At 34.0% G+C, this 72,089-nt stretch overlaps 2 pseudogenes; both read right to left on the reverse strand.

The window, feature by feature from the left end:
• Window positions 1–4,267: 4,267 nt before the first annotated feature.
• On the reverse strand, window positions 4,268–18,985 carry LOC113271083 (protein FAM136A-like; annotated as a pseudogene).
• A 10,750-nt stretch (window positions 18,986–29,735) lies between these two features.
• Window positions 29,736–51,075, reverse strand: LOC113271004 (eukaryotic initiation factor 4A-I-like; annotated as a pseudogene).
• Window positions 51,076–72,089: the final 21,014 nt, after the last annotated feature.

A 72,089-nucleotide genomic window follows, 5' to 3' on the forward strand; every position in this document is an offset into this window, starting at 1 on the left:
TACTTAGGATGCTATAGATGAACCCGATGGTAAACACAAAACCAAAACCTATAATAATTACCCAAAGAATAAAGAGAAAGAAAACTAAGCATAACACTTACAGTTATCAAGGCAAGGAAAGAGAGCAAGAGAAAAAGAAACAGAACTACAAAACCAAACAGAAAACATTAACAAAATGGCAATAAGTACATACTTATCAATAATTACTTTAAATGTAAATGGTCTAAATGCTCCAATCAAAAGACATAGTGTAGCAGAATGGATTTAAAAAAAGACCCATTTATATGCTGCCTACAAGAGATTCACTTCAGACCTAAAAACACATACAGACTGACAGGGAAAGGACAGACATTCTGGATATTCAATGGCATCAGCTTGTTTGTCAATTCAAATAGGAAGGGCTTGTTTTTCTGGCATTGATACAAGGAAAATGTAAACATGTGGCAGTTTTGTTTCCCTTCCCATATTGGCATTCATCAACTTAATAACTTGCTTGCTTGCCTTTTTCCGAGTGACCAGTACAGCTATTCTCCATCCTGTTGTCTTCATAAGGGGCACAATTTTTCACTATATTCTCAATTATCCCCCAATCGGATCTCTTTATTAAGTCTGCTTTCTTAGCTACAGAATGTATGGATGGTAGGGAACTCTTGAAAGTGGAATCCAGGCTAAAATATGAAAAGGACTCAGTGCTAAGCTATAAGATACATAAACCTGTGTCATCTAATTGAGCAGGTAATCCACTGACCAGTAAAGAAACTGTGCCTTTGGGGCACCTGGGTGGCACAGCGGTTAGGCGTCTGCCTTCGGCTCAGGGCGTGATCCCAGAGTTCTGGGATCGAGCCCCACGTCAGGCTCTTCCTCTATGAGCCTGCTTCTTCCTCTCCCACTCCCCCTGCTTGTGTTCCCTCTCTCGCTGGCTGTCTCTCTCTCTGTCGAATAAATAAATAAAATCTTTAAAAAAAAAAAGAAAAAAAAAAGAAACTGTGCCTTTATTCCCTTTTTTCAGGGAAATCCACCTATGAGGGAACTACTTCAAAAAATCATCACCACTTTCTTCAAGGAGTCAGCTTGAGGCAAGGAAGGCTAAAGGGACCCCAGGGAATGGATGAAATAGGAACAGTAGAGAAAGAAGGAAAATTCTGAGGAAGGGGAAGTATCTTTAATTCTCACATTTCTTCTTTCATTTTTTTTTTCAGTATTTTTTTCTGGCTACCCAAATCATTTTTAATTTTCTTCTTAGAATGATAGCCCCCAAAATGCCAATAATTAATTTGGGATGAAACCTACGAATCCCAGAAAACACATTATTTTATCCAAATTAAAAGAACTGTCCTTATGCATTAAAGAGTGAGATTCTCTTATATTCATTCAAAATATGACAGATATTTTTTTAAGAGAAAGAGCTCTAGGCGACATTCCTGGATTTTCGTATTTTCCAACCATATGATCTTAATGACATTTTAGAGATCGTGGTGGTGCAGCCAATATTCCACGAGAGTGGAGAGCTAGAAGGGAAACGTTTTTATAATTCATGACCACTTACCTGACTATTGTGTGGCCACAGACCTTTAACTGCTTTGCTCAGTTCAGGAACTTCCAGACATCCTGTCTTCATCACCAGAATTGTTGGGGAAATATAATAAAAAACGAAATCTTCTCTCAACCCAGAAAACCCCTGCACAAAGACAGAAGAGAGATAAAGCAATTTCATTATTGAATAAGCATTAAACCAGAATGCGATGTGCATCACAGATAATTTGCTAAGAGATTACAAAAACAGAAAGGTATCTTATCCTTTAAGACAGCCAGGCAGACACCATTTTCATACATGTTCTACAGAGAAACAATAACCAGTCCTCAATAGGAGGGCTTGGCAGCATCGTTTGTCATGTACGGTTTATTGTAAATCCTCATTCTAATTGCAGGGACTACCTGTGTTGACTGGCTATATCCAAAGGCAAAATAAATTTCTCATATCTTACTGACATGAACCAGTTTTGCAACTTGGAGAAAGGTGCCACAAAAATGGGGCTCCTATTCTCCCACAGAAACTGGGAGATAGAGGCTCTGTCCCTGCTGATGATTACATTTCAAGGAAATGGTTCCCTGCTTGTTGAAAGAGATGTTTCTGGGTTTAGCTCACAAGTGGCATATTTAGCTTTTAAAAAGATTTGCAAATATTTCGGAGACAGACAAGAACTCACTATTACAAGTTTTCTAAAGTAAATGCTCTAAGAAAAGGCAGTCTCTTCTCATATTATCAACAGAGAGAACGAAGCTTCTTATTTTTAATTTGTAATTTGCTCTTAACAATGACAATAAGCAGGACATCTACTTTCTACTCGTGTTAGTCAGGATATGCCAACATTAGTAATAAACAACTCCAAAATCTCAACTGGGGTTCCTAGAATTTCTTCCTACTGATTCTTCCAACAAGTATCAGGCAGAAAGTAAGCAAACAGAAAGGACCGTCTCTCAAGTTATTATGGAAGGAGAGCACGTGCTATTTTGTTTTCTATATATTTCAGACTTTAAAGCACATATTTCTTTTATGATACTAAACATTATTTTATCTTCAAAACACAGTGTAAAAGAAGCCAGACAAAGGAGTAGTCACTTTTTGGCTTTATTTATACAAAGTCCACGACCTGACAATAATAATCGATGCTGGTAGAAATAAGAGCATGGTTGTCTGTGGGCCATGGAATGGGCAAGAAGGAACTGAGATGAAAGATATATCCCATACGCTTCCCCCTTTTTAATGAAAAACTAAACCTTATTTTTTTAGAACTGAACCACTAGGAAACTATATCATGGCCTTGAGACACCATACACAGCCTATATTATCACTTCAAGTAAAATGTTGGTAAAAAGACAAGGTCCTTATCAGAATGATAAGGTGCTGGAGCTGGGACAGCAACACTGCTTTCTGCAAAGACTCCAAACCAAAGTGGTATTTGGTAATGGGGGAGTTGCCCCTCTTTTGCTTTAAAGGAATCACAGCTCATCCCTGAGTTGCTTACTTTTTCTCCTTTGACCTTCCTGTTGCCAAGAGATTATCTCAGCAGTGCTCTGTTATTTCAGGGGGCTAAGTAATACCGAGTTTAAGCTTCCATTCCATTCTGTTCGATAAAAAACACATTTTTCCAAATCTAGTACTCAATCACTCTCTTAATTAAGAAGGCAACAGTTCCCCCTTCAATATTCATTCCTGGATACTGGCATATAGTGCCATCAAAACCCCCTTTCCCTTCAAGGGAGAGTGTTACTGCAAGACTGTCCCATGGCTCTACTGCAGATAGCCTCAGGGTCTATCATGACAGCCAGTGACAGGGAAAGTCTGCTTCCCATAACCAGTGTAACACTGCCTCATGTTTTTTTACAGGGTCTCCTAGCTGAAAGGTATAATGTGCATTTCAAGAAATGCATATCCACATCTTGATAGCCAGAAACAGAGATCCACAAGGAACTGTTCAAAGTTCTTATGCAAATGACCTCTCCCAACTCTGCATCTTTTTTTTTAAACTTATTTCTTTGAGATAGAGAGAGAGTGAGAAGAGGGAGGGTCAGAGGGAAAGAATCTTCAAGCAGACTCTTGCTGAGTATAGAGCTGAGGTGGGGTTCAGTCTCACCACTCTGAGATCATGACCTGAGTTGAAACCAAGAGACTGATGCTCAACCAACTGAGTCACCCAGGTGCCCCCCCAATTCCACATCTTAAGTCAACTTCACACTGTGGTATATTAAACAAAACCAAGCAAAACAAGGACCCAGAAATCATTTTTCCCCCTTATAAATTAGTGACCTCATGGATTTTGTTTTACAGCTTATGGAAAATGATTTGGTGATCCTTCTGGTAAATAGGAGGTTGGCACAAACAGAAACACCTCTGCTCACAGTCCACCAGATCACAGGCAGGTTAGAGGAATCTGCCAGCTTGTTGGTACCTGTGTACTAAGAAGAATCTGGTACTTTCGAGGGCTCTGGCTTGGTACAAGGGAGATCCCTACTGCCAGGATAAGCATGTGCAATTTAGGCCATCAAAAACTCTCCTGTGCCATCTCTGACCCCAACTTAGCAGTTTTTTCCATTTCACTTTCTAGGATTGAAACAAAGGAACCAGAGTCCAGAGGCAAATGACATATGCCTCCAACTTGCTGCCATCCCTCATTTCTTCATAAACTTTACATAAAAGAACAAAACTCCCATTTCTCTTTTTAAATAGATCCCTGCTGTCAGCCCCAAGGGCCAGTTGCAAAGACTTCTATTTCCCAATGGACAAGAGAGACTCCATCTTCTTCTTGGTCCGGGTAGGGATGAGGTGCATGTGATCATCCACATAGTTGGTCACACAGATCTCCAGCTGCAGCTTCACCTGAAGCTCTTTACGTCCAGCATCTGCTGAATTGTTGGCTTTGTCATTGCAGTGCATGGCGCATTGGGCCAGGCAGTTCTGGAACTGCTCTAGTGGTCACCAGGGCCTGGACTTGAGCCAGAGGTGCAGGGCAGTGCTCAATGCACTGGTGTACCAGCTGCATGGAAGATCTGCTGTCCTCACAGTAGCTGGTGCTGGCTGGAACGTGAGGCCTGCATCCTCCAGGTGTTCTCTCTCTCCAGACTCTTCATGAAGTCTACCACCTCCTGCTCCCGGAGCGGCTGCAGCTCTGCAGTGATGACCCCGCCCAGCACCAGAAATATCCCATACCTTGTTTTAAATGATATAGGTTCTATAAATGTCAGACCTCATATAAATACACATATAAGATCTTCAGATTTCAATATATGTAAATTATATCTCAATTTTAAAAGTTTATTTTAAAATGAGGTTGATCCCAATTTTTCCAATATTTCTGTTACTGCATCTATCTTTGGCTTTGTATTGTTTCCATGTAGTAACCATGTGATCTTTTTAAAATGGTAAGACAGTTAAACATAGATATTGTGTCTTTTACTTCCTTTTTAAAAATTGATACCTGTTACATTTATCAGGTAAATAACTGCTCTTTTTAATTTAGGATAAACATTTTTCATTGATACATAATAATTTATTAAAAGATAAGTTTTCACAAAATAGATGGAATTTCCATTCATTATTCATTCATCACTCACATTTTTATTTTCTCTTTAAATATTTAAGCATCTATTATATGTGAATCTATTACACATTGTTTATATAACGGTGAATAGGACAAATCTGTAGGCTGTTCTAGTGGAATTCTGTTTGTAATAATATGAATACAATATTATTTCTTTGATCATATTATCCTATTATTTTGTTTTTATTTCTGTCTCTTAATGGTGTGGAAAATTTAAAAGATCAGAACTGCAATTTTATTTTGTTTTCTTTGACTATCCTTTCTGCCATGTTTTCTTTCTTTCTTTCTTTCTTTTTCCTTCCTTGGTTTTATACTAAGAAATTCTCAATTATGTTTGAAAAATTTTACCAAATTTTTTATACATAAGCCCCATCTCCATAGATTGTAGAAGACTTTATGTACTATCTACTGAATTAAAAACAATCTCTATATATCCTTTTATTTTGATAACAGATTGCTGTTCATAGGGAATATAGATGTATTTCCCAATTATGTTTACATGTACATGAAAAATTGTAGTAAACAAATCACATTAAAGTGACAGCAGTTTCTGCACTTTGATATGTTTATAGCTTTACCTGATTAAATTTTGAGAGCAAAATTTTCCCCACAGCAATTTGTATAACTGCAATTCTAACAAATAACCTGTTGTTGGGAAGTAAAGAATATCTATGACTACAACATCTGAAACATGCATTTCACTCAGACTTGAAGTTTAATTTACTCTAAGTAAGGTGAAGAAGCCAACAATGTTAGACAGCTGTTAAAATGTCTAGCATATTCAAAGATCCATTAATACAAGATCTTATTGCAAAAACAGGTATGTATTAATGATTTTGTTAATCACCCATGACTCAAGTATTATACTCAGTTGTAAGCACGATGTTTTTAGAAGATGGTGATCAGAACAATAAAGGTTCTAGAAATAATAGAAATTCATTTAATCCTGTTAACTCTGAAAGAGAGGTAGTGTCATCCACATATTTTTACTGATGATAAGAGATAACTACCTTTCTAAATATAACACAGTGTTGTGAAGTGTGATGATGGAATACCTATTTAGATGTGTCTTGACCATAAAGGCCATTCTATTAAACTGTCTCTTGCTATTAAATTATTTCTTTATCAGCAAATATTTCACAAATAAAAGTACTTCACAACATTGTGAAAGCAACTTGGATGCAAGAGAAATGTTAACATTTTATTTAAAAGGTAGTCTGCAAACATCTAAAGCAAAGTAGAAAACAATGTTTATTTAGAGAGAGTAGGTTTAAAAAGAAGCAGTGGATCCCATGTGTGTACACGCATATGTTATTACACTGGCCTATATGTTATGTGTGATTTAATTTCTGTTCTTGGAATAACAAATACATTTAAGTAGACTTCAGACAATCACTCTTTCCACCTGAAAATAGTCAGCAGTCTTTCTGAAACACAAGTAGATTTCAAATCTATAAAAGAGAGCCACACTTCTTATTGAGATTTCATTCTTGTAATGTGAGGGAAAAGAAGAACAGGTCATGACTAAATTTCATGCTCTCATGAACCTTAAAATAATTTACAGAGTTATCAGAGCATTCATTCAGTGTCCTTATTACCTGGCAGTTGTAGTATACAGGTATGCCAGACTAAAGAAAAATCTTTTAATTTCGAGCCAAAATAAACTCTACACATTTAATGATTCACTTGTGGCAAAAATTACCTTAATATGCATATCTGACATGTCATATGTCGTATCTATTTTATATATGTATATGTTTAACTGTATTTGAAACAAAAATCTATACATTTTATTTTAAAGATTGATTGATTAATTTAGTGACTAAGAGCACAAGCGTGGGGAGGGGCACAGGGAAAGGGAGAGAGAGAACCTCAAGCAGAATCCATGCTGAGTGCTGAGCCCATGTGGGGTTCCATATCTCATGACCTTGAGATCATACCTGAGCCGAAATCAAGTCAGATGCTTAATCAATTGAACTACCCAGGTGCCCTCAAAATCTATAATTTTAAATTAAATTAAGATACTGCATTTAAAATGCATCACATTTTAAAGTTATTTGTTGTATTTTATTTTTCTTTATAGAATCCATAATAATCTTGGTCACCCAGTTTAGTCCAAACATTTGGGTAGTCAGAGTGGGTCATCATACATGAAGTTAAATTTGGGAAGCAAACTTAATGAGAGGAATAAGATTACCTTAAACTGTTTGGAAAAAGAACAAGGTTTGAGGGCTCATACTGCCAACTTTTAAGACTTGTATTATTGTTACAATAATCTAGAGAGGGTGGTATTAGTGAAATTATATATAGATTAAGTGAAGATAATAGAAAATAGAGAATAGGTCAACAAAGTATAGTCAACTGATTTTTGATAAATGTACCAGGCAACTCAATGGATAGAAGATAATATGTTCAGCAAATGATACTGGAACAAGTATCCACTGTTTTCTGCAGAGAATGAATCTTGATCCTTATATCACATGTCATGAAAAGAACTAAAAATGGATAATCAATCTGTTATAAAATCTAAAACTACACTGCTTCTGGAAGAAAACATAGTGAAAAAATCTGCCTAATTTTGAATTAAGCCAAAACTCTGGTTTTATATACAACACCAAAAAAAAAAAAAAATAACCATTAAGAGGGAAAAAAAAAACCTCTATGATAAATGGGAAATAAAATTTTCTCTGGTAAAGACAGAGGTTAAGAACCTTTAAAAAGTGGTGCAGACTTGGAGAAAAAAATGTAAATCATATTTCTGCAAAACATATCCAGTATACATAGAGAATTCTCAAAATGTAACACTAGAAACACATTTTTAAGAATGGAAACCACAATAACATACTACGGCACACCTATTAGAATGCCTAAAACCCTAAAAAGCTAGTAATACCAATTACTGGTGAGGATGCATATCTGCAAGAATTCTTATTCATTGCTGGTAAATTCAAATTCAAAACAGTCGCTTTTGATGACTGGAAGTTTCTTACAAAACTAAAAATAGCTTTATCGTATAGTCCTAGGAGGTATCATAATCCCAGGTATATTTACCCAACTGATTTAAAAACATATACCCCAAAATATGCTCATTAGTATTTAGAGCAGCTTGATTCATAATTGCCCAAACTGGAAGTAACTAAGATACCCTTGAATGAATGAAAAAAAAAGTATGATATATGTACAATGGATTGTTATTCAATAATAGAAAGAAATGACATATTAAGCCATAAAATGATATGGTTGAAATCTTAAATGTATATTACTAAGTAAAAAAAAGCAGTGTAATGAGGCTAGGTATCATGTAATTTCAATTATATACAGTCCAGAAAAGCAAAACCATAAAGACAATGAGAACATCAGTGTGTCGGTGGACTGGGAGGAGGGAAGACTATGCAAAACACAGGGTTTTTTTGTTTTGTTTTGTTTGTTTTTTCAGGTCACGAAACTATACCATATAGTATTGTAATGATGGATACATCACACTATGCCTCATACAGTTTTACAACACAAAGAATGAACCATAATGTATGCAAATACAACAATAACAAAAAAAGGTCACTTAGGAAGCCAGAAGATCTCAGGAGAAAATATGCACTGTGTTGAGGGAAGCTATCTACATTACAAATGTATGAAGCAACCTCTGAAGGGGCTGGAAGAAAACATTTTAACCTAAGAAAATTCGGAAATAAACAGGGTAAGACTGAAGACAAAGGGAATTGCACCTAAGCACTGTAGTCTGATTGATAAATTTGTTTCCCATGGGATACAGGTTAAAAATTCTGAAACTGCTATACATATATATATATATGCTGGAATTGAACAATTAAGTAAACCTAAGGGAGAATAGTGGGAGTTAGTTTTCTTATTGTTGGAGTGGTAGTTTACAGACAAACAAAGGGTGGGGGGAAGCCTTGAATGATCCATGTGGTAATAGATTAAAATTAGAATCATAAGAAATGAACTCATTTGACTTTAGATACAGATGGTTGCACATAGAAAAATGGGTAGATGCATATACACAGGTTAGTATACATATATATAGTTCCTTTCTCTCTCAGCTGAAAGCATCTAGATGAAATGACACTACGGTAGCAATAAGAACACCTAATGATCAGCTTCTGGTTTCTCATGGGAAAAGTAGAAAGAACCTCCAGTAAAAAGAATCAGGACTCCTGGGAAAAACTGCTTGTATTAGCAATGGGGCATAAATATGCAAGATGAGTCTGGAGAATTGTGCAGTTCCAGATGTAAGAAAGTGCTAAAAAAAATACACAAATGCAGGGACAGAGACATATCAAAGTGACACAGGAACCAACTGAAGAAGCTATTAATGGCCAAAGTTGGGATGATTTGTACAGCATAAAAGAGAGGGTAAGAATATTTTACAGTGGAAATATTTAACCAAGACAACCTCAGCCAGGAGACCAAAGACAACCTCAACAATGATAAGCCATAGTAATAGTACATACCCTTGATATGATGCAATAAAATGACACTTTCGCCTCTGTGATCTTCCTCACAAAAATCCACCACCTCAATTTTGATATGAGAAAAACAGCATACAATTCCCAATTTGGGGACATTCTATGAGATACCGAGATATATTTCTCATAACTCTCAAGGTCACCAGAAGTAAAGTCTGAGAAACTTTTGCAAACAAGAAAAGCTTAAGGAGATATGATGACTAAATCTAACTCAGCATCCTGGATGGGATTCTAGAATAGAAAAAGTGCAATAGATAAAAACTAAGGGAATTGGACTAGGATGTGAAATCTAGGTATTAATCATATATCAATATCGCAACATTAATTATAACAAGTAACACATTAAGGTATTAGTAATAATGGCAACTAGGTACAGAATGTATAAAATCTCCTTTACCACCTCTGATTTTCAGTAAATCTAAAACTTTTTTAAAAAAAAAAGCATTTTATAAAATTGTGCAAAAAATTTGGACAGATACTTCAGAAAATAATCCCCCCAACACAAAGTTACCCAAGATAAATAAAAACATATTCACATGAGAACCTTTATATGAATGTTTAGAGCAACACTTACTGATGATTACAAAATTGGAAATGACCCAGTTATTCATCAACCCGTAAAATGATAAACCTTGGTATATACAGTGGAATACTCCTCAGCAATGCAAGATGCTACTGTTTCACAAAACATATAGTGCATCTAAACTGCATTTTACCAAGTCAAAGCAGCCAGATCCAAAAGCTTATGTATTGTATGATTTCACTTATACGTCTTGTGGAAAACATAAAACTACAGAGGTGAAATATATCTCAGTATTTGCTAGAGCGTGGTGTCGGTCAAAGGGGTGTAGGTCAAAGAGACAACTTGAACATTTCAGGGTAATGAGATGGATCTTGTAATGACTGTGGTAGTGCATATATGGCTCCAGATTGTTTTAAACCCATATCTACACTGTAAGGGATGATTTTTAATGTATGCCAATTTAAAAAATCAACCAGGATATGTGTGAGGAAAAAAATAGTCATAAGGCATGCTATGACAATTTAACATTATTACAAACGAATCACATAACAATACGACGGAAGTGCAGCAGATAACTAACCTCAGTAATTTTGGAAAAGGCTATTTTGATCTCATACTATAAGGCTAAACACAAAAAGAGAGTTGATCACCAATCCTATTATGTAATTAATATATACCTAATTTCCTTTTTGATTAATAAGGTTCATATGCAAATTTGATATATTAACTAATTTATCCCTAAGTCTCAAGAGTATGTAAAATATTTACATCAAGAATTTATCTCAAAATCCATTTACTTTCAGTATCAATAACTTTAAGTGAGATTTAATAGTTTGACAATACTAAAAATGTGTTGAGAAGTAGGTTACATTAGTGACCAAACAAGCAGCCAAATGGACACATATTTATATATGGATTCATTAGGTGTTCTATTCTTCTAACTTGATGTGCAAAAAACTTGAGAGTCAGTAGAAATACTGAATTTAATTAGAAAGACATTTTGTGACTGATTGCTTATTCATAGACTAAAACTGCATTTTTACTCTACTGTTTTAACAAAGTAAACAAGGTTTGAAAGTCTCAGAGAAAAAAATAATTGCCTGACTCAAGAAAATTAATTATTCTCAATACAGTGCTTAGTAAAGAATAGGAAATAAAAGTAAAAGCCGGCGGCCAAGCATCAATAGACACAAAAAAGAAAGGAGATTAATAATGTTCAATTTTTCATGTTAACTACCACACAAGTTAATAAATGAAATATGAATTCAGCACGCTAATATTATTATTGACTAAAATATTAATAGTACTAAAAGAAAAGCTTTTAAGAAATATAATTATGGAAAGGAAATAGTTCCTACTGTTATTTTTTCTTTCCTCTTCATTTTAAATATAGGTTTCATTTCAACTATGGGTAGTTTCATGCAAATGTGACATGAGGAAATTATCGCTATAGCTACCACTATGTGGTTATATTGAAATAATATAATTTGTTAAAAGTTATAGGTATTAAGGAGGGCACATATTGCATGGTGCACTGGGTGTTATATGCAAATAATGAATCATGGAACATTACATCAAAAACTAAGGATATACTGTATGGTGACATAACATAATAAAAAATCATTGTAAAAAAAAAGTTATAGGACAGATATCCAGATCCACCTAAGATACAGTAAGCACAGTCCACCCAATCTTTTCAACAACTACAGCAAAAACAGGAAAATCCTGACAAAAATACATAAGCAACTATCTACAGACTCTGGAAAGTAAATAATTGCAGGTAAACTGAAAAAAAAAAATAAAAATTCAAAGGACAACCAATACAGTGGTAAATTCCGTTTTAGCTTTTTGTTTTGTTTCATTTTTCTTTTTTTCACCCCATATTTCAGGCCAGACAGCCTGAATCCCAGAACTGCATAACTGCATAGCTGATACAGACAGAAGCATCTCCAAGAAAACAAAACTACAACAAGCCCTCTATCTTCTTATCATAACAACTAGGAATGGATGCTCTCTGTGCTATGATAAAAATGAGAGGAAATCACATCCCTCTCATCTCCTTCTCTCCCTCAGACCTTCCTATTCCCTAAGACAGAACAATACTGAAATTAGGCCAATTAATAGCCCTACAATGACCTCCAAGTGTTTAAGCAAAAGAATCACATGTCTCTCACTTTAAATCAGAAGCTAGAAATGATTAAGCTTAGTGAGAAAGGTATATTGAAAGCTGAGATAGGCTCCTTATGCTAAACACTTAGCCGTAGTGAATGCAAAGGAAAAGCCTTGAAGGAAATTAAAATTTCTTTTCAGTGAACACATGGATGATAAGAAAATGAAACAGCCTTATTGCTGAGGCAGAGAAAGTATTACTGGTTTCAATAGAAGACCAAACCAGGTACAGCACTTCCTTAAGCCAAAGCCTAGCCCAGAACAAAATCCTAATTCTCTTCAATTTTAGGAAGGCTGAAAGAGGTGAGGAAGCTTCAGAAGAAAAGTTTGAAGCTAGCAGAGGTTAGTTCATAAAGTTTAAGGCAAGAAGGTGTATCCATAACACAAAAGTACAAGTGCCGACATAGAAGCTGCAGGAAGTTATCTGGAAGATCTAGCCAAGATAATGAAGGTGGCTACACTAAATGATGGATTTTTAATGTGTACAAAACAGCCTTCTATAGGAAGAAGATTACCTCTTAGGTACCTTTAGATATCTTTCATAGTTACAGAGAAGTCAATGCCTGGCATCAAAGTTTCAAAGAACAGACTAACTCTCCTGTTAGGGGCAACTGCAGCTCGTGACTTTTAAGTTGAAGCCAATGCTCGTTTACCATTTCAAAAATCCCAGGGCCCTGAAGAATTATGCTAAACCTACTCAGCTTATGCTCTGTAAATGGAACAGCAAAGTCTGGATGACAGAGCATCTGTTTATAACATGGTTTAAGTTCACTGTTGAGACCTGCTCCTCAGAAAAGATTCCTTGCAAGTATCGCGATTTATTGACAATGTACCTGGTTACTCAAGAACTCTGGAGATGTACGATGAAATGAATGTTGCTCTTATGCTTACTAACAGAATATTCATTTGGTAGCCCATGGATCAAGGAGTAACGTTGACTTTCAAGGTTTTTTTTTAATTTAAGAAATACATTTTATAGGATTATAGCTGCCATAGATAGTGATTTCTCTGATGGATGTGGGCAAAGAAAATTTAAAAACTTATGGGAAGGATTTACCATTCTAGATGTCATAAACACCATTTGTAATTTATGGGAAGAAATAAAAATGTCATCAAGAAGTGTTTGGAAGAAGTTGATTCTAATCCTCTTGGATGACCTTGAGGGGTTCAAGACTTCCATGGAAGAAGTAGCTGCAGATGTGGTGGAAATACCAAGAGAACTAGAAGTGGAACCTGAAGATGTGACTGAATTGCTGCAAGCTCATCACAAAACTTGAATTGATGAGGAGTTGCTCTTTATGAGTGAGCAAGGTAGTGGCTTCCTGAGATGGAATATTCTACTGGTGAAGATGCTGTGTAGTTTTGAAATAACAACAAATATGTAGAATATTACATAAACTTAGTTGATAAAATAGCAGCAGGGTTGGAGAGGACCAACTCCAATTTTGGAAGAGGTTCTACTGTGGATAAAATGCTATCATCACATACCACAGAGACATCATTAATAAAAAGAAGAGTAAATTGATACAACAAACTTCATTGTTGTCTTATTTAAAGAATTGCTACAGCCACCCCAATCTTTACCCATTACCACCCTGATCAGTCAGCAACCAACAACACTGAGGCAAGACACTCTAACAGCAGAAAGATTATGACTCTTAAAGATCAGATAATGGTTAGCATTTTTTAGTAATAAAGCATTTTTAAATTAAGGCATGTACATTGTTTTTTCAGACATAAAGCTATTACACACTTAATAGATAACAGTATGATGCAAATATAACTTTCATATGGACTAGGAAACCAAAAAGATAATTTTTTTAGATTTTATTTTTTTATTTTTATTTTTTAAAAGATTTTATTTATTTGAGAGAGAGAGAGAGAGCGAGAGTGAGCATGCACACAAGAGCTGGAGGAGGGGCAGAGGGAAAAGCAGACTCTTCACTGAGCAGGGGATGCAGGGTTTGATCCCAGGACCCTGGGATCATGAACTGAGCTGAAGACAACACTTAACTGACTGAGCCACCCAGGTGCCCCTAGATTTTATTTATTTGTTATTAGAGAGAGAGAGAAAGAGCTTGAGCATGAGCCGGGGGAGGAGCAGTGGGGGAGAGAGAGAAGCAGGCTCTCCATTGAGCAGGGAATCTCTCATGGGGCTCTATCCCGGCACTCTGAAACCATGACCTGAGCTAAAGGCAGATGCCCCCCAAAAGTTAATTTGACTCTCCTTATTGTGATATTCACTTCATTACTCTGAGATAAATTATTAAGTTGGTAGCAGCATGATTAAGAAGCATTCACATATCACTTTATGAGGATAAAAGCATCAGTCTTCCAAGAAGACAGCATTTCTAAATGTGTATGCACCGAACAACATAGCTGAAACATATGCAAAGCAAAACTGACATAACTGAAAAAAAACCACCGATATAACTGAAGTAGTATACAAATTCAAATTTGGAAGTTGAATGCTTCAGCACTTCTCTGTCAACAGTTAACTAAGCATAGAATTTGAGGAGTGTATTAGATTTTCCAGAGAAACAGAAACAACAGGATCTGCGAATTTGTGTGTAGATAGATGTAGATATAAATGTGTGTACATATGCATATATATATGTGTGTGTGTATGTATAGAGATTTGTTTCAATAAATTGTCTCAGCGATTATGGAGGCTTGGCAAATTAGAAAATCTGTTAAGGTAGGCCAACAGGCTGGAGACTCAGGAAAGAATTATAATTCCAGTACAAAAACAGTCTGCTAGCAGAATTCCTTCTGGGTAGGAGGGGGTCAATCTTTGTTCTATTAAGGCTTGAAACTGATTGGATAAGGTGCACCCACATAATAGGAGGTAATCTCTTTTACTCAAAGTCCACTGATTTAAATGTTAACAAATTTTAAAAAAATATTTTCACAGAAATATCTACAATAATATTTGTCCAAATATATAGGTATCATGACCCAGACAAGTTGACATAAAAAATTAACCATCACAAAGTGTGCAGGATAACATGTTTCTTTTTATCTTATTTTTTTATTTGGTATTTGCAAATTAGTTTAAATTGCAAATTAGTTTACATCCCTTATGTAATAGTCTAAAATTACATTTCTCACAGCTTGTATGTATCTTCTGAAGTTCATGATTATTTAGATAATGGGGTTCAAGTGGAATATAAGCCTTACCTCCCCATAGGATACAAAATTAATACACAAAAATTGGTTGCATTTCTATAAACTGATAACAAAGTAGCAGAAAGAAACTAAGAAAACAATTGCATTTACAATGGTACCAAAAAGAATACAATGCCTAGGAAAAAACTTAACTAAGTAGGTGAAAGACCTGTACTCTGAAAACTATAAGACATTGACGAAAGAAATTACAGATGACACAAATGGAAATAATAGCCTATGCCCGTGGTTTGGAATAATTAATACTGTTAAAATGTCTATACTACCCAAAACAATCTACAGATTCAATGCAATCCCTATCAAAATACTAACATCATTTTTCCTAGAGATAAAACAAAAAATTCTAAAATTTTTATGGAATTACGAAAGACCCCAATAAGAAAGAACAAAGCTGGAGCTATCACAATCCCAGATTTTAAGATATACTACAAAGCTATAGTAATTAAAACAATATGGTACCTTCACAAAAAATGACACATAGATCAATAGAACAGAATAGAGAGCCAAGAAATAAACTCACACATATAAGGTCAATTAATCTATGACAAAGAAGGCAAGAATATACAATGGGAAAAAGACAGTCTCTTTGATAAATGTAGCTGGCAAAACTGGACAACTACAAGCCAAAGAATAAAACTGGACCATCTGTTAACAGTATACACAAAAATAAAATCAAAATGAGTTAAAGAACCTAAACATGAGACCTGAAACCATAAAACCCATGGAAGAAAACATAGGCAGTAATTTCTGTGACATTGGCTTCAGCAACATTTTTCTAGATAGATATGTTTCCTTTGGTAAGGGAAACAAAAATTGGAACTACACCAAAATAAAAACCTTTTGCACAGAAAAAAAAAATCAACAAAACAAAAAAGCAACCTACTATTTGCAAATGATATATCTGATAAGGGGTACATATCCAAAATATATAAAGAAATTATACAACTTAGTGTAAAAAAGAATAATAATCCAGTTAAAAAGTGGGGAGAGGACCTGAATAGACATTTTCCACAAAAGACACACAGATGGCCAACAGACACATGAAAAGATGCCCAACATCTCTAAGCATCAGGGACATGCAAATCAAAACTACAGTGAGATATTCACACCTGTCAGAATGGCTAGAATAAAAAAAAATTTTTTTTAAAAGAAAGAACAAGTGTTGGAGAGGATGTAGGGGAAAAGAAACCCTTGTGCATACTGTTGCTAGGAATGTAAATTGATGCAGCCACTGTGGAAAACATTATGGAGGTTTCTTTAAAAAAATAAACATAGAAATAACATATATCCAGTAATTCCACTACTGGGTATTTACCCCCCAAAAAATAAAAAACATTAATTCAAAAATATTTGTGCACCTCTGTTTTATTGCAGCATTATTTACAATAGCCAAGATATGGAAGCAGCCCAAGTGTCCAATTGAATGGATAAAGATGTAGTATATATCCATAATAGAATATTATTCATCTGTAGAAAAGGATAAGATCTTGCCATTTGCAACAACATGAATGGAACTAGAGGATATTATTTTAAGTGAAATAAGATAGAGGAAGATAAATACCATATGATTTCACTTATATGTGAAACCTCAAAACAAAACAATAAAAAGCAGAATCAGACCCATAAATACAGAGAAAAAAAGGATGGTTGCCAGAGAGGAGGAAGTGGGGAGGATGCAAAATGGATGAAGGACAGAGATACAAGCTTGTAGTTATGGAATGAATGAGTCATGAGGATAAAAGGTAGAGCACAGAGAATATAGTCAAGTGGTGTTGTTACAACATTGCATGATGAGAGATGGTAGCTACACTTATGGTGAATATAACATAACAGACTTGTCTGATCATTATGTCATACACATGAAACTAATATAACACTGTTTGTCAACTATAAAACACACTCAGACACACAACACATAAACCTTTCCTCCCTTTATAGTTCTTTGCCCTTTCCCGTTTATAATAGTCAAATACTTTCTCTACAAATATTTAGAACCACATTAGTATTATATTTTTGCTTTAAACATCAACTGTAATATATAAAGTTCAAAAGGAAAAAGCAAACAATACATTTTCCCTAATTTTTGCTGTGTTTTTGTTCTTTTATCTTATGTTCCAACATTATTTCTCTTATTGTTTCTTTCTACCTAAGAATTTTTTAAAGCCATTTTTTACCCCAAAGGACTGCTTTTAAGGCAAATCTGCTGATCATAAATTCTGTTTTCCTTCATCTGATAATTTATTGATTTCCTTTCATTTCCCAAAGGATATTTTCACTGGACATAAGATTCTGGATTGGCAGTTCTTTTAGTATCTGAAAAGTATTGCGCTGCGGCCTCTGGACTCCATAGCTTCTAATCAGAAATCTGTCAATCAAATAGTATTTCGGCTATAGATACTGTGTCATTTTTCTCTGGCTGTTGTCATGAATTTTTTTGTCCTTACTTAGTTTATTATGATGTATTTTGTCATAGATTACTTTGTGTTTAATCCGTTTGTAGTTCTTTCAGCTTCTTGAATCTGTAGTTTTATAACTCTTGACAAAATTTTGAAGTTCTTAGCCATTATATCCAAGTACTTTTGTGGTCTCAACCTCTTTCTCCTCTACTTCTGGAACTCTAAGAAACATAAATAATAAATCCTCCATTATCTCTCCATCTGTCTCCCTTGCTCATATTGTGTAATCTTGTTGTCTTTTTCTTTCACTGATTTTTTGTTGTTGTTGTTCCTTCTATCTGCTATTGTCCCTGTCCACAAAGCTTTTTATTTTGGATATTGTATATTTCAGTTTTAATGTTTCCATTCGATTGTGTTTTATTTCTATTTCTATATTGAGACATTATTTTCTTTGCTAAGATTCTATTTTTTTCCTTTTGTCTCAAGCATGTTCACAATTGTACACTGAAGTATTTTCAACATGACTGATTTTAAATATTTGTTGGACAATTTTGGCATCTCTGCCATCTTTGTGTTGGCATCAATGATCGTCTTTTTAAATTTCTCATTTAGTTTGAGATTTTCTTGGCTCTTGGTATGATGAGTGATTTTCTATGGGAAGTTGGACGTTTTTGTGTTCTGCTATGAGATTCTTTAAATCTTCATTTACCTATCTTTCTCTGACTTTACTCTGGCAAGGGAAGGGGGACTGCTTCAGTCTTGTCAGGTGTCCTTAGATGATACCTAGGTGGAGGCCCCTCATAATTGCTTGGCTGGGGTAGAAGTCTCAATTCCTTACATGGTCTCTACTGACACTGTATTTAGAGTGGCTTTTTGCCACTCGTTATCAGGTAATTTTGGATGTTCTAACGATGCATGAGGCCTCCTCTGACATCACCCAGCATTAGAAAGGTAGGGAAACTTCTCTACTGCACCTTTGGGGTAGATATCTAGGCTACTTATGTGGTCTCCAATGACACTGCAGCATGGGAGAAGGAAAAATCTTGTTATCTGCAGGTGGTGATAAGTCTTCTTTTTCTTCTCGGCCCTCATTGCAGCCTCAGGAGGATGAATGTCTAGGCTTCCCATTTTCGCTCTTTTGGTGTGTATGGACCACTGTTTTTCTATGGTGTTTGGCTAGAGTAAACTGGTAATTTTTAAAAAAATGTTTGCTCTTATTAGGATCCTCCTTTCATGGTCTTTTGGCTAAAGATATTAGGCCTTTGTTGGTTTCTTTTTTTTTTTTCTTTAAATCTGTGTGGCAATTTATTTTGATGAACCTCAAGTGTACTTCAACTTGAAAAGAGAAAGAGTAGTCTTATAATGAAATGGTGCTGAAACAATGACATATTTTTTACATAATCATATGTAAAACAAGAGCACATCTGTAACATGAAATATAAAATTACAAAACTTTTATTGAAAGCTTAGGGGAATGAAATTATAAGCTTAGGCAATTATAAGCTTAGGCAACAGGTTTTAGACACACAAAAAAAGCACAATCTATATGAAAAATATACAAATTGAATTTTATATAAAGTTAAACCTTTTGCTCTTTGATAACATCAGTAAGAGAATAAAAATCAAGCTGCACATCCGGAGAATATATTTGTAATTATTTTTTAAAAAACTACTTATATTCAGAATATATAAAGAAATTTCAGAACTAAGCTATAAAAAAACCCCACATAACCCAACAGAAAAATGAGTCAAAATTTTGAATAAACACTTCATCAAAAATTTATGCAGTTGGCAAGTACACATGACAGGATGCTCAAAATGAGTCACTCGAAAGATGCAAATTAAAACCACAATCACACCTATTAGATTGGCTAAAATGAAAAAAAATACTTAAAAAGTAAAAATCAAACTGATAGTAACAAATGCTAGTTAGGATGCAGAGAGCGGACACAGAAGCGAAATGACTTGAAGGCAATTGTCTTTTTCTGTTTCATCTATTGAAGCAATGGAAGCTCAAGAATAAGGAAGTTGTTTCTGTATTTAGAGGGAATGAAAAAGAAAAGAGCTACTGCTTACATTGTAATATATCCCCAACGCTGAGAGCAGCTGAAAGTCTCTGAAAGATATTCCTTGTTCAGGAACACCTGCCTCAGAAAGTCCATTTAGCGAACTCATTTACATTCACGATGAATGCAGAGCTGTTATTCCTCTCGCTCATATGTTTGCTTGAAAGCATAATACTGAAACGGACATTTAAATATTGAATAGTAACTGTTAATGCAATATGCAGTTTCAGGATCGTTGATGGATTACAGGATTTTGTGGAAAGTATATCACTGTCAGATAATTTTAGATTATCTAAACAAGTCCAATACTGGTGCAAAAGCATAAATATTTAAGAATTTGGTAGATGTCCTGCTTAATTTGCCTGTTTCTAAAAATATTTTAGATTTTTTTCAAGAGTATAGATGTTTTTCATGGCCTTGTATTATTCTACCTAATCTTCTAAGATAAAGCAAAGCCAGTGATTTACTGATTTATAAATATTTGAGTATATGGTCTGTTTATGTGTGTGTGCACATACGTTTGTATGTGTACAGAGCTGCTAATTCAGTGTGATTGTAACAAGGTTATAGTTTACATGATTTGTCAAAATAGAGACAGGAATAATGGAATAAGATGTGAATCATAAGTATTTGGAACCCTGAATTTAGGTAAAAGGAGAGCAAAATAATTTACAGCTCAATATTTTCTGTCTACAAGTAATTCTTCTTTCACAGTTTAGCAGGGTTTACAATGTAGACAAGTGACTCATAAAGCAGAAATTGGTCTTGCTATGAAAATAGACACCACTCCTGCTAAGACACTCCAGGAATAGTGAATCGAAAGGGAAGTTGATCTATTTTTTTGTGAAAATTCATGTCGTGTTTTGCAAAAATCTAATAGCGAAATACGAACTTGAAAATAATTCCCTTTTGACAACATCCTTACCTTGGATATGACAACAGCACTGAAATGAATGGAATGTGTTTCTATATGTGTTAATTAGATTTGTCACCACACACTGTTCATCTTTATGGGGGTTTGGTGTCTACCAGGAATATCAACTTTCAACATTTGATATATTGATCTTGTTCTTTAATCTCTCACCTTAACTCCTATCTTTAGCATGATGTTTTTCTCTTATTACATTTGTTATTGCTGTGGATTCTGATATACAGATAAAAATGACTCTAGAAATGTAAGGTGATTAAAATGGACAGATCTTTTTATTTATTTATTTATTTTACTTCTCTCACTCAAAAAAAAAAAAAGTCAAAAGCAAAATAATTCATTAGAAAAACTCCCATAGTCACCTGATGGTATGGGATAAAAATGGAAATTCCCATAAGCTTTTTAAATCAAGTGCCTAATAATTCATTATTGCCACAGTAGAGAAGATAATGATAAATGTGTGTGTGAATATATATATATATATAAATATGGATAGATGTAGATAATATATCTTTCATTTTATTAAATATAAATACATTTTCCAAAAGAAGGAGAAGGTTTTAAAAATACAATTGACTCTCAATAAACAAATGATGAATATTGTGACTTAGGTTTTTCCAAAAGCAGAGCCTTAGGAAAAGAATTGGGTGCAGATAGTTTATCTAGGAAGTGATTCTAAGAAGCACACATGGATGAGGGAGAGTGAGACAAGTCAGCAGGAGAAGCCAACATAAGGACGTATTAGAGTTGTTGTTGTGGGGTCCCTTAAACACAGAAATCTTCCATCTTAAGGACTGCACCTAGAGCATTTGTCCAGCAGCTTCTGTTGCTAGTATATGAAGTGTTGTCCTTGCTCCCATTGACTTTCCTGTGCTGCCAGGTTATGTTGTGTGGCAAAAATCAGAACAAGAGATGGCACAAGATTGAGTCAGCAGATATGCAGCACGAGGTGCATCTGAGCAGGTCTGGAACAGCACACTAACTAACTGCTAAAAGAAGAGATAACCCAAAGGCTTTGGTATGCCTGTTTAAATACATTTTATAGAATGGTCATTCTTTCTGAGTTCTGCTTTTGGGTTCAAGATACTATGTTATGGCAACTATGAAGGAAAATGAACCAAGTAGAAAAGACAGATTTCATTGGCTCTTTGCATTGTGAAATACCTTTGCTGCTTGGTCGGTTTAAATGAGATCAGTAATGATAGTTAAAATAGAATTTTAGTGTTAGACTATTTAAATAATTTTCCTCAATGTTATTTCCCTCATTCAACCAAACTTTGCTAAAAAGCAGGTTAATTTGTCTCTTGCATTTGCTAAGTTACAATTTTAAATACTGCCACTAAAACAATAACTTCAGGTATAAAGACTTGTGAAGTAGGAAAGGTAGGAAATGAATCAATTTTTCTCTATACAGGGTCAGAATTCGTTTAAAGTGATTTTAATTTATCACTCAGCTTTTTCCCATACTGCCAGATTCTAACAAAAATCACTATACCATCTTTTTTTTTTTTTATCATAATAGAATCATGGCTGTACACTTAAGCACAGAGTGAGGTATGTGATTAATTCTATTCAGTTGAAGGTGATTAGAAATTCTCTGAACTGCTTTCAGTGCAGGGCTCTTAACAGAACAGGTGTGTATTTTTCATGCACTTTCTCCTCCCTGGAAGCTGTCTCACAGACAGTAAGAAGAGTCTATGGAATGCTGGAGCCATATCATAGAAGGAACTTAGACCCCTGAATAAGGCGTCTAATACACACAGTGCTTTCTCATTGGCCTAGGCAGCTCACCTTGGAATTGTTACATAACAAGCAATAAATTAGTCTTCTTGAAAGTGTATTATTTTGGAATGAATGGATAAATGAATGAATGAACCGGTAAATTCATTTGTTCGTTCATTCATTCATTCATTCATTCATTCATTCAGGATGTCTTACTCTGCTACCAACCTGGGACACCAGCATAAGATTTTTTTTTTTTAAATCAAGAGTATTGTTATTTACATTTAGTGTTTACCATTTAATTATACATTTTACATTCCTTTTCTTAATCCTTAGATAATCATAAATCAAGGATTTACTATTAGTCTTATTTGATAAATGAGGTAACTGAGGGTCTATGGTATTAAGAAATGTGTCTGATATTACACAGGTCAGAAGCACTTTACATAAAATCCAATTTCAACAGTCCTCATATGACAAACATTTCTCCTAATAGAAAGTTTATAGAAATTTTTCTTTAAGATGACTACAATTTTTAAAAATCAAGTTTGAGCTTATTTTTTCTAGATTCTACATGATCTGTCCCCCTCATGAATACTCATCTTGTCTTCAAATAAATGTATATGCTTTTCCTGTGCCTTTGTAAAAATTATCCTCACAAACCCCAGAGATGACTCACAAACCAGATTCGCCTTTTTTGTTCTTATTTTCTTTAAAATGTAGATCAAAAGTCATCCATTAGAAACTATTTCTTAACAGAATAGCTTAGTCTCACAAAATCTATATTCACTCAGGTGTGCCTGGGTGGCACAGCGGTTAAGCGTCTGCCTTCAGCTCAGAGCATGATCCCAGGGTTATGGGATTGAGCCCCACATCAGGTTCCTCCGCTATGAGCCTGCTTCTTCCTCTCCCACTCCCCCTGCTTGTGTTCCCTCTCTCGCTGGCTGTCTTTATCTTTGTTGAATAAATAAATAAAATCTTTAAAAAAATCTATATTCACTCAATTAATGTTAGAGGACAGCACTGTGTAGTAGTTAAGAATTGATTCTGAACCAAAATGCTCAGATTTAAATTTTGACTCCACTACTGACTACCAGTATCAAATGGTTATAAAAACTTATGACATGTAGTAAGTGCTCAATAAATGTTAACAGTAATTTATGCTTATAAATGGTAATTTATACAGCCATGCACAGAAATTTGGGCTATAATCAAGGCTCATACAGGTCTACTTGTTTCCAATCAATACAGTATTTATGAAGCAGTTACCATTTATTAAACACTGTGTCTACTCCTAGGGGTAAAACACACACACATACCACTACCACTACCACCAAGAAGAAATAAACAAATTCAACAAATCTTTGCCGTAGACTTTTTGGTTTTGGTTTACATGCACATAGGTGTATGGTTGGAGGTTTCTGTGATTTGTCCTGCAAACTGACCACACTGACCTGCACATACGCAGGCAGGTTAAGGAATGTTGTTTGTGAGACTTGTGCTGTGTAAGTGACCTTGGGAGCCTGGTTAGTTGACATTAGCTGGCCTCCAGGTCAGACTTGGCCTTTTTGGTCTTGACACCAAGAAGTGTAAATGCCCTTGCATCCCCTCCAGCTCCAGGCTGGCCTGGCCTGCTTCCCCCTACCCTCCACAATGGAAACTGGAAGGGGAGGCAAGCACACCTAGCCCAGGCTCCTTGAAGACATAAAGACATGATAACATAGAAATGCAGCTCCCTCCAAACTGCACGAAGGCAAACAAATGTTTAACTTCAGACCCCACCACTTGCCCTATCAATACGGGCCTTATGGGGATGGTCAGTTGGAAGTCTTCCTCAGGGGAAGACATTCTGCCAGACCTCTCAATCCAGCCTGGCTGTCTTCCTGGGGCTTCCCCAGGTAATGAGGTTGGATGTTGTAAGTACCCAATCTGATATAACTGTCTTATTCTCCTTTACTGTTTACTATTGCCCTCATCTATGTGTAGATTTCCTTTTCTTCTGTTTCTATTAGATTTTTATAATATCAACAAAGTGTTTTCTCCCCTTCGAAACAGAGACTATGGCTGTCACGAATCTTTTCTTCAGAACAACAGGGGAAAAATTATTTGTTTCCTTCTAATAACCAACATCAGGCTTTCTTTACAATGTTTAAAAGAATCAGACAAATATCCGAGCATTCATACAAAGATAAATTAACTGTTTAGGTAGATAAAATTTAGGACAATAGGAGAATATCAGAGCTAGAATGAAAGGAAAAAAATACTGTTACATTATCAAATAATAATTGACGTTCACATGGTATTTCATAACATATATAGTGTCTTCTTAATTCTCAGCTGGTCTTCTCACAGTTAAAAATATAAGTATATATTAATATTTTCTTTTTTTAAAGCAAATGGAAATTAAAAATTATATAATAATAATATGCACACATATATCAAATTTGTGGGTGATAGGACTTGGACTAAAACCCTGGACCATAACATAATGGTCTCTCCAGCAAACATCTAGAGAATTTTGAATAAACAAAGAAATCTAAGGGTCATTTTTGTCATTTTTATGTTTAGCTAAATGACTGTAGCAAAGTAATGTGATAACAGTGTGCTTGTTAAGTTTACTTCAGAATAATTATTATAATTATTAATCTTTAATATTTGTTTAATGTTTATAACTGAAATTTGCCTGACTCCTTAATAGAATATGTTAAATAACTAAATAAATGAATTTAAGTTGTTGAAAAATATGCATTTAAAATATGTTAATTAGCTTCCATATCTGTTGATGATAATAAAATGTTTTATTTTTCCACAACATATAGTGACTGGCAGCATAATGATTCACAACATGTGTAAATGTCTTATAAGTGGAGAACATATATATTTACAGAGATGTATTATTTCTTAATCTAAATTTATAGGAGAGCGCAGAAACATACTTATATGTAGCATAACTACTATCAAAGCATAAATGAAGCTCCTTATTTTGTGATTAGGTTTAGAATAAGTTTTAGTTGTTTAATGTCCACTGAAAATTCAGTAGAAAATGTCTGTGAGTAGGAGGCTGTCCAAGATGGTGGCAGAAGAAAACCTTGAACTCACTCCCTCCATAGACACACAAATCTATACCCACATATAGAGGAATTTCTCCTGAAGAAGACCTGAGGCTGACTGAACAGCTTTTGCATAACCAACAGCAGAGGGTATACATTGAAAAGGATAGGAGAGATGAAGACATGGTAGAGATGGCACCCCCAACCTCAATGTTATGACCTGCATTAGGGAAGGATATCACTGGGGGGCCTGTGCACATACTTGCCCACACTCAGGCACAGAGGGGGAAAAAAAAGTGGTTTAAAGGGAATTGGACCATAAATAAAGGAAATCATTTTACTAATCCTAGAGTGTCTGCCAAACAGGTAGGGAACTGCTGGAACTCTCTCCAGGGTCAGAGGCTCCAGCAAGCATCATTTTTTATGTTTCCCTTCCACTTTACTAGTGTAGACAGGAACAGGGTCCGGGTACTCTAGCCAGGCTTTTAGGGCTGCCCAAGCAAGTCCTGGGCTCCTAGTTCAGACTAGCTAGAGCCATCCTGCCAATGTGACCCTGGGACAGCATAGTCTGGAGACCTCTCAACACCAGACTGGATGATAAAAACCATATGATCATCTCATTAGGAGCAGAAAAAACATTTGAGAAGATTCAACATGCATTTATGATAAAAACCATCCACAAAATGGGTAGAGAAGGAATATACCTCAATATAATAAAGGCCATGAATGAAAAACCCACAGAGACCATCATATTTAATGGTAAAAAGCTGAAAGCTTTTCCTCTAAGATCATGAAGAAGACAAGGATGCCCAGTCTTGCCACTTGTATTCAACATAGGTTGGGAAGTCCTAGCCATAGCAGACAGACAAGAAAAATGTAAAAGACATCCAATTTAGAAAGGAAGAAATAAAACTGTCACTATTTGGAGATAACATGGTATTACATATATAAAACCCTAAAGATTTATCAAAAAACTATTAGGACTAATAATTGAATTCATTAAAGTTGAAGCATACAAAATTAACATGCAGAAATTGGTTGCATTTCTATATACTAATAATGAGTTATCAGCAAGAAAAATCATGAAAACAATCCCATTTACAATTGCATCAAAAAGAATTAAATACCTTGGAATAAATTTAACCAAGGCGGTGGAACCCCTGTATAGATATACCCCAAGTATACTGAGGGTTTGATTCTAGACCACTGTGATAAAGTGAATATTGCAATAAAGTGAATCAAATAAATTGTTTGGTTTCCCACTGCATGAGAAAGTTATGTTTACACCGCACTGTAATCTGTGAAGTGTGTGATAGCATTATGTCTAAAAAACAACGTATATACCTTAATTAAAAATTTTTTATTTCTCAAAAATGCTAACCATCATTTGACCTTTCAAGGAGTGGTAATCACTGATCACAGGTCACCAGAACAAATGTGATAATATTAAAAATTTTTTTTGATAAATTGTGAGAATTACTGACATATGACACAGAGACACAAAGTAAGAAAATACTGCTGGAAAAATGACACCAATACACCTGCTCAATGCAGGGTTGCCACAAACCTTCAATTGTACTAAACACAGTATCTCTGAAGTGCAATAAAGAAAAGTGCAATAATATCAGGTATGCCTGTATGCTGACAACTAGATGATCTTGATGAGAGATACTGATTACACAGATAAATGGAAAGATACACTGTGCTCATGCATTGGAATAAATAATATTATTAAACTATGTCTACTACTGAAAGCAATCTGCAGATTCAATACACTTCTCATCAAAATACTAATGGTATTTTTCACAGAACAAAGAAAAAGAATCCAAAAATGTGTATGGAACCAGAAAAGATCCCAAACAGCTAAAGCAATTTTGAGAAAAAAACAAAGCTATATATATAGTGCTCTCTGATTTCAAGCTATACTTCAAAGTTATAGTAATCAAAGCAGTATGGGACTGGCACAAAAACAGACACATAGACCAATGGAATAGAACAAAGAGCCTGGAAATAAACCCACCCATACATGACCAATTAATCTATGACAAAGGATGCAAGAATATTTAGTAGGGTAAAGACAGTCTCTTCTATAAATGGTACTGGGAAAACTGGATAGCTATGTGTAAAAGAATCAAACTGGACCACTGTTTTATAACTTTAAAAAATAAATTCAAAATAGATTAAAGACTTGAATGTGAGATCTGAAACCCTAAAGCTCCTAGAAGAAAACATAGGCAGTAAACTTTTTAACATCTGTGTGAGCACTACTTTTTGGACTTACTCAGGCAAGGGCAACAAAAGTTAAAATAAAAAAAATGGTATTACATCAAACTAAAAAGCTTCTGCACAGAGAAGGAAACAATCAACAAAGTGAAAGGGCAAACTACTGAATGGGAGAAGATATTTGCAAATTATATATCCAATAAAGGGTTAATATCCAAAATATATAAAGAACTTGCACAACTTAATACTGAAAAAACAAACAGCCTGATTAAAAAGTGGGGAGAGGACTTGAATAGATACTTTTTCAAAGAAACCATACAGATGGCCAACAGGCACATGAAAAAATGCTCAACAGCACTAATAATCAAAGAAATGCAAATCAAAATCACAGTGAGATACCACCTCTCCCCTCTCAGATTGACTATTATCAAAAAGACAAAAAGTAACAAGTTCTGGCAAGAATGTGGAGAAAAGAAAAACCTCATATGCTATTTGTAGCAATGTAAATTGATTCAGCTACTATGGAAAACAGTATGGAAGTTCCTCAAAAAATTAAAAATAAAACTACCGCACAATCTAGCAATTCCACTTCTGGCCATTTATACAAAGGAAATAAAAACACCAATCCAAAAGGATGTGTGCACCCTTGTGTTCATGGCAGCATTATTCACAATAGCCAAGACATGGAAGAAACTAAATGTGCATCAATAGACCAACGGATAATGAAGATTTGGGGTGTGTGTGTGTGTGTGTGTGTGTGTGTGTGTGTTTAGAATAGAATATTAGTTAGCTATAAAAAAAAAGAAGAGATTCTGCCATTTGAGACAACATGGATAGACCTGGGGGTATTTATGCTAAGTGAAATAAATCAGATAGAGAAAGACAAATACTGTATGATTTCAGTTGTATGTGGAATTTAAAAATAAATAAGACAGAAACAGACTCACAGATACAGGAAATTGTTGGTTACTAGAAGTTGGGGGATGGGCAAAATAGGTAAAGAGGATTAAAAGGTACAAACTTCCAGTTTTAAAATAAATAAATCATGGGAATATAATATATAGCATAGGGAATATAGTCAATGATAGTGTGATAACTGTATGGTGACAGATGTTAACTAGACTTATGAAGATCTTTTCATCATGGATAAAAATACTGACTTACTATGATGTACTATTGATATAAACTAATAGGATACTATATGTCATACTTCAGTAAAAAATAGAAAGTGACTGTAAATGATAATCTCCCTCCCTCATTCTGGGCAAATGAAACTGATTTGGCTTTCTTTTTAAAAAAGATTTTGTAGGAGCACCTGGGTGGTACAGTTGGTTAAGCATCAGAATCTTGGTTTTGGCTCAGGTCATGATCTCAGTGTTGTGATATGAAGCCCACGTGGGGCTCCATGCTCAGCACAAAGTCTGCTTGGAAGTCCCTCTTCTTCTCCTTCTCCCCTCCTGCTCATGCTCACTAGCTCTCGCTCTCTCTCTCTCAAATAAATAAATAAATCTTTTAAAAAAATAGATTTTGCAAACACATACCCATGAAAATGAAAAAAAAAAAGGGAACAAAATCCATGAGGTTATTCTGAGATTATTTATAATGTATGCAATAGACAAACTTCAACCAATACTGTTTTTTTATGACAAACATGCTGTTTTCTTTTAATTTATAAAATATATTTTAAAAGTTTGCTATTTATATTGATAAGTATAGTCTATGTAATAAAATAAACATAATTCTTTTGTCTCAAAAAGTGACATTCATTCAAAGAAAAAGAAAAAAAATGAAAGATTTCCATCCTTTGGCTCTCTTCCCTCTCCTCTCCTGCTCCTCTTCAGCCCTCCACAGACTGAACCCTGGGTAGGACTAGGTACCAGGACAGCCCCTCAAATGGGGTCAGCAACACTGAGAGGCATCTCCTCGATGAAGGTGTTGTAGAAGGTTTCAACATCTTGAAGAGTCCTCTTTTCTTCTTCTGTCACCATGTTAATAGCCACACCCTTATAGCCATATCTGTCCACCATGACCAATTCTGTGGATATAGTTTTCCTTCTGGTGGGAAGGTCATAGTTGATGATTAAAGAAACCTGCTGTACATCAATGACTCTGGCCAGCCAGTCTGTGGTAATCAATACTCTGCTAGAGCCAGAGCAGAATTCCCTCATGATAACATCTTGTTCCATTTAGTCCATTATCTCTGTGCATGGTGGACATGGTGAAGTCTCAGGTGTACATCTTCTCAGTGAGCCAATCAACCTTCCTTCAGGTGTTAATGAATATGACTGTCTAAGTGATGGTCAGGGTTTCACACAAGTCACACAGTATGTCCAGCTTCCACTCTTCTCATTCCACGTTGATATAGAACTGGCAGATACCCTCCCCAGGGTCAGCTCCTCTTTTTTTGACCAGAATCTGAATGGGGTCCCTCATGAACTTTTTGGCCACCTCAAGTGCATCAGAAGGCATTGTAGCTGACAGCAAAGCCACCTGGGTGTTGCTGTTCAGCTTTTGGAATATGTCATAGATCTGGTCCTTGAATCCATGGCTTAACATTTCATCGGCTTCATCCAGTACAAACATCTTGATATATTTGGGAAACAGGTATCTCCAGTTAAGCATATCGAACACATGACGTGGGGTACCCACGATGATATGGGGAGCTTCCATCTACAGCTTCTGACTTCAGCATGTACATTGGTCCCCTCAAGGCAAGAGGCACCCATGCAATCCTCCAAGGCCATGACTACCTATTGTATCTGCTGAGCCAACTCTCTATTGGGTGCCAGGACAAAGGCCTGTGTAGCCTTTAGATCCAATTCAATCTGTTGCAGAATTGGCATGGCAAACGTGGCTGTTTATCCAGGCCCAGACTGGGCTTGAGTGATCACATCATAATCCTTGAAATAAGAAAGAATGGCTCACTGCTGGATGGCAGAAGGCTTCTCAGAACCACAGGCATAGATACCGCAGAGAAGGAACTCAGAGGTTCATGTCATCAAAGCTGTCAATCTCATTCCAGTTACTCTCGATGACCTCTTTAGGCTCCATCCCATTGGGGCCATAGTCTCTGCATCAGAAATCCTGATTCAAAGATGTGATCCTTAGAAACTCAAATCAACATAATTTTTTTAAAGGATTTTATTTATTTTTTTAATTATTTGACAGTGTGCGAGAGAGAGAGAGAGAGAGAAAGAGAACACAAGCAGGGGGAGTGAGAGTGGGAGAAGCAGCCTACCCGCTGAGCAGGGAGCCTGATGCGGGACTCAATCCCAGGACCTTGGGATGACTATCTGAGCTGAAGGCAGACACTTAACTGAGCCACCCAGGCACCCCTCAAATCAACATAATTCTTAATATTGAATTGAAGGAAAATAAAAACAGAAGAAATACATTTCTTATGATAAAGGGCAGAGAATTGTTAAACATATTCTTACTTGGAACTCACATAAATTTGCTAAAACTCTATACCAATGATTAATTACACTGTCTCATACCAACTGAAGGTTGATATACGTATTTCCATTAAGCACTAATTTTCATCTCAGTAACATTTTTCTCATGTTCTCCATCAGATTATTTTTAAATGTTTTGCAATAATTAGAGATGACAAAATTATAGGCAAATCACATTTCACTGAGTGTGAAGATTCAACTCTTTTTATTTTAGGGACATATATTTTTCTTTATCAATTAATTAATTTTTTAAATAACTCTTGCCCAGATGCCTATGTATCATATAACCATTGACTTGTAAGAACTTCTTTTAAAATTGTCACTTATGGCAGACATTTTGAATATGTTTTCTTTACATATTACATAAACATGGCAAAATTTCAACATTACAAATGTATATGTAATACATTGTACCTCAATAAAGGCAAGTGTGTTCCTAAAATAATGGTGTCTATTTTCAGAAAAGATAAGTATGTTTATGTATCTATATACCTACCTATTTATCTATTGAGGCACAAATCTAGACATAACTATTAATAGAGGTTGAGTAAAATGGTATCCTAAAATACATATCTTCATATAAATTAATTTTTTCACTTTATAATATATTTTAAGTATTTTAAATATGTGCTGATGTGGATAAATCACATCACTATTAATGACAATAAAATATTCCATTTTGGGGGTGCTTTGGTGGTTCAGTCAGTTAAGTGTCATGGGACTCTTGATTTTGGCTCAGGCCATGATCTCGGGGTCATGGATCTAGCCCATGTCAGGCTCCACTTTCAACAGGAAGTCCGCTTGAGATTCTCTCTCTCCCTCTGCCCCTCTAAAATAAATACTAAATCTTTAAAAAAGTATTCCATTCTTGTTATGCTATATTTCTATAAATTATTTAATTAGCTTACTGCATTTGAATACTATTCAAGAATTTATTACCACGAATATGTCTTGTGATATATATAAGTAATAATTATTTTTAAAAAGTGTTTTAGTTAAAAATTAAACTACAACCTAGATGAAAAAAATAACAAGGTTTTGTGTTATGATGTGTGTATATGTGTGTATGTGTATGTATGTGTGTGTGTGTATGTGGGTGCGTTTATAGAAAAAGAGGATGAAAAAAAGGAGATAAAACTAAATAGGTACTAATGTCCTTGCAGAGAGTAAAACTGGTCATATTAATGTTACCTGTCAAGTATGTACATAAAATTAATAAGAAAATATTAGAGTAGAATATGTAGGTTTAAGTATTTTAACAAAATGAAGCAACGGAAACTAAAATCACCAAAATGTAGGAAATGGCACATATAAAACAAGCAAATAAAATAATGACAAATAAGTCAACATAAAACAAAAATCAGTACTCATATGAATGGTTTAAGCCCACTGATTAAAATACACTACCTTCCTACTGGAATCTTACGGTCTCCTCTTTAAGTCTGTATATTTTTTGCACAATAGGATTTTAAAACAAAATGAAACAAAAAGTTTAAAAATAAACAGAATGGAAAGATCAACTAAGTATATATGCCAAAATTAAAGTGGATATCATATAATTCATGCTGAAAGAACTAATCAAGTTTTTAAGATGTATAGCATCAAAAAAACCAAACATTTATATATATATAATATAAACATATATATATATAATATATAAACATATATATATAATTTTTCACAAAAATTGCCAACCCCATTCCTATGTCCTTTTGATATGAATATATTCATATTTGATCAGTTCCTTGTGTGCATTTTTCATTTTCTCTATTTTCCCTGTTCTCAGACTTGGAAATAGCTATTTCTTCAAGTCTCACATCTTCATTATATTGGAGAATGGTTTTTAGAATCAAGATCTGGGTGCTACATGTACACATTACTCCTGGGAGGTCACTGTTTCTAGATTATTTCAGTAGCAAAAAAACAGAATATATACACTTTAAATTACACTTACATTCTTATTTCTAACTCAAATTTAATAACAAGGTTTTTATTTTATTTAGTACTTTTGTGGTATAACAACTATTTTATTTAATACTTTTATGCTATAGAAACTAGTTTCAAATAGCTTCAGTATATTTACATACTTTTTTATAACATACATTATGGAATAATTTTAAATTCATTTATAATACATTTAATGTAGTTTAAAAGAATGTACTTTAATGTAGCTTAAAATTACATTGTCAACATTATTACTAACAATAAACCTATTGTGCATTTTTACTGAAAATGTACCAAAAGAATATTTATAGCTCATTTTGTTTACATATATAAATATATACATATTTAAATCCATATAGAAAATTGTGTTAAAGTTAGTTGAAATTTTATTTATGCTTTACAGCTGTGTTATCAATTTAATGTACAGTTGAAATTTACTTTCTAATGTTTGTGTTTAATTTTGCATTTATTTTTCCTACTTTTTTTCTAAGATTTATTTATTTGAGAGAGATTGCATGTGAGCACTGGTGGTGGGGTGGGGTGGAGGCAGAGGGACAGGGAGAGAGAATTCCAAACAGACTCCCCACTGAGCAGGGAGCTTGACACAGGGCTGGCTCTCACAACCCTGAGATCAGGACACAAGCTGAAACTAAGAGTTGGTCGCTCAACAGACTATGCCACCCAGGCACCCCTATTTTTCCTACTTTTTAAGGTATTCTCCTATTTTTGTGGGAGAATTTCATTTTTGGAAATGTAAAAGCAATATGGTTCAAAGTCAAAATCCTATAAATGTATCTGCTTCTCTGTATTCCCCTTTTCCTAAGTTTTATACAAAATTAAATAGTTCATATTTCATTCTGTTTCTCTTGAGAAATTAAACAAATATGTATGTTAATCTTATTCACCTTTTATAGTAAAGAGCAAGAGCGTACTATATTAGCTTTTCCTCCCCACCTCCACCCCCCTAGAGTTATTCAATCTGACTTCAAGTTCTTCCTTATTCTTTCTCACAATAAAGTGATAGATTTTTTGTAGATGAGGTACCACAATTTAGACTCCAATGACAGGTTCTTTTATTCCCAATCTCCCTACAAAAATTAACAGAATAATTAGGTCTTGTTAGTTACCGTTTACACACACACACACACACACACACACACGTATACCAAAAGATTCACACATGTAGAATATGGGTCTCAATCATTATATACATACTTATATGGGAAAATTCTAAAAGATTTTATGGGCTCCAAGCCAGTTTTCAGTATATCCTTACTTAAAAAATAGTGATAAAAAGCATGTCTATGTCAATAACATTTCTTCTGGTCTACTCTTGATCTTTGGTGTTTCACTGCCGGATAAGAGAGAATATAATTCTTACAGCATTCTCATTTCCAAGTTTTTGCTTATACCTTGGCAAAAAGCATATTCTTTTAGTATTTTTTCTGTGCTCAAAGGGAATGGCCAAAGTTTGTCTCTTTGTTCTTAAATAATCAGCTATACTTTCTTTTCATAGTGATCAGTGTTCTGTTTCTACAGTGTTCTCTGGATATACTAAAGGAATAGGATAGAGTGAAAGAATAATCTTCTCCTAGCCTGTGTGCTGTAACTAAAAAATCTGTCATTTTCCTGTTACATAGTGCTATATGTGACAGGGCATTACAAGAACTAATTCTAAAGACGCCTACAAGAATGTATTCAGTGCTAGCTCTTGCCCTCATTGGCTGTGTTGTCTCAACCATTTTATTTTACTCCTCTAATCTTTGGCTTTACTGTCTATAACAGAAAAAACATAACAATATAATGGTTATTATATTTATATATATTATATATTATTTATATATTATTTAATTTATATTTCTATATTATATAAAAATATGACCAGAAGTAAATGGGATTATATACGGTATACACGAAATAGTCTGATCCATAAGAAATGGTCAATGTTAGAGCTTATTCATACAGTTGCTATGTTAGTTGTAATTAAAGCACTCCATGAACTCTGTTAGTAATAGCCAGAAAACCATATGGTGACTTCATGCTAGAATTTAGTTAGCTAGTTATGTTAATATGATTAGCATGAAAATGTTTATGACATAAATTTTACTGAAATATAAGAAGATGAAAATTTGCATATAGTGTTCAATGTAAAAATAAAAGAATATTCAAGGAACATAAAGTATTTCTAAACAATGTTGAAAGGTTTGTTATATTCCTCATGTGTATACTTTAACATGAGTATATTTTATTTAAGCAATAGGTATTAATATTATAATAAAATGGTAAATAAATAAAAAAAAAAAAACTTACCCAGAAAAGTCATACCATGTTTTTAAATAGTGGGTTTAGGAAATACTTCATCCTTTTTCTCCAAAACACAAATATGTTTTTAAAAACTTAAACTATTATTTATTAAGAACATGAAAGCGATCTGCAGATTTTACCTAACAACTTATGCAGACCACCATACTTCGAAGGAGCATCTAAAGCCTTCTCAAATGCAATGTAAAGGTTAACTGTTTAAGCCATCTAAGCCGTCCCCTCCTTGCTGACTGCACAATATTTATCTTGACAGATGTCAGCTTTATAATGCTTGTGAGAAGTTTGTGGCTTTCATTACCTGGATTTACAATAGTGTGCAACAGAGGCTTAAATTGTACTCTGAGCCATGACAGCTGGCAAAAACATGCCAGAGGACAACTTTGTCAAACCTAGAAAGCTCAAGAGAAGCTTAGTGGAGTCAAAGAAAAACATAAAAGTTGAAGAGCCTAGAGACAAAGAAGAAGAAGAAAAAGAGGAGGACGGCTAAGTCTCCGGATGCCCGCATTGGCATTACATGTGCCTATGGACAGAGGAATAACGTTAGCAGACATCGTTCAGAATATGTGGGGTGTATATATTACTTACATGTGTGTTCAGTGAATTAATGTCTGTATTTTATCCTCCTATATTTTATGCCTATGTTTTATACATTGATTTGATTTGCTTCAATTTGCGAATTTGCCAATAAAAAACTTCTGTCTCTTAAATAATTCTCATGAAAACAGGTGAATACAAACTTTCAGTTAGTCTTTGCCTCTTAGCAATTTAAAGAATGATGAAGATCATCATTCATATTATTTATATCATTTATAGGAAACTGTAGTTCTAAGAGCAATAAAGGATATTCTCTGAAGAAGAGAGGCAAAAGTAAATTATGAAGTACAGTTTCTTTCCCTAATTTGAAGACAATCAAAATATCCTACTGTGGTTGTTACTGAAATATTCTCATTAAAAATAAACTGGCGTAAAAGTAAACCTACCAATATTGACTTTGGGTACAAAACAGCAGTACGCTTAAAACAGATATGGCATTTTTCTCTCTTTAAACTTAATTGAAAACAATCTAAAATATTATGACATACTAATGATAAACAGAGCTGTAATACATCTTTTAAGCACACTCATGAACAGATATAGGACAAACATTTCATTTAGTTTTTGGTTCTTTTGAGAGTCATTAGAAGCAACTGCTATTGGTATTACTTCATTTTTCTTTCCCAACACACATACTCAGACACATACTTTTTGAGGTTCATTAATGTATCAGATGTTTCATATTTATTCACAAGAGTCAGTAGCAAAATATAAAATATAAAGCCAAAGGATTTTTTTTTTACATATACTGGAATTCAACTTGTGTAGTTGAAAAATGGAGTAAACACGGATATCTTATATATAAGATATATATATATATACATATTACATATATTATATATAATATAAATACACTATCTCAGTTGTAGGGAATTTTATACTTTAATTTGTGATAGAAAATATATGTAAATAAAATGATTGGAGACTAATATAACAACATATAAGAATTACTAGCAAAGGAGATGAAACATGAACATATGCACAGAGCTAAGGAAAATGAAGGTAGCCTTTGTACTAGTCAGGGTTCTCCAAACAAAACAGGGTGTGTGTGTGTGCGTGCGCGCGCGCGTGCGTGTACGTGTATACACATATATATAGCAAGAGAGAAGAGAGGGTGAGGGGAGAAGAGGAGACTTTAAGGAAATTGGCTCACCAATTGTGGAAGCTGACAAGTGCCGAATCTAGTGTATGCCAGCAGCCTAGAGACCCAGAGAGGAGTTGATGTTGCAGTTTGAATCTGAAGACAATGTGCAGGCTGAACTCCCTCTTTCTCAGGTGACTTTAGTCTTTTCTTGTTAAGAATTTCAAATGACTGTTTGAGGCCCACCCACACTATGAAGAGTACTTGCTTTACTCAAAGTAAAGGGAACTAAATGTCCATCTCCACTATAAAATACCATCACAAAAACAGCTGAGTGGTATTCAAATATCTGGGTTCTTTGGCCAATTTGACAAATAAAATTAACCATCACACTCTCTCCTTGGGTTGTTTTTTCTGTTCATTGGTTGGTTGATTATTTAACTAGTTTATGAAAGATGTTGCAAGTAAATGTAATTGGGTAGACAGCTTTCAGATTTAGGTCACTACTTGCTATTTCTCATCTATCTATAGTATATTCAGTAACTTTTTTGTAAAGTTGAGCTCTTCATGATTATTTCACCTTGAGACATAACTAATCAAATCAAGGACACAGTACTAATGTTCACAAATACACTTAATGTTGTGATCTTTAGAACACTACATTAATGAGAAATAACACAGACATTATTCTGAAAGTTTTATTTTTTTCAGTAATGACTTTATACCATTAGCCCTAATTATATTAGGATAATCCCATAAAAATATACCATTCTTTTTTTTGCTGTTGATAAAAATATACTACTCTTTTTTCCCTGTTGAAAATTGTCATTAATTTTGAAAGGAATTTTCCAAGGATGTCTATATATCAAAAAATATTGCTCAAAAACTATGAAAACTTATCCAGTTAATCAAAACAATTGGTTGAAAAACTCACTTTAAAAATTTAGGGACATCCAATTATGGATAAAGAAGATGGGTATGTGTTTATGTGTGTGTATATACATATATATTTATAAATATAAATATATACAATGGAATATTACCAGCCATAAAAATGAATGAGGTCTTGTCATTTGCAACAACATACATGGACCTAGAAGATATCATGCTAAGTGAGACAAAGATAAATACTATATGATTTCACTTATATGTGGAATCTTAAAACAATAAAACAAACAAAAAGCAGAAAGAGACACATAAATACAAAGAAAACCTAATGGTTGCCAGAGGGGAGGGTGAGAGGGATGGGCAAAATGGATGATGGGGAGTGGGAGATACAGGCTTTCAGTTAGGAAATGAATAAATCATATGGATAAAGGGTACAGCATGGGAATATAGCCAGTGATATTGTAATAGCATTGTATGGTGACAGATAGTAGCTACACTTGTGAGCATAACATATACAGATTTGTCAAATCACTATGTTATATACCTGACTCACACATAACATTGTGTGTCAGCTATACTTCAACTAAAATTAAAAACTCATAGAAAAAGAAAAAGATAGGGATATTCATATGTGATTAAAATGGCAAAACTGTTAGTAACTAGCCTCTCCTAATAACTATAACTATTTTCAAATGATGCATGATAAGCAAAGCAACACTGTTATCACCGAAAGAAGGAAAAACTGTCAGATGGCTCTACAACCTCAGTTTTATGCCTGGAGACCCTTCTGGAGTGCAGCAAGTCCAAACAGAGCAGAAAATCACACTGCATTGAAACCAAAGAGATCAATGTTGCATTATTGGGGCAATTGGCTTTATGGGACAAAAACTGAAGAAGAAATTATACAATGAAAGGACTCCAGGAATATGCACAGGAGTTGTCTTGACTGTTTAGCTAATTATTAAGCTGAGAAGTTATAGGAGGAGATTCTGCAAGGCTAACCACTCCACAACCAAAGGAAAAAAAGAAAAAGAGAAAAAAGGAAAGAAAAAATACAAAACAAACCAAAGAAGAGCTATTGAAGAGATGTGAGCTGAAGATTGTTTGGGTTTGAAAACAGCCGCTAGATTTTCAAATTCCCATGAGCTAGAGTGGAGAGATCTCATTTTACACTTCAGGAATTCAGTAAATTCCCGGAAAGGCAATGCATTAAAAATAAGACTTATAGCCCTAGAAAAAGTAACCCCAGAATTACCTCAGAAAAATCTAAAAAGAAACTCAAAACAATCAAGCTCATCTGCAAATTAATCAACCACTTGCCAGAATAAAACTTGACCTTCTTTTAAGAGAACAAAATCCAAACATTAATAGTCTAACACATGTAATGTTCAGTACCAAATAGCAAATTACTGATTTTAAAAAGAGGAGAAAAACCAATCAAAAGACACAAACTCAGAAATGATAAGCATGATGGATTTTGCTGCACAGACTTAAAAAGACTTTTTACAACTATGTTTAAGGATTCAAAGGCAAGGGAAATTAAAGGAGGAAATAAAGGACTTCAATACAATACAGTACAGTACGATATACAAGAACAAGAACCAAATATAAATGACTGGGCTGGAAAAATATTCATATAGGGCTAAACAATGAGTTCTCTGTAAAAAATGACCTTTAGATGAACTATTTCAGAATAAATACAAACAGAACTTGAAACCACTTAAAACAAAAACTATCTTAATAGGGGAAAAAAAGACTTAAAAATATCAAACAAGGCATCAGAGAATTTAGCCAATATCAAGAACTCTATCATATATGTATTAACATTCCCACAAGAATAGGGAGAAATATTAGGGCAGAAAAAAAAAAAGGCATTTAAAGAAACGATGAACTATTTTTTTCAAATTTTGTGAAATCTATAACTCTCATGATTTGAGCAGTTCAACAAACTCCAATCAGGATAAACACAAAACAAAAACACACAGGAAGATCATTGTCAAATCACTAAGAAATGATAATAGAATATATTAAACACGGTCCAAAAAAAATGAGACATTATATACCAGGAACAGAAATAAGGAATATCATTAACTTCTTAAAAGAAACAATGCAAGCCAGAAGATAATGTTTTAAGGGCCAAAGGTTTTAGAGAGGACTGTCAAAATAAATTTCCTTATGCAGTAATCAATATGCTTCAGAAGTGAAAAGAGTATAAACATCTTTTGTAGAAAAAAACAAAACTGCCCAAATTTGTAACTAGGAAACCTGGAAGAGAAAATACTTCATTTTCAAGATTTATTTATTTTAGAGAGAGAGAGTGGGAGCAGGGGAAGGGGCAGAGGGAGAGGGAGAGAGACAATCAACAAGCAGACTGCCCACTGAGCCTGGACCCAGGCACAAAGCTCAATCCCAGTCCCTGGGATCATGACCTGAGCCAAAATCAAGAGTCAGATGCTCAACTGACTGAGCCACACAGGCACCCTGAGAAAATACTTTGAAGAGAGTTTTTAATGCAGAAGGAAAATACCATATAGACATTTGGATGTAGAAAAAGTGTGAACACTATTTATTGACCTCTTAAAGATAATAGCAATATATTGTTGGCTTTAATATACGTATAGATAAATTGTATGCAAATCTACAAAGGAAGAAAGGGGCAAATGAATGTACGCTCTTGAAAGGTTTTCATATTACATGTGAAGGAATATAATATTAATTTTATGTAGACTGTGATAACTCTTGATTGAAAACTATAATTCCTATAGCCAACACCTAAACAAAGTGATAAAACCAGTACAATATTAAGTAGAATATTTAAAATAAATATAATCCTAAAGGAAGCAGAAATAGAAAAAAAAAGACAAATATAAAACAAAGTTGGTAAAGTTAAATATATCAATAATTATTTAAATTTAAATGAACTGTATATTTCAATAAAATGTAGAAGTGCTTCATTTGGATCCCAAAGCAAGACTAACCTATATGCTATTTATAATACTTGCATTTTAAATATAAAAACAGTGACAAAAAGCATAGGAAAACAAAAACCAACAAGTACTAATAGAAAGTTACCAGGAATACATTGTTGATTATATTATTATCAGACAAGAGAAATGGGGCAATACCAAGAAAAGTTGCCATAGACAGAGATGTAACTCTCTTAATAAGGAAAGGATAAAATCATCAAGCAGACATAACAATTCTAAAAACCTAATAATAGAGCTTTAAGATAGATCAGTCAAAATTGACAACTCTAAGCTGAAAATAGACTGTTTTATTGGAGATTTCAACATCTTATCTATCAATAATTAGAAAATCATAAAAAATCAGTAAGTATATGGAATATCTGAACAACTTTCTAACCAAACTGTCATTTATAAACATCCCAAAACAGAATACTTGCGCCATTGAAAGATACACCATAGATAGTGTGCATAGTGGTAATGATCAATATATAGATCAATAAAAAAGAATAGAGAGTGAAGAAATAATCACAGATTTATAGAACGGATTTATTTTCTATAGAGTGCCATGTTAGTTAAATGGAAAAAACACAGTCTTTCCAATAAATGATACTTAAACAATTGAATACCTGTATGGACAAAAAACAAAAACAAAAAATAAAAACATCAAAAAAAAAAAAAAAAGATGGGCAAACAATTTTGAATAGACCATTCAAAAAAGAAGACTGATGAATGGCCAATAGGCATATAAAGATGTGCTCAACATTAGTCACTCAGAAATTCAAATTCAAACCATAATGAGATAACACTACCAAATTACTGGATTTGCTAGAATCAAAATGCTTGACAATACGTAGTGTCAGCAGAGATGTGGAGCAAAAAGAACTGTCAGAGATTTCTGATTGAAATGCTCAGTGATACAGCCTCTGTCAACTTGTAATTAAATACACTGTGATATCCTAATTTCACAGAAGTAAAAGCAAACATATTGAAACATTGAAAAACATGGATGAATTTTAAAAAATCATGCTACAGGGGCGCCTGGGTGGCACAGCGGTTAAGCGTCTGCCTTCGGCTCAGGGCGTGATCCCGGCGTTCTGGGATCGAGCCCCACATCAGGCTCCTCTGCTATGAGCCTGCTTCTTCCTCTCCCACTCCCCCTGCTTGTGTTCCCTCTCTCGCTGGCTGTCTCTATCTCTGTCGGATAAATAAATAAAATCTTTAAAAAAAAAAAAATCATGCTACGTTAAAAAAATCAAACACAAACAAGTAAACATTATCATATCATTTATACAAAACTACAGAAATATTATATGAAATTATAGGGACAAAAAAGTGATCGGTGGTTCCCAGCAGTGAGGAAGGACAGCCAGAGGAGGCATGGACTGCAAAGGAGCCCAAGGATATATTTTAGTTGGTTGGTAATGCTTTGCATCATGATTGATGAGATAATGACTACATATAATTACTAAAATTCATCAAAGGTGCACTTAAGGGTGAAATTTATTTTAGTTTATTTTTTTATACTGACATTTTTTTTCAGCTAAAACAAAGTTCACATAATTCAGCAGCTGAGATTCTCTTCTTTTGTAAGAATTGAAGCTCACTCTTGTCCATGCATATATTTTCTGTTTCCTTATCACTTTCATGTACATTGGCTACTGATGTGCTTCCACTCTTAATAGCAATTACATCTTTTCAAAGGTCCTGCCCTTAAGGCTGCCCAATCATATTCTACCTGTTTTAACAGATGGATACGCCAGCATTCCCTCAGCCTTTCATAACCCAGTGACTGACAAGTGTGTCAGCTCCTCTCTGTCTCGTCACATTCACTCTGAATTGCTACTTAACACTATTCCAAGAGATCTCTGCACAAAAACTAAAATTTTCCTACAAAGGACTTTGTCTTTGCTGAACCTTGCCCCAGTTGAATAATTTCCTTACTCTCCTTCTAATTTTTACTAGAACCTCTTAATTACTTACACATAAATGTTTATCCTTGGATCTTCACTGATTTAACGCAACCTAAGAAAAAGAAGACCTTCTTTGGTACTATTTATGAGTTTCCCAGTTGAAAGAAGAAAATCCAATTAGACTCAGATGAAGTTTAAAATAAAAAGGAATTGTGTTGGCAGAAGTGCCTGCACTGTCAAGACTCTCATGATCTCTTATAAGTCTTTCTTTTTCTTTATATCAACCTAAATTTTCTTCTATTGCATAGAGTTACCTCTACACAATTTATGGGGAGATGAGGAAGGAGAAGCAAATACATCACCACGAGAGAATATCTGAAACCAACTCTGTAAGATCTAAAGTGACAGTGAAGGGCTTTATTACTAAGCCGCTGTTATCTTAGGGAGGTAAAGTAAATGTTTCTGTGTTTATTTGTTTTAAATATTGTTTTCTCTTTCTAATGTGTTTCAATAGAAAAATACATATGTCAGATACACAAAATACTGGCTTTATTGAAGGACAGGGAATATACTCAATTGTATATGGCAGACATTTATTAAATATTTGTTAACTTCTTGTTGAATAATAGTAGAAAGTGGTTTAAAAGCAAAAAAAAAAAAAGATGATGAAAATCCCCTGGTAGAAATCTGTTAAGTACAAAGATATTCATAGTGTTTATTAGTTTAATAAACAAACGCATTTTATATGATTCTTAGGTTGTAGAATCCAAGTGTTTCTAGCCAATGTGCAGGCACTGATCTTCATAAAATAAGGGAATAGCAATAAAGCAACAAAGTTGAGTTTTACTTGGTGGATTTCATTTTGTACTAACATAGTGATTTTGAGTGCGTTTACTTCAACTAATGATTATGGGGCAGACGATCAATATAGAATATTGTAGGGATTTGGGGGATCAAAAAGCATGAAATATTTGCATTATATAAAATGTATCTCTTTTGAAATTTTTGTCTCTTGCATTCATATTTTTCATGATCAAACGTTTCACAAGTTGTCTAAATAATTATTTTCTACTGAGATGATACACAACTGAATAAGGGAAAAATGGAGAATGTTAAAATACCTCTGCTTAGGAAGAGGAAAATAAAAGCAGTAGAGCTATCTCTTTAAAGTGATGCTAACTACAGGGGTGCCTGGGTGGCTCAGTCGGTTAAGCATCTGCCTTCAGCTCAGGATTTTGATCCCACAGTCCTGGGATCAAGCCCCACATCAGGCTCCTTGCTCAGCTGGGCGTCTGCTTCTCCCTCTCCCCCTGCCTGCCACTCCCCCTACTTGTGGTCTCTCTCTCTCTGTCAAATAAATAAATAAAATCTTTAAAAAAATAATACTAACTACAAATTTACCTTCTCCACTACTGGGATTATATTTAGAAATATATACCAGATGCCCATGAGATTTTCTGTTAGGGCATCAAAATCCATAACCACAAAAAATAAGAAATGTTAATATTGTGAAATGATCCCTGAATGGCCTAATGTGGTATTGAAGTGTGTGATGTCTTGGAGGTAAATAATTATGAAGATGCCGATAATGACAATAACGATAGTAGTCAATTAGGGAAAAAGTAGGAAAGGAAAAGGTACCAATGAAGGAGAATGTGGGAGGGAAAATAGGGGAGGATGAGGAGAAAATGTAGGAAACGTAGAGAAAGGGGATGTAGGAAATAGGTGTCAGGGGAAGCAAAGAGAAAAAGAAATAATTATTTTATAATTTTATCAAAATTAGTTGAACACTTTCAGTAATTATTGGTCCTTAAGAGTTTACAAAATTACCTTTAATTTCACTCAGTACTTTTCTTGATTTTTTTGTATATGAGGGTTCTTTTTTCAAAGTGAGGAACGAGACAATGTATTTAATAATTAAGATTCTAGTTTTAAAATGTCAGGGTCATGTGATAAATATCAACATATATATCTGTATCCATGTATATAATACACATACATTCATTCAGATAGACTTATGTATTCTTATCCATATGTATAGGTATGTGCATTATATAGACATTGAATTAAACAATTTTCTTTCTATAATAAACCACATTTTCCTTCATTGTAATTCAAAAATCTCATATAAATTTACACACAGATTTTGGAAAAAATTACTTATATTACCTGCCATGAAAACTGGATTGGGTAACTCTTCTCTCATTATTCTCATATATATAGACAGTGTAGGACTTCACCCTTAGCAGTCTCTGTATTATGCTTTCTATTGTTTTTGGCATTGATAATCAGCAGGTTATTTTCTTGGGAGTATTGACAATATGTGCCAATATAACACTCAGAGAATAAATGACATATCCTGGGGTGGCCTTACAGGCAAAGTACTTATAAATTATGGCAAACTTGGAATAAGTGGCACCAGGAAAGTAATGAAAACTGAAAAGTGATAAAAATCCTAGTAAATGGCTACTTTGCAAGATAAATACACAACTAAGTTATACAATTAAGTTAGCATGAGATACAAATATGCAGAAGAAAACAAAATTTCCCATGAAATATGTAAGATGTCTGTTACTCTTTAGGTTGTCTTTTAAGAGTTAATTTATCAGAGAGACCTGCATAGTTCTATTCTCCCTGCGTAGCTCAATGACATAAGCGCTTTTAATTATAAGGGATAAGGAATGCTGGGTATGTGGACAATAATTTTTTAAAAATGCAGTCAGCGTTCAACACTCTAAGCTTTCAAGTTAAATGCAAAGTTTAAAGATTCTCAGAACCTGGGGATTCTTCTTCAGCAAACCTTTTGCATTACTCCTCAGGGGAAGAAAAAAAAAAAGGTAACTCAAACCATTGAGGTATTGATTAATGTGTCTACTAGGCCAAAGACATAGCTGCAGTTGGGTCTGCACTGAAGACTGTTCTATTTTTACTAGGAAACCTAACCGGTTCGTGTGGAGTCTCAAATATCTGAATAAGCAAAATGAATGTTCCTCTTCACTTCTTCCAAGTCCTTTCTATCAGATTCAGGTTATATTCTCAGTGACCTGCTTATTCCCAAGTCTTTGATCTCAAGGATGAGATTTTTATCTCATTGAAAAATTGTAAAACTATTAGAAATCAGAATACACATTTAATCAGATTATGTCACAAAGTACAGATTTAATTCTACCATTTAAGACAAACTATTTTTAGTCTATAAATCTTGAATGTTAATATAGACTTGCTTTTTGCTTAGGATGATAGTAATATTTGTATGTAGCTCGTCTTGTTCTTCTTATATATTAAGCCAAAATATACTGAGTATCTAATCTAGTTCTAAATATCACAACAAATTAAAATTCTATCAATTGTTTTTTTTTTCTCCTAGAAGATAAAAATAATATTCTACTTGTAGTTTAGAAGAAATTTTGTGCCATTCTAAATCCAACTCCAGGGACAGCAAAGTACTCAGAAAAGTTTAACAACTAGTTTCAAAAATGGCACTGAATCAAAAATTATACAAAAAATAAAGGACTAATGTGTAGAAAGAATGTGCTTATCTGAAAAAATATAAAACTATAAAGATTCTATAAATTGGCAAAGGATCCCACATGCAAAAATTAAAATTATAAACTGTGATAGTAATTTAGACACTAAATCTCTCATAAAATCAAATTAAAAAAAAAAAAAGGGAGGGAGACGATTTGCCCAGAATATGTAATAAACCTGTATATGCACAGGTGCATGTGCGTGTGCGCGCACGCGCACACACACACACACACACACACACACAGAAATATTCACACAATATTCTTTTCTCTTTTTATGGTCTTTCTAGAGTAGTATCAGTGTCTTCATTTTTCCTTTTGGTAGAATTACTTCTAAGCACCCGAACAGACTGACTATTTGAGATATGTTTTAAAAGATTCTTTTGAAGAAAAGATGTTGGCAAAACAATATTACTAGTCAGCATGCACCTATAGTGTCTCTCACTAAATATCTACAAACATTGTCTATTTTGATAAACAGAAATATTTGTGTTTTCTTAAATCTAAAACATCGTAGGTCATAGTTACCAAGCATCCTTCATTTAAAATTTCATGTGGTAGGGAGGCTGAGAACAGAGGGAGAGAGTATTGTTAGACTTTGACTGAGAGATTTAATTAGTGTCCACAGTTGTCACAATCCAGTAAAAGTTATTATTGAGCTACTAGCTAGACAGTATGGGGGGAAATTACACATAATGTGGGAAGAAAATTGTTTTAAAGAGGAAATTAAGGGATGGATGAGTAAACAAGATTAGAAGAGTCAGGGAAAGGTTTGGGTTTCAGAATATAGCTTCAGAAAGTTCCAAAACATTGAGTAAATAAAGCCAATATTTTAGATTTGTAATTTTCAAGAATTGTCATCAAATACATAAAAATCTTTATCTATGACATAATTTTAAAGCAGTTTTAATTCATTTATTTTATCTGAGTCCAATCATCTTGATATTTGAGATTCTTTGCAATATTTTAAATTTTGTATTGAAGGCTTTTGGAAGTCCCATTTCTGTAACTTTACTAAAGCCAAATTTACTCATGAGACTAATGGGGGGAAAGGGGAAAACCTTGGCTGTGCGTTGTTTTAATGATAACACATTCTGGATAATTGAAATATTTAATCTGCAAGAAAAAGTTAACAGGTAGCAACATTTATGCAGCACTAACAAATACATGAATAGATGCCAAGCACAAATCAACTTCAGTAATTACCGTGCACAGCATCTTGAATATTATGATGTTTAGTAAAAGAGAAATGTAGAAAACCTATATTTTTTAAAATATACATTCATAATAAAAATATTGAAATCCTTTTAAACTAACTTTGTCACTTTCTGAATTCCATTTTTACGTATCGTCTATTTAAATGGCCTATATACAACTTGCTCTCAAAATTTCATGAGTTTATTATCAGAATGTAATTTATTCATTTGTTATTTGCATAAAGCATGCAAGCTGTGCTTATGATGTATATTAACACAGAGAATGTTACATAGCTGGTTGTATGACAGCTATAGTGCTATTAAAGTGTGTTGATACAAAAAGAAAATTTTCATTAAATTTTCTACTATTTGTGTAAATTAAGTCTATTATATGAGTTATAGAAAGACACAAAATAACGTCTAAGTTATTTTACCAATCAAATTTCTGAGGTAGCATTGCAAAGCAGCTTTGGTACTTAGAAAATTGAATATAAATGCTCTCTTCCAGCCTTTTGCAATCAAAGAAACAGAGTAGCAGATAGGTGAAAGATTGAGTCTACAAAATATTTTCTAGAAATAATTAAAAGTGTAAGACTCACAATGATATGAACACTTACACCATACAGTACATTTTGTGCTTTTGTGCTACGTCCTTAATAGAGTTATTTTCATGAAATATAGAGATCATGTATGCTGTCAAATATGTGGTATCATTAAATGCTTTAAAATATATAAAATGATTGTTTCTACATTATGCCAAACACGTGGATAAAAATTTTAAAAGTACAGTTAATCATGCAACTGTTATTAAGCAGGTGGCAATTTGGCATCATGCAGATAAACCATCTGGTTGATTGACTAAAATTTCAAACTTTTCCTAGATCTCCATAGCATATAAATGTGTCAAAGATTCTCAACATAAAAAAAAAAAAAGAACAGCTTTGCTGTCATGTTTTCAAATACAATGATGTACAAAGTATAGTATAGGACTCTATAAAAGATTTTTAAAATACTTAATAAATCTTTATCAGGTTTCATTAAGATTTTTCTCTTGTTATTTTGCACATGATTTCTCAGAAAATTTGATAGTTTGTTTTCTGTAATTATATTCTATGTATATTTAATCCCTCTTCACTTTCTGCTTTGGACTTGACCTATATCATTGGTGGTCACCTTGATGTTAAAAGTGTTATACAGTTTCAATGACTGACTGCTATCCCACTAAACAGAGAATTTAAACTTAACTCTTAAAATATTCATCCTTCTATGTTCTGGAAAAGACCTTTTATTTCTACTACTTAATATGTCTAATTATAAAATAATATACATTTATTATATATATGTTTATATATGTAATGTGTTATATGTGTATAATATGTATATGTAATATTTTATATATATTTCATATTATGTTACATGTATAATATATAATGCATATATAATATATGGCATATGTTATATATGTATTATATAAAATATACATGTATGGAAAATCCCTACCAAAAATCTGAGAATATAAAAGAGAATCAGGGAATATAAACTAGCAGTAACACATGCGAGAAATAACCACAATTAACTTTCTGGAAACATACACTCAAACAGGGTTTTGTTTGCACATGTATGCACATGTGTGCACACACAAACATGTATGTATTTCAATTTTGAACCAAATTAGGCTAATAAAATATAGAATTTCAGAATGTATTTTTTCCAAGTTTTTATTTAAATTCCAGTTAAAGTGTAATATTAGTTTCAGCAGAATGTACTTTACTTAAAATTTTAAGGTTTTGTAGTAATAATTCATTTGAAAACACACATTTTTCTACCCTTAAAGGGAAATATACAACTTACTATTTGTAGGTAGCCACAGAACATTTAAGAATATTTTTAAGTATTTCACATAGTTTTTTACAGGGATAATGGAGGCAGAACTTATAATGTCAAAGTAAAATAGTTTTTCTTTTTTTTTTTTTTTTAAAGATTTTATTTATTTATTCGACAGAGATAGAGACAGCCAGCGAGAGAGGGAACACAAGCAGGGGGAGTGGGAGAGGAAGAAGCAGGCTCATAGTGGAAGAGCCTGATGTGGGGCTCGATCCCGGATTGCCGGGATCACGCCCCGAGCCAAAGGCAGACGCTTAACCGCTGTGCCACCCAGGCGCCCCAAAGTAAAATAGTTTTTCAAACAATACATGTTTCAATTTAAAAAACACTTCCTTTCTCTTACTAATTATCTGCATATTTTAAATATGTGCCATTCTCCTGCAATAAAGTATATATTCCTTCACATGAGAAATGAGTTATGTTCCATTCATCTTTGCATTCCTTTGTAAAGTGTATATTAGTTGATGAAGTTTTTATTGAATTAAAAAATACCACTCTGATCTAGTCATTGGACTTATGTGTACAGATGAGAACCAGACACATTCTATTTCTTTTATTATTCCAAATATAATCCATGAGTACCTGTTTTTGGCATTGCACCTGTTTGTTTTTATTGTGGAACTAACAGAATTGTCTCTGTTTATACTATTTTGCTAATCCTACTGTGTCTGTTTTTAAACAGTGAATAGTTGCTATTTTTAAGAATTACTGGTTTTAAACAGTGGATATTTGCTGTTTAGTTATTATTGATAAAAATCAAAGGACACTAATATACTGAAACTAAGATAGCATTAGAAGTCAAGGAAAATGTCAGAGTCAGAGGATCTTGAGCTCACTTTCTCCCACAGACATACTGACGCTACAACCACATATAATGTAACTCACTCCGAAAATGACCTGAAGACTAGCCGAACAGCACTTCCACGGCGGAAGAGATAAAGAGAAAACCACAGTGAGAAGGGCAGGAGGGGCAGAGACATGACTGGGAACCAAACCCCTTGTGCAGTGACCCACAAGCAGGTGAGATATCACAAGCATGGAGATTCTCCCAGAGGAACAAGAAAATCAAGCCCTACATCAGGCACACCCCACCCTGGGGATCTGTACCAGGAAGACAAGCCCCATAATGTCTGGCTTTGAAAATCAATGGGGCTTAACTCCATGAAACCAAAGGTTTATAGGAAATTCAGACTCTGCTCTTAATGGGCCAGCACACTATATCACTTGATCTGAGACCCAGCACAGAGGCAGCAATTTCAAAATAGCCTAGGTTATAAGCGAAGGCCTATTGTTGACTAATTTTAAGATGTGCTGGATGGGCAGGGACCTGTAGGAAACTTCTCTAGAAATGGGAGTGCTACTGGGCACCATTTTCTTGCCTTCTTTTCAGCCTAATTGGCCTGATGATGGTGGAAGCACATTCTGACCGTTCCCATTTAATTCGCTGGTGCTGCTCTCCCATCCTAGCGTTGCTGTGCAAACCCAGCCCACATAAGCAAACACACCTTTGTAAAGTGCACACCCTCCTGCCACACCCAGTGGGCAGCAACAGTTAGGACCAGCATCCCCCCACAGTGACTACCACCCCACCACACCAGTGGACAGCCCTGGTGAGAACTAGTGCCACTACAAAGAACATTCTGTATCAGGAAGGGGGGTATAGTTCTTCCAACCTGCACACCTGCCAATAGTTAGAGCCAGGCCTTTCGGCGACCTATACCAGGAAATAATCCTACCTACCAGCATACCTACAGCAGCCACAGGTGGGCCTCTAGCCAGCCATGCTGGGGGCCAGCCCTGCCCACCAGTTTGTCCCAAGTAGTCACAACTCATCATCATACCTAGTCAGGCTGGGGGTCAACCACACCCACCAGCATGCCTGCTGCAGTTACAGCTTGGCCTCTTAGCCAGCTGTGCCAGAGGCCATCCCTGCCAACCAGTGTGGATACAGTAGTCACAACCAGTCATTGCATCCAACTAGGTTGGGCCCAGTCCCACACACCAGCATACACACGTAGCAGTGACAGCCCAGTCGCAACAGGAAGGCATGCAAGCCTACACAGAAGACATTCCCGGAGCACCTGACTCTGGTAACCAGGGAGGATTGTACTACTGGACACCATAGGATGCCTTATACATAAGGGCACTATCTTCAAGACCAGAAGAAAATATCTGAGCTATCTAATACATAGAAACAAACACAGACAAAATAAGGAGACAGAGAAATATGTTTCAAACAAAAGAACAGAAAAAAATCTCAGGAAAAGAAAGAGAGATAATCAAATTAGATTCCAAAGTAAGTGTCATGTGCTGGTGCTGCTCCCCCACCTAGCATTGCTGTGCTATAAAGAGTTCAAAGTAAGTGTCATAAAAATGCTCACTGAACTTGAAAGAAGAGTGGATAAACTCAGTGTGAACTTCGACAAAGAGAACAAAAATATAAAAAAGAACTAAGCAGAGTTGAAAAATACAATAACTAAAATGAAAATACACTAGAGGGATTCAACACTAGGTTAGAGGATGCAAAAAAAATGGATTAGCAATTTGGAAGACATGGTAATGAAAAACAACCAAATTGAATAGCAAGAATAAAACAGAACTTTAAAAATGAAGATAGATTAAGGGACTTCTAGGACAACATCAGCATACTAACATTCACATTTAAGTTATCCCAGAAGAAAAAAAGAGAGACAGAAAACTTGTTTGAAGAAAGAATAGCTGAAAACTTCTTTAACCTGGGGAAGGAAACAGGCATTTAATAGCACAGTGAACTCAAAACGAAATATATGCAAGGAAGTCCACACCAAGATACACAGTAGTTAAAATGTCAAAGTTTAAGATAAAAAAAGAATTTTAAAAGCAGTAAGAGAAAAAGTGATGTGTTATACATGAGGGAAACTCCATAAGACCATCAGCTGATTTTTTCAGCAGAAACTTCACAGGCCAGCAAGGGATGCCATGATACATTCTAAGTGCTGAAAGAAAAAAACAATAAACAAAACAACAACAACAACAACAAAACTAAACCAAAAATACTCTTCCTAGCATGGTTATCATTCAGAATTGAACGAGAGATAAGGAGTTTCATAGACAAAGGTTAAAGACATTCATCACTGCTAAACCAGCCATATAAAATGTTAAAGGGACTTCTTTAGGTAGAAAAAAAAAAAAAAAGGCCATAACTAGAAGAAAATTATGAAAGGAAAATATTTCACTGATAAAAGCAAATATATAGTAAAGGGAGTAGATCAATCACTTATAAAACCAGTATGAAGCTTAAAAGAGTAGTAAAATCGATTAGGACTATAACAATTAAAGGATACAAAAATAAAAAGACAAAACATGTGACTTATATACACAAAATATGGAGGGGGGATTAAAAATGTAGTGCTCTTAGAATGTGTTCGAACTTAAGCAACCATCAAATTAATATAGACATATATATATATATATACACACACACATATATATATATACACACACATATATATATATACACACATATATATATATATATATATATATATATATATATATATGTATGACAAGGGCATTAGATAATGATAAAGGGATCAATCCAATAAGAAGATAGAACAATTATAAATAAATATAAATTATAAGCATAAATAATTATGCTCCCAAAATAGAGCATCTAAACATATAAAGCAAATATTAACAGACAAAGGGAGAAATAGTCATATAATAATAGTAGGGGACTTTAACAACCCACTTACATCAATGGATAGGTGAACCTAAAGCAAATCAATATGGAAACTGTGGCTTTGAAGGACACAGATGGACTTAGTAGTTATATATAGAACACTCCATTCAAAAACAACAGGATACAGATTCTTTTCAAGTATATATGAAACATTCTTCAGGACAGACCACATGTTAAGCCACAAAACAAGTCTCAATAAATTTAAGAAGACCGAAATCATATCAAGCATCTTTTTCAACCACAATGGTATGAAACTAGAAATTAATTACAAAAAGAAAACTTGGAAAAATACAATCATGTGGAGTCTAAGCAAAATGCTAGTAACAAGCAATAGCTCAATGAAGAAATCAAAGAGGAAATTTTTTTAAAAAGTACATTGCGATAAATAAAAATGGAAACACAATGCTCCAAAACCTATGGGACGCAGTATAAATAGTTGTAAGAGGAAAGTATATAGTGATACAGGTCTACCTCAATAAACAGGAAGAACATCAAATAAACCCAGTAAACTTACACCTAAAAGAACTAGAGGGGAAAAAAAAAAAAACAAGCAAATCCCAAAGTTAGTAGAAGTAGGAAAATAAAGATCAGAGTGAAAATGAAATAGACGGAAAAAAACAGAAAAGATTAATGAGATCAAGAGCTGGTTCTTTGAAAAGTTTAACAAAAATATTTAAAACTTTAGGCAGACTCACAAAGGAAAAACAAAAGACTCAAATAAAATCAAATTAAGAGTAACAACTGACAGTACAAAACCACAAAGAATTATAAGAGACTACTATGAAAAATTATATGCCAACAAACTAGACAACCTAGAAAAGTGGACAGATTCCTAGAAACACAATATTCCAAAACCGAATTGGAAAGAAATAGAAAATTTGGACAGACCAGTCACTAGTAATAACATTGAATCAGTAATCAAATAACTCCCAAAAAGCAAATGTCCATTATCAGGTGACTTCATAGATGAATTCTACCAAACATTTAAAGAAGAGATAATACCTATCCTTCTCATACTATTCCCAAAAAATAGACACGAATGCTTCCAAAATCATCTATGAGGCCAGTATTCCCCTGATATCAAAGCAAGACAAAGACACTACAAAAAAAAAAGAAAAAAAGAAAAAAAGTTAGACCAATATCCTTCCTAATGAACATAGATGTGAAAATCCAACAACATATTGGCAAACTATTAGCAAGATATTGGCAAACGTTAACAATACGTTAGACATATCTTCACCATGATCTAGTGGGATTTATTTCAAGGATGCAAAGATAGTTCAATATCCACAAAATCAATGCAATACATCACATTAACAAAATGAAAAAATAAAATTCAAATGATCATTTCAATAGATGAAAAAAAACATCTGACAAAACTCCACCTATGTTCATGATAAAGACTCAATAAAGTGGGTTTAGAGAAAATATACCTCAACATAATAAAGACCATATGTTTATGGAAATCTGGGATTGTAATATCTCTATCTTTGTTAACCTACAGCTAACATCATACTCATTGGTGAGAAGCTGAAAGCTTTCCCTTTAAGGTCAATAAGAAGACAAGGATATCCACTATGACCACTTTTATTCAACACGGTGTTGGGTGTCCTAGTCATAGCAACCAGACAAGGAAAAGGGGGAAAAAGGCATCCAAATTGGTAAGGAAGAAGTATCTCACTATTTGCAGATGACATGTTACAAATATAGAAAACCCTAAAGACTCCACAAAAAACAAAAAACAAACAAAAAAAAACCTATTAGAATTAATAAAAGAATTCAGTAAAGTTGAGGAATGCAAAATTAAAAGACAAATTTGTCGCATTTTTCTGCTAATTACAAACTAGCACAAAATGAAATTAAGAAAACAATCTCATTTACAACTGTACCAAAAAGAATAAAATATCTAGGAAAATTTTTAACCAAGAAGATGAAAACATACTCTTAAAACTCTAAGACATTGATGAAAAAAATTGAAGACCTCACAAATAAATGGAAAGATACACAATGCACATGGATTGGAAGAATTAACCTTATTAAAATACCCATACTACCTAAAACAATTTACAGATTTAACACAATGCCTATCAAAATATTGGCGGCATTTTTCACAGAACTAGAAAAAATACTTCTAAAACTTGTATGAACCACAAAAGACCCATAAAAGACTTCAAATACCCAAAGCAATCTTAAGAAAGAACAAAGAAGGAGGTATTACAGTCCCAGATCTCAAACTATTCTACAAATCCGAAGTAATCAAAACAGTATGTACCAGCACAAAAACAGACACATAGATCAATGGAACAGAAATAGAGAGCCCAGAAATAACCACACTTACATGGTTAATCAACAAAGGAAACAAAAAACAAACAAAAAAAAAAGTGTGTATATATATATATATATATATATATATTATACACTGGGGAAAAATCAATTTCTTCAATAAATAATGTTGAGAAAACTGGATAGCTACCTTCAAAAGAATGATACTAGACCATTTCTTCTACTTTATATATATAAACTAAAAATGGATTAAAAACCTAATATAACACATGACACCGTAAAACTCCAAGAATAAAACTTAAACAGTAATGTTTTGGGAATTGGTCTTTGCAATATTTTTCTGGATATGTCTACTCAGGCTACTGAAAAATAAATAAATGCAACTGTATCAAACTAAAATGTTTCTGCACAGTGAAGAAATAATTAACAAAATGAAAAAGCAACCTATTGAGAATGGGAGAAGATATTCGCAAATGATATATCCAACAACGGGTTAATATATAGGCTATATAAAGAACTCATATGACTCAACATCACAAAACCCCAAATAATTCAATTAAAAACTGGGCAGAGGGCCTGAATAGACATTTTTCCTCCAAGAAGATATACAGATGGCTAGCAGGTACATGAAAAGATGCTCACGTCACTAATCCTCAGAGAAATGCAAATCAAAACCATAATGAGGTATCCCCTCAAAATATATTAAAAAGTCAAGAAAAAACATGTGTTGGTCAGCATGTGAAGAAAAGGGAACTTTTGTGCACTTCTGTTGGGATAGTAATTTGGTGCAGTCACTATGAGAAATAATATGAAGATTCTTCAAAAAAATAAAATTAGGAATACCATGTAATCCAGTAATTCCTTTGCTGGGTATTTACCCAAAGAAAACAAAAATACTATCTGAAAAAGAACAAAGCAAAACAAAACCCACTAATCTGAAAAGATATTTATACCCCCATGTTTACTGCAGCATTATTTACAATAGCTGAGATATGGAAACAACCCGCATCCACCCATAGATGAATGGATAAAAAAGATGTGACATACATACACAAATGGAATAATAGCCACAAAAAAAGATGAGATCTTGCCATTTGTGACATGGATGGAGCCAGAGGGTATTACGTTAAGTGAAATAAATGAGAGAAAGACAAATATCATATAATTTCACATATATGTGGAATCTAAAACAAAACAAAACAAAAAACAAGCAAACAAAACAGACAGTAAATACAGAGAAAAATTGGGGGTTTCCTATTGGAGAGCTAATGAACCAGGTGAAGAGGATTAAGAGATAAATTTCAAGTTATACAGTAGATACGTCATAGGTTTATAAAGTACAGTGTAGGAAATACAGTCAATAGTATAACTTTATATCATGACAGATGGTAACTATACTTTCATGGTGAGCATTTCATTATGTACATAACTGCTGATTCACTCTGCTGTACATACACCTGAAACTAATATAATATTGTATGTCAACTATACTTCAATTAAAAAAAAGATGGCATCTACTTTTTACAAATACTGCTTATTTTATATAATACCTAATAGTCTCTGCCTGCTTTATTTAAAATGATCAAATTTTTCATATATATATTATATATAATATTTTTTCTGTGAAATAACTACATCAATGTGATTTAACCACATATAATGGGTCATCTTAATGATTTATTTTATGACATTTTTCTTTTGATATTTTATAAAATGTCTTTATACCAATATTCCTTAGAATCAAATGAAGTGGGGTTTGTGTTTGTTTTTTACAAATAAGAATATGATGTAGTTAAATTATAGTGAGAAATGAAAAAATAAGATGTAACCAATAAATTAAATAAATGGAGAGGACCAAACATATTTTTCATGTGAAGGAACACAGTTCAAAGGAAACAGGGTATGTTTAACATATTCACCTGACATCAAAACACCAGTGGATAATAACAGCACCATAGAACATAATATACTTTTTATTTTTTGGCAGTTTTGGGGTCACAGCAAAATTAAGAGGAAGGTATAGACATTTTTTTTTTTTAAATATATTCCCTTCCTACACACATGCAGAGTCCCCTGCCCCATTATCAAGTCATCTACCAGGATGGTACCTTTGTTAGAATGGATCAACCTTCACTGACACATCATTATCACACAAAGTCCGTAATTTATATTAGGGTTCATTCTTAGTGTTGTACATTCAATGGTTTTGGACAAATGTATAAGGACATGTATCCATCATTACAGTATCAGAGTATTTTCATGGCCCTAAAAATCCCCTGTGCTCTTCCAATTCATCCTACTCCCTCCAGCCCAGTCCCACCAACCCCTGGCAACCATTGATCATTTATTGTCTTCATAGCTTTGCCCTTCTTAGAATGACAAATAGTTGGAATCATATAGTATGTAGCTTTTTCAGATTTTCTTTCATTTAGTAATATGCATTTCAGTTTCTTTCATGTTTGTTTGTTTTTTCATGGCTTCATAGCTCGTATGTTTTTACCAGTAAATAATATCCCATTGTCCGGATATACCACAGTTTTTTTTATCCATCACCTACTGAAGGAATCTTGATTATATTTCCAAGTTTGGGCAATTATAAATGAAGCTGCACATTCATGTGCAGGTTTTTGTGTGAACATAAGTTTCAACTTCTTTTTTTTTTTTTTTTAAAGATTTTATTTATTTATGTGACAGAGAGACAGCCAGCGAGAGAGGGAACACAAGCAGGGGGAGTGGGAGAGGAAGAAGCAGGCTCCCAGCGGAGGAGCCCGATGTGGGACTCGATCCCGGAACGCCGGGATCACGCCCTGAGCCGAAGGCAGACGCTTTAACGACTGCGCTACCCAGGCGCCCCCATAAGTTTCAACTTCTTTGAGTAAATGCCAAGGAATGCAATCACTGATCAAATATAAGAAAATGTTTAGCTTTGTAAGAAACTGCCAACCTGTCTTCCAAAGTGACTGTACTGTTTTGCATTCCCACCAGCAATGAATGAGAGTTCCTGTTGTCCACATCCTTTTCAGCATCTGGTGTTGTCAATGTTCCAGAGTTTGGCCTTTTTAACAGTCATATAGTGGTATCTCATTTCTGTTTCAATTTGCATTTTCTTGATAACATATAATGTGGAGCAACTCTTTATGTGCATATTTGCCAGCTGTGTATCTTTATTGGTAAAGTGTTAAGGTTTTCAGGCCATTTTTTTAATTGGGCTGTTTTCTTATTTCTGAGTTTTAAGAGTTTTTTGTGTGTTTTAGATAACAGTTCTTTACTGGATAGGTGTTTAACAAATATTTTTCCCCAAGTCTGTGGCTTATCTTCAGTTCTCTTGATATTATCTTTTGCAAAGTGGACATTTTTAATTTTAATGAAGTCCGGTTCATCAATGATTTCTTTATGGATCATACTTTTGGGGTTGAATCTGAGTAGTTATCACCCAAAGTCATCCAGGTTTCTCTTATGTTATTTTCTATGCGTTTCTTAGTCTTGTGTTTCAAATTTAAGAAGTTCTCCTCTCTCCCTTCTTTGCTGAGATGTTTTATCATGAATAGGTGTTGGTTTGTCAATTGCTTTTTCTGTAATTATTGATATGATCATGTGATTTTTTGACTTTTCAATATTGAACCAATCTTGTATAATAGAATAAATCCCAGCATAATATACTTTTAAATAGGTATTTACTATAAATTTTCACACTGATTATTTGAAGTATAAGTGGAACAAGGAAAAGAACTATCATTTGTACATTTACTATGACCCAGGCATTATGCTATTAAATATGGTACATCCATATCTTAAGAAATTATTATTATTAGCCTGATATTAGTATTCTCAAATTTATATAGAATAACAATAAAACTGAAAGAAGTTTGTTATTTGAAAAATGTTAAACTAAGAAATTTACTGTGAAGATGATATTTAAAGCCCAGATTTATCTTATTACACAATATTTTCTAGTCTTTGTTAAATGAAAAATATTGATTAAATTAGCCTGGTATATTTGCACTTACCTCTTATATCTTTTTATTTTATGTGTTAAATCACATAAATACATGTGAATATATATGAGGTTTCATATAAACTGAGTTAAATACATACACATAAAGAATAAACATAATTTTAAACACAACTTTTAGATACTATTTTAATAGACAATATTCAAGCAAATGTTTGCTCCTACTGCTACTAGTGTCTTTGTTATTGTTGTTACTGTGTTACTATTACTATGAGTGCAATAAAAGTAAATCCTGATTCCATTTGTGGTTTAAACTAATGATCTTTAAAGTACCACTTCCCATTCTGATTTTCTCTTGTTTAGTAAAAACATGTAAATAATGTCACATTTCTTTGCTAGGAAAGATATCATACTGTCCTACCCAACCTCTCAACAACCAAAAGATATGTGCTGCACAATGCATTTCTTCTACGTTTCAAAAGTAGGATATTTATTTTAGGGAAAAGTAATTGCTTCTTCATACTGTATACTGTAATAGAATTTTCAGACCAAAAGCAATTTAAGCCAGGAACATATTGAGCTGTAATTAAAGATTTATGATTCCATTAAAAGGTAATGTTATAGTTAATCCCTAATAATAAACTACTTCATAAAAGTTCAGTGTTATACACAATGCAGAATACGAATGTCAAGTTCTCCCAAATCTTCACTGGGCTTGTGACTCCATAGAAAATGTTCACACTTGAATTTCAATAGTGTATTACACTGGCTTTAGATTGAATTGTGGAATTACAGCTCTCTCTCTTTAAATATTTGTGCAGAATCTATTTTCTGGGACAGGACATAAATATGTAGATAACCGGATACTCTGAAAAATATTGTGATGCTTTACTTCTTTTCTATATATTTTTATTCTTAAAATAATGATGAATTTCTGGTCAAGATGACACAGGATGTTCAGATTACAATGTCCATTCTTAACTTTAAATGCAAATAAACCATTATAAATATAGGTAATTGAAAAGGCATAACCAGGGGGAAAAAGGATTTGGCTCTGGAATGATAGAGATATGTGCCCCATGTGATATGGGGACAAGAGTCAGGGTCCCTACTTGAATATAAACATTATTTGTCAAGCTCCCTATCTTCAGCAAATGAGGCTAGCCATACTACTGAAGGAACATCTTTCCAACAGAATTGTCACATTTAGCAAATAGAAATACCAGATAAAATAGGCACACTTCTACAAAAATATTACTCAGTTTGCTTTAAATTCAAATTTAACTGGGCAGCCTCTATTTTATCTGGTACCTGTACTCCTGAAGCTACAGATTAGAGAAACACGAACAGCTTCAGAACTGAAAAAAGATGGTGGAAACTTCATGTTTAAATTGTCTCCCCAATACCACCATATACTCAAAAGCCCAATATTTTATTAATTTTATAAGGCTGCAAAATTTCACAAGCCTTAAGTCCAAAGGACTAGTGGGTCAGGGAATAGACACTAGCAACTATTGATTAGGAGACAGCAAAAGAAAATCAAAACAAAGACAAAATATGAATATATTTAGAAAGAAAACTCTTTTCCAAATGATACAACATATCAAATTCCAATAAAAGAAAAAAATAGTAATGAGTAAAAACAAATTAACTAGTAAATAAATTAAATATAGATTAAAATATAATTTTATAGAGTGGTCAAATGGAGAGATTAAATTCAGCATGTTTGTGATGCTCAAATAGTTATATGAAAAAAATTAAATGAAAATCAGTGTTAGCAAATAAAAGAAGAATAAAATAAGAATTTTTAACTATGGGAAAAAATGAAAAATTTTGGAAATACTAAAAAAAAATCTATATTGTCCTTGTGATAGAAACACGATAGATAATACAAAATAGGTAAGATATTAATGAAGAAAAGCTTAGCAACTTGTCAGACACTACTGAGGAATTTGCCACTAATGCACCAAAATATTAAGGCGTTTGCATTGGTGTAATATGAAGAATGATCTGTGGTATGACATGTAGAGACTCTGAGATAGATATTTAAGTTTCATAAGAAAAAAAATGGAAGAAACATCAGAATGGTAATATTTGAATATACAATCAATGTGATTTTTTGGTCATAGAAGAAAAAAATAAGTTCTGTTTTTATATTACACTTATGCCTAGAAGGGTAAATAAAATATATATGCACCTATATCCAGCATATGAAAAACTTTTGGAAGAGAAAAGAATCAGGTTTTTTTTTTTAAGTTATAAGAGTAAAATAACATCATTTGCAGAAGAAACAAAAGTAATTTTTAGCTAAATTAAAATAGCAGATTGTTTTTAACCAGCTGTAAAGAATATCTGAAAAAATGCTAAGGAAAAATAATTAACCACCTAGAATATTGTCTACACTGTAATTCAACAGAGGGTAATATTAAGACTTTATTTTGAGCTATTCAATGACAAAGGTAGCTACCTAACAACCATCACTAAACACAATACAATACAAAACAAAACTAATACATAGGATCCTCTTTAGCAGGATAGAAGAATAGAAAGAAGGATAGAAATACTGAACAACTTTTAAAAATCTTACATGGAATTTAAGAGTAGAACTATAACTTAAAATTTTCAAGGGGCATGTGCTCTTCTCATTGTCTTTTCAGACATCTCTCAAAATAAAGAAGGATAAATAAGATGAAATGCAATTTCTATTTGCAAAAATAACGGAAAATTTATGTATCCTTGTACTACACTGTGTGAGGTAAGTCTGTTTAATGGAGGCAAATGGAGGTAATGGCTTGGAATGATGTCTAGAGAAGATGTCCGTGGTTGAAAATGTTATGCTACTATAATTAAGGCAAATTCTCCAAATTAAGTGATGCAGCTTAAGATTCAAAGACAAAATTGGAACAGGGGATGTATATTATGGCTAGTGGCAGAAGGTTCCCCTTTCCAGCTTCATTTGGCACAAAGAAGAATCTGAAAGGTAGCTATGTATGAGCAATCATGCAGACAAGCTATTTGCGGAAAGTAGGTTTTTCAGGGAGATAGGCTAGTAAAGGAGAACCACCCTGCACTGTGAGTAGACCATAAGCAGCTGATCGTTGTTGTTTGGCAGAAATATAGACTAAGAGACTGTACTCAAATAGATGCTCTTGTTACACAGAAATGCTGTCCTGTACTATAGCATAATGCTGGTGCTCCTGATAAAAATCAAGTTCAGGAAGCAATTACAACACTCAAATCTAAGTAAAGTGTAAAATATCAAGCATGGGGTCTGCAAAATGTAAGGAGAAAAGGAAAAAAAGAGTAACCACATGGTTACACTTATCAGACTTTTTATTTTTATTTTTTTTAGCCAGAGTAACCTCCACCCCTGTGCTCTATTTGCAGAAGATATATTCCAAGAACCCCAGTGGATTCCTGAAACCACAGATAGTACCAAACTCTATGTATACATTTTTCCCCTTTACATATGTACCTAAGATAAGGTTTAATTTCTAAATTAGGCACAGTAGATTAATAATAAGTAAAAATAGCACAATTATAACAATATGCTGTAATAAAAGTTATGTAAATATCTTTTTCAAAATATCTCATTGTACATACTCACCTGTCTACTTGTAATGATGTGAGATGATAAAGTGCCTGCGTGATGAGATAAAGTGAGTGAGTGATGTAGGCATTGTGATGCAGCATTAGCTCACTACTGACCTTCTGACAGCACATCAGAAGTATTTGCTTCTGGACTATGGTGGTGCATGAGGGATTACTGTACAGAGAAATGTAAACACTGACCAAAAATGTTGTCATTGCTTTTAAAAAATATATGATGAATCAGTATGGCATTTTACTCTTGTGATATTAGAGTATACAAAATTTCAGGAACAACATATCGAACTATAGAAATAAAGTAGGTACTGGTTGACTTCTGAAAAGAATTGTAAGAGAAAAATGAACTATCTCAGAGGAAAAAGAAAAATTACTTTGAGGTAGAACAAAGGATGGAAGACAGGACAAGAAAGAGCAAAGTCAAAACATCCACAAAATAAAAAATAACATTTTAAAAGAGGTGAAACAATTACATTCAAGAAAACTAATGAAAATGTAGTAAAATTACCAAATTAGAGGATATACTGGATCTTAGAAAAACAACAACAGTGGTCAGTTTAGAAATATTTTTATGAAGTTAATCGATTTCAAAGCTTATCAAAAAACCAAATGACAGTAAAGTACAATATCATTTTACCTATAAATACAAAACAATAAGCTGACCTAAGAGTTTTCAACATCAGTAATAAATTCTGAAAGGATTGTAGCAATGCCTGCAAATCCCTCAAAAAAAGAAAATAGAAACCCGTAATTCTATGAGCATATAAATTATCAAAGACAAAAGTAACAGATCAACATTGTCATGTGTTCACTGGCTCAAAGACAGCCTTTCTGATGATCCTTGAAGAAACTACTAAAAGATGAACTTCCAACAAACAATGGTGAAATGACTGCAAAAACATTTGCAGTAGTATTGAATAGTGTTATGTGTTATGATAAGCAGAATACCAACACAACCCCGCATGCTCCAAACCCATGTTTAATACTCTCCCTTGAGTGTAGACAGACCTGAAACTTGCTTCTACCCAGTAAAACACGGCACGTTTTAGGAATATTACTCTGGGCTCCTATTCAGTGTCATGGCAAAAGTGAAGGAAATTCGCAGATGGAATTAAGCTCTATAGTTAGTTGAGTCGAGGTTAGCCAAAGGAAGTCTATCTTGTGTGAGCCCGATCAAATCGGGTGAGCCTCAAAGAAGCCTCTAAGGTAAGAGGCAGAAATCAGAGACTCTTTTCTGAGGCAAACTTTATCTAGTTGATGGAAAATGAATCTTGCCAATAATAAAGTAAGAAGACGATGCCAAGTTCTTTGGTTAACATTGGAACAATTCTCTCCTCTTTGTGTGTGTTTGCAGTAATTTATAATTATAGTGCAATGCTGAAAACATGGTTTTCTATCATATTTATCTTCTCGTATAGACTCATGTGCATCAATTCATATTTCCTATTGTTCTCTCTCTTCCTTTATTTTTGTGTTTGCTTTGATCAGGCTGTTCAATCTATGAGTTATGTATTCCTTTTTCTTTTTTTAAGATTTTATTTATTTGTCAGAGAGACAGAGAGTGAGAGAGCACAAGCAGGGGGGGCAGCAGGCAGAGGCAGGGGAAGAAGCAGGCTTCCCAATGAGCAAGGATCCTGATGTGGGACTCGATCCCGATGTGGGACTCGATCCCAGGAGCCGAAGGCAGCCGCTTAACCAACTGAGCCACCCAGGCATCCCTGGATTCCTTTTTTGCAAAAATAAATTGGTCTAACAGTTTTGGACCTGAATAATCACATTAAATTTTTTTTTAAGATTTTATTTATTTATTTGACAGAGATAGAGACAGCCAGTGAGAGAGGGAACACAAGCAGGGGGAGTGGGAGAGGAAGAAGCAGGCTCATAGCGGAAGAGCCTGATGTGGGGCTCGATCCCATAACGCCGGGATCACGCCCTGAGCCGAAGGCAGGCGCTTAACCGCTGTGCCACCCAGGTGCCCCTAATCACATTAAATATTAACTAGTTATAAAAGAATTTCTTAAATTCATAATTTGTAATTTAGATTTTCATGATTTGCATCACTTTATGACAATGCTTTATGTCCAGAAACACTGAGGCATGAAGAATTGATCTACTGAATAGGAAAATGTGCTGGATACTTTTAGATATGTATGCTCAAATTTCAGAAGTTTTTGAATGTCACATGTAGAGAATGCATGATGTCTTTGATTTCCTAAAAGGTTCAAAGACAATAAATACCTAATAGAAGAAAATGGGCACTCTGTTGACACACCGCTTATACTATGTAAATATCTTCATACAGTATCTCATTAAGATTTCAAATGTTTCTATAGCCATAGTCATTATTTGTTACCCTTCAGAGGAATGTGGGATTTTAAATTGTGTCAGAGCAGCTGTTCCAAGAAGCCACTTGAGTACTAAGGGTTATTACTGACAGTCTCAGCATGATGACTGCATTACCGTGTGCTGGAATATGATTTTGAAAAATGAGGAATGCTCTATTTAGGCAAAGAGGAATGACTTGCTGTTTGTTTCTGAATAATTCAGTGTGCTGTATGTTAGGTTGGAATAGATACATGAATCTTATAAAGATTGCTGATATCTTGGTAGAAAGTCTCATTAAAGCAAACTGTAGGGTATCTGAGGTTTTATATGTATTTATCAAACAACTGATAGAAACATTCCTTTTTAAAAATGAAAAAATGAGGTTTAAGGGCATAAAATCCTCATACCTGGTTGTTACCAATGGTATTTTATTATTATTAATCACATATTATTTTATTTCTAGAATGAGTATAGTTCCAGTGACATCCTACCTTTTAGCTGTTGTTCTAAGAGTTATGTGAAAACTTTTTTTGATCATTCAAATTTTATTTTAAATACACCAGGAAAATACAGAGCATAAATTACTACTGCTGTTACTGTGAAAGTAAATTTATTTTTTTCATGAAAATAAACACTGCTTGATATAATAATATTATACATCTACAGTTATATAATATTTATAATGGTATCATAAACCTATCCTTTTGTACATACAACTTCCACCAAAATAGTCAAGCAGTTAACTACTAAATGTTTTAAAGTTATTATATGTACTATTGTAGGCTAATTTTACAATCATTCAAGAGCAGTTTACTAAATAGAAGGAATAGCTAAATTCTATGTTTTGCCATATTCAAAAGCAATCAAGGTTTATCTAAATCTTTTTTATATATAAAAATATTTATAAATAACTTTTTTATACATAAAAAGTTTATATACATCTACCTTTTCGTCTATATCAAAATACATCTAAATCTTTCCCAAGGAAAGAAGTGATGTATAATAACACTTCAGGGTGACAGTTTAGAATGACACTGAAGGATGAATACTTTCATATGTCTCTATGTTTATATTTATTTCATATATATTTACATGTAATTATAATATTAGATATATAAATGCATAATAATATATATTATACTTAAATAAATATATGTAATATTTATCTTTTCAGTGTGTCTATTAACTCTTGATCCCTAAGTTCATCAAACAGGCTAACAGCCTTATTTAGGGCAGAGTTGAGAGAATAGACCCACTATAGTTGTTTCAAGCAAAAGAGCCTAATATGGGAACAAGTTGCTGATAGTATTGTTAGAAGGACTGAGAAGGGGGAACCCAGGGAGTGGCTTGTAGATTTTGAAACCAAGCCACTGCACTTGCCACTCAGAGGTTAAGAAGTGTCTAGAGCCCACTGCTGACCTCTAGCTATTCCAGAACCCCAAAGCAACCAGACAGAATCTGGCCACTGCAAACTCAAGTCCGCTAAACTTTACATAGGAGCCACCCAGCTCCAAGAAGAAAACCTCTGCCCCTCTTCCACTTCCCAAGGCTCTTCTGAGTGTATCTCACTGGAAAGACCTGAAGCGTATCCAGAAACCTGGTGATAGAGAGTCTGGCAAATGTGTTTACCAGCAGAGCACAGAAGAGATAAGTAGTCAAAGAGAGAAAAATGTAAAGAAATAATAATAAAAGGAGTGATTACTTCCCCTTAATTGTAAGAGTTTAGAAAAACAATCAACAGTGAAATTAATTTGTGCTTTTTCTTCAGGGGTAAGAATTTATTAGGTGAGGCATTTGGAAAGATCACTACAAGCAGAGGGGAATGAATGTTCAGAACTACAGAGGTACAAAAAAGCAAGGTAATGTATAGTTAGGTTAGTGTAATTGGAGTGTAAGCTGCAGGTCAGGAGCAAGGAAAAGAGTAACAGTAGTAACTAATGTTGGAAAATCCTCAGGAAAGTTAACAAGGGGATATAACAAATTGCAAAGGAGTTTTAACTTTAACTCCATGGTGAATGAGGCCATTAGAGAGAGTGGCATGATTAGTTTTGTGCTTTACCAATGGTGGACAAAGGGGGCAGAAACTGGGTTATAAAGAAAGAAAAAGAATCCACTTCTAATATGTATACAAACTTTCCCCTATGTTCACAGATGATGACAATTTCTACACAGACACAAAGAAGTGCTTTACACTAATTAATTCACTTGACTATTTTTTATTTAGATCTACTGAGGATTTAGAGGCAAAAAAGACAGGTTCCTACACCAGGGTGGTAAGCCTGAAAATTGGCCAAGTCTGAAATAAGCTAACATATCAGATGATATGGACTTTATAATTTTTCATGGTTTAAAATTATGAAGCATTTGGTAAATATTCATTTTCTGTGAAAAATGTAATGTTCATTAAAAGAGGACAATGAGTTTTTTTCCTATTCCAGGAATGGTGTCCACAGACATTTAGAATGGTCCAGCATTTGACATACTGTCATAGACTGTCCTACAATATAGTCTCTAACAAAACTAGGCTGTCCCAAACACCTCGGTAACAGAGTAGTTTACCTTTATACCAAGAAGCTCCAAAATATGCATGTGGCCTGTGCCCAAGCCAACTTCGACAGTTCGTGCTGTGAGTCCTAAAGTTTGTATGAGGTTGTCTAAGACAAAAAAAACACGTCAGTGGGGCCTAAGCTGGTTTCATGTGTGCTAAGTGTGGTCCTGACAGGATCAAGTGTGCTTTCCTTACTGACGAACAGAAAACCATTGTGAAAGTGTTGAAGGCACAAGCACAGAGTCAGAAAGCTAAATGAAGGTTTTGTTTTTTTTTTTTTGAGTAATAAAAAGTAAAAAAAAATAAATGGACTGTGATCCTCAAAAGCATTAAAATGATCATTCAGCTAAAGAAATTATAATGCAGTCAAACTAAAGAAAATGATACTGTATACTACCTCAAATTCCTTAGCAACACAAGGTTAAGATAATAACATGAAGAGTGTTGAGAAAAAAAGAACTCAGTCTGCAACTCTCGCTCCCATTCATCTTCCACTAGTCCCCTTCCCCTCACCTTCATCCCCCTCCCTCTGTCATTCTCCCTGTTTCCCAGGCAGACACATTCCTTTTCCCATTTGTTCAGACTGTTGACAACATGGCTTGTTTGCTGAATCCCTCTTAGGGAATTACTTCAACCCAGTCACTAGTGGATGCTGCCCTAGCCCAGCCAGAGTCTGATAACCGGGCTCCAGAACTTTCTGGATGATCACCTGAGGTGTAATTCACAATGACATTACAATTCAAATTAGTTTTTTTCTCTCTCCAATGTCAAAACATTCCCTGATAAATTTCCTCACACATATCTCCCTCTTGGAGTCTTTGTTCCAGAAAATTTAATCAATGACTCAGAACATACGAACATGAACACATAGATATACCCACTTCTTAAACATGCACACATGTACACACACACACATACCTATTTCATTGCTTGCCTTTCTCCTATGAGTATTTTTACTTATGTTGAGGGTATATTTGGGAATGAAGAACAGTACCCCCTACCCCAGACCTTTTCTCTCATAAGACATGTCTTCATGATTGGATACCTTCTAATTAATAATTAGTCCAATGCCTGGAAAATAGTGAGCAATCAATTGATAATGAGTTGAATGAGGCTGAATCAAGAAATAAAACCAGATTTAAATCAAGCCATCCTTTCTGTTTTCTGTCTTGCAAAACTCTTTTTTTTTATGATTTGGAATAGACCTTCTAATATGGTAGTTACATGTAGCTACATAGATTGAAGTTTACATTAAATTAAATGAAATTCAAAACATTAGTTTTTTCAGAGTCACTAGCCACATTTCAAGTGTACAAAAGCCACATGTAGCTAGTAGCTACCATATTGGGGGCTCAGATTATAGAATAGCTCTCCATTGCAGAAAATTCTATTGGAAGGCACTTGTTTAGAGATCAAATGCCAGGGAATGCGGTCCTATAGACATAATTTATCTTTAATTGAGCTTTACAATATTTGAGTACTTAAGATGTTGGTATCTCAAGGTAAGGTGCTTAGCAGAAGCATGGTTGATGACAGTGTAAAAATATGCTGAGTACCTAAAATAGTAATTTTTTAAAAAGAAATGCTACCATTGGAGCATCTTAAAAAGAAACAAAATAAACATTCGTAAAAGACATCTGAATTTTGTGGCAGATAGTCTTTTTTTCAAAGATGTATTCTTTAAAATTCAATAAATAAGTACACAAAAAACTAAAAATCACTCAATGTTCCCATAATACTTCTATTAAATTCCAGTTACCAGGTGGAATAGCACTGCTGTTATATGTTTAATCCACCACAGCTCTGGGCCCATTGTAAAGAATGCTATTGCGCAATGATCCAATCAAACATGTGGCCAATAGGACTTCAGTATTGTGTACTTTAAGAAGATATCTATGTCTGGATACACTAAGTGGAGGCAAATTCTTTTCGTCCCAGAGTGGTGTGTGTATGTGTGTGTGTGTGTGTGTGTGTGTGTGTGTGTGTGTGTATAAATATAAAATACACATATTTATTGTATATACAGATATTAAACATATGTGTGCATCTGTAACTATATATTATAAATATAATGTCTATGTAGTAGATATATAAATCATGGGCCACAAGAAAGGCAGGACTTGTGTATAGGTATTAACACATTAAAGGAGTATTCATAAACCAAAATATTCAGGTACAGGTCTATACATGGAAGCAAAAGTTTTCATTGCACAAAAATATTTACCAAAAAAACAGCCACTCAACAGTCGTCTCTCAAACATCCCTCCCCATTTTACCCAAAGGCACATCTCTGTCACTTAACTTTACATCCCAACAAGCTCCATCGTGACAATGGTTTTGTTTTCCATCTACCTCTTAAACACTTTTTAAAATTTGTTCATGTAAGATAATACAATACAAACTAACTTCAAAATGAGACTGCAAATATTTGAAATTTCATGAAAATTCTAAGCAGCTACTAGTTTGAGAACATCTGCAAGTCCTTTGTAAATGCGAAGCTGTCGAAGAGATTGATTTATATAAAAATAAGTAGGCATGGAGAATAATGAATTCAATGAACTAATTTGTTGATTAGCGAATTGGTTTAGTTAACAAATACTAAACCAGTTTCCATTATTTCCCAGATATTCTAGCTTCTGAGACTAAAACTGGAACAAAACAGACAAAAATTCCTGTCCTCACTGGATCTGATATCCAGTAGGGATAGTAGGATTCTCTGCCCCTCAGCACAAACAGAGACATCTCTGTCCCAGGCAGATGTTTGGGAGGATGGAATTACGAAATTGACGTAATATGTTTACCGCAAAAATAATCTATTCAGTGATCATGCTACAAAAATCAAATATGAAATGAAGAATGGCTTCTAGTGCTCCCAAATATTTGCCAAGAAAACTTGGAAAATAAAATAACAGAGTAAAACAAGAGGTACAATTTACTCCTGAATTGTACAAATTATAATACAATATTGATTTGAACTTCATTAAGGTTATAAACATGTTTCTATAATTTAATAATATTTTCAAAATAGCATATAAAATCAGTGCACCGTTGCAGTTACGACATGTACTTGTTAACCTAAAGATAAAAACTAATTTATTTCCATTTTAGATTCCTACTTCTAATTTAATTTCATCTTGAAGGTAAAGATCTCAAATATATATTTCCCTATTCATAATTAAATTAAGTCTTCATGTTTTTAAAGTTGATAGACTTTAGTTGGTCAGTCTTACAAAATTGTATCCAAAATATAAGTAATTCTACATTATTACTATATTGTGCACATGTAACACCATAAAAATTTCATCTCTTATATAAACAAAATATGTATATCGTCATAGGCAAATTTCTTCATTACAATTTTTTGACCTTATACCCTGATGGGTTTTAAAACATATCACGTGATTCATTCTTTTATGTCTGCTCTGCTCATTTTACACCTTAAAGACATGTCTATACCAATCATTGTTTAAATTTCTTAGTTCTGCTTCCCATCTACTAGACCCTATTTTCTAAAATAACCAACTGTTTCAATTTCATGTGATATTTTTGTTCTCTCCTAACCAATTTCCACTTGCAAACTGTAAATTGACAGAGGGATGTGAGATGAATGAGTGATAAACAGCTGGATGAATGATGTATAGCTGGTGGATGCATAATCTAATGTACTCACGTGCCTATATAGATGCACATATGTATATTTATAAGCTTTTGTAGGTATTATGGGCATACCTTGTTTTACTGCACTTTGTTGTGTTTCACGGGATAGCATATGGATGGAAGTTTCTGTGATTTGTCCTGCATAACCGACCACTCTGACCTGCACATATGCAGGCAGGTTAAAGAATGTTGTTTGTGAGACTTGTGCTGCATAAGTGACCTTGGGAGCCTGGTTAGTTGACATTAGCTTGTCTCCACGTCAGACTCGGCCTTTTTGGTCTCAACACCAAGAAGTGTAAGTCCTGCCTTGCATCCCCTCCTGCTCCAGTCTGGCCTGGCCTGCCTCCCCTACTGCCCCCCTTCCCCTAAGGAATCTGGAAGGGG

This window comes from Ursus arctos, unplaced genomic scaffold (genome assembly GCF_023065955.2).
Source record: "Ursus arctos isolate Adak ecotype North America unplaced genomic scaffold, UrsArc2.0 scaffold_4, whole genome shotgun sequence".
Lineage (NCBI taxonomy): Eukaryota > Metazoa > Chordata > Mammalia > Carnivora > Ursidae > Ursus > Ursus arctos.